Here is a 72,089-nt window from a genome sequence, read left to right on the forward strand (position 1 = left end):
AAATACCCATCGTCCACCTGTTGGAACCAACCATAGAAAGGCCTGAACAAATCTGCCCTATCCAGGAAGATACTACCTCCTGGACTAAACCTTACTATGATTGGTTCATACAGGGGATACTCCCTACAAATAAAAACGAAGCAAGGGCCCTGAAAATCAAAGCATCCACTTATATCATTATAAATAACACCTTGTTTAAAAAGTCTCGGGATGGACCTTACTTACGTTGCCTGGAACCAAATGAAGCCAGTCAGGTCATAGAAGACATACATGATGGATACTGCGGAAATCATAAAGGTGGAAGGAGCCTGGCAAGCAAAATTCTCAGGATAGGCTACTTCTGGTCAACCCTGAGAGCTGACTGCATAGCATATAGCTCAAAATGTGAAGCCTGTCAAATCCATTCCCCTTATATCCATCAACCATCAGAGCTACTACATTCCATCTCAGCCCCCTGGCCATTCATGAAATGGGGCATGGACATAGTAGGCAAGCTACCTCAGGCGCCTGGACAAAAAGTCTTCATGCTAGCAATGACTGACTACTTTTCCAAATGGATAGAGGCAGACTCTTACAGGCAAGTCAAAGAAAAAGATGTCATATCATTTATCAAAAGGAATATCATATGTAGATATGGAATACCTTGTAAATAGTCTGTGACAATGGTACACAATTTGTGGGAAAAAAAAGAACAGCCTAACTTTTGTGCACAATGGAATATCAATATAGTCACATCTACACCAGGCTAGCCTAAAGCCAACGGCCAAGCGAGTAATCAAGTAACAAAGTAGTAATCGGTTACTGAAGAAAAAGTGAAAAGAAGAAAAGGAAGATGGGCGAAGAGCTCCCCTAGTCCTATGGGCGACAGACCACACCCAAAACAGCCACGGGCCGGACACCATATTCCCTGGTCTATGGTCAAGCGATAATACCAAAGAGAAATTCATGTGCCAACTACGGAAGCGACCTAAACACAATAGAAGAGAACAGGCCCCTATTACAGGATAACCTACTCTTAACAGAAGAACTAAGGGATGCAGCCAAAGTCAGGATAGCCGCCTACCAACAGGCAGTCGCCAGAAGTTACAACAAAAATGTCAACATCAGAGTATTCAAAGAAGGAGGCCTGGTACTAAGGAAAGTTTTCCCTAACACCAGAGAAAAGAACGCAGGCAAACTAGCCCCTACATGGGAAGGCCCGTACTTAATTGATTCAATAGTGGGACAAGGAGCTTACAGGCTACAAACTTTGGAAGGAGAAATGATCCCCAGATCTTGGAACATTTCCCACTTAAAACTATTTCATATCCGAGAAGCAGGTAAAACTACCTATCCTATATACATGTCAATAGAACTTCCTGCTATGTGCTAAAAGTTGCTTGCCTGTTATTCTTAGCTTCACCTAAAACTTTATTTTAAATCCTGAAAATTTGTTTTACGCCTTCTTTTCACTTATTATATGTTACACTTTAGGCTTAAACAAATGTTCAGGATTGAGGGCCACTCCACCCAACCTGAACAGCATTTCTAAAAATGCTCTAATTTGGCACCTGCCTGCCTGACCCGAAAATTAAACTGAGCTTAGTACATAAAAAGATAAGTACAAAGGTGGAATAGACCATAGTACTTGTCAAAGAAGCCCCCCTGACAGGCTGAGGGCCATAAGCCCTCCTGACCGGCAACCACCCTCATTCTCAAAAGCCCTCCTGACAGGCAGATAGAGCCACTATTCCCCATAAACACATGAATGAGGGCCATAAGCCCTCCTGACAGGCATTACTCTAACAAAAAAATCACATGAATGTACAGGTACAAATTCCAGTCAAACACAGCAAGAAAATCAAGAGAAGAAAGGATATATATTAAAACCTACCCAGGAATACACCCTTCCCAGGCAACAAACCGTTTATCCAGGAAAAGCCAACAAAAACAAAAACAAATCCTAAATTATTTGTTCAGGGAACATCCCCCCCTGAATAGGCCAAAACAACACAAAATTCCACAACAGAAAAAATCAAACTAGCCCGCCTTGGACACGATGAGTGAGAGCCAATCCCTCATCAGCAGCCTCCTCTTCTTCATCTCCCTCCTCTTCAGCATCACTATTTTTCCCTTTGGATGAAGGAGAGTCCACTTCCTCGTCAGCATGCAACTTACAAAGCTCAGGATAAGTGGTATTCAAATCAGCCAACTCCTGATCAGGATTCCAAAAAGGCCTGACTTCAGCAGGCTCTTTCATAGCATCCACACGGCCCTTGCCAAAGAAATACAGTGCAACATCTTTATACCTAGCCTGGACCTCATCCTCTCTCTGACCAATTCTTCATTTACTTTTAATCGCTCCCGCATAGCCTGCTTTTCAGCCTTCAACTCTTCTTGAGCAATATCAAACTTAGCCTGAAGAGCTTTCAGGGCATCCTGAGCAGACTTCAGCTTAGAAGACTCCACCAGCAACCGAGCCTTCCCTGCCTCATTATCCTCCTTCAAAGAATGATTCTCAGCCTTGGACACCTCCAACTCAGCTTTAAACTTGTCAAAGCATCTTTTTCAAGATTTGTACCTCCCAATCCAAGGCATTTTTTAGACCATGGGCTGATTCCAGTTGACAAAGCGCTCCTCAAAGCACATCATTAACATTCTAAAACAAAAGAAAAATGCCTATCTAAGCCACAAAAAAGAAAACACACAAAAACCCACAACAAACAAAGACAATATATACCTCCTGAAGCATGGTAATCAGGTTGGCAGCATAGTCCCTGGAACGATACATAGCAGCCAAAGCACGGGCGGAAGCTTCCTCTACCTGGTACTTGAAATAGGGATCATCAACCACAAAAGCCTGAGCCTGAATTTGATCCTTGGCAAACTGGACCTCATCCATACGAGCCCTGACCCCCCTGACCTCATGAACTCCCCTAGACTCATCCACTCTCTTCCTCTTCTCAGGACGGTCACTATCATCCACAATCTTTTCAGGAGACGCCAACTGAACCTCCTGCACGGGTTCCGAACGTGAACAAAGACTTTGTCACTTCCCGTTGCCTCTTTGCTCTTTGACTTCTCCCCCCTGTAATCTGGGAGACCCCCGCCTTCACCAAAGACAGACAAAACTAGCAATTTCGCGAAGCCCCGGTAGCCGCACGACGAGTTTCTAAATCAAGCAATATAAGCATGAATCCAATACAGAAACAGAATGACAAAAAATAAGCGGAAGAACTTACTCCCCGACGAAGATGCCCCTGGAACCTTAGTGCTCTTTACAGGCTTATACGTACTCAACTTAGCCTTCTTAAAACGAGGCATAGAAGCTTGCCCTGACAGGCGAGGCCAAGCCCTCTCCTCTTCAGGCAACGCCATAAACGCCGCTATCCGGTCCGTGCCACCCCTCAAAGATCGGGATCATTCACCCAATCATTTACTAAAAGAAAGCACGGGCAAAGTAAGTAAACTCTCCAAAACATATTATTAGCAAACCAAAAATAATGCAGGAAAGAAAGTTACCTCCTTCAACAATTTGGGTAATTCGGATAGTCCAGGTCGGGGGGCAATTGAATCACCTTGATAAACATATAAGTTTGAGCCCATCCCTTATCATCCCCTGAATCAAAGTTGGTAATCAGGTGAGCCATCTTTGACCAGACTCGAAAATTGAACCTCCCAAGAGAATGACTCTTCGGTGATAAACATTCTTGAAATCATCCAGGGTAATAACCAATTTATGCTTAGAACATAAATGCTCAATAGAATGGACAATTTTCCAAACCATTGGCATGAGTTGAAACGGAGGAACCCTAATAGCCCTAACCACCTCAGTCATAAAAGGAGAAAGGGAAGCGACCGCCACCCCGAACGCCCACTCAAAAATACAGAACCAACCCGGGCTACTCCAATTAGCCCCGACAGACCGCTCTCGGGAATCCAAACCTCGGCCCCATGAGGAATAAGACTCCTGCCCTTTATATAATGCTCAAAAGCGAGTTTGGTTGATTGGCTTCTTGAAAAGAAGCCGCCAAAGCCTTATTAGGAGAATACTCAACCCCCTTATAAGACATGGAGAACCTCCGGAGGAGCAACAACCTCCACCACATCATCCTCGGGGATGATATCGGGGACCCCCTCAACCTCGGCAGAAACCATTTCAACTTCAACAGAACTTTTTCGGCCTCGGCAGAGCTTTTGAAGTCGTTGTCCTTCTCCTGCCACCAGCCATATCTTATTTTTTCTGGAAGATGAATTTTTCAAAGAGAGAATTTTTCAGAAAGGGAAAGAAGAAATTTGGAGATTGAGATGTGGAAACAATCACGGCTAAGGAAGGCTATTTATAACCGCAAATCCTAAAACGGCTAGAAAAGCAAGTGGTATAGACTAATCATGACTCTCCTAGGGTTTTGTGAACCTACCCTATTAATGACAAATAACCGTTACAAGAAGTTGAACCAAACACCAATTCTAAATCCGATAAAAAGTCCCTGCACAAATCACTTGCCTGGCCCAAATTTTTATCTCCTCATTCCTGGCCAGACCCAATAATGGAATAAGCAAATAAGGGGCAATTGTTGGGCCCTAAATTATCCTGCCTGACTTGATATAGGCCAGGCAACAGCCAAGGACAACTTCCAGGCAAAAGATATCTGAAACCAGGCATTGATTCAACACGGATAGGCACCAAGCAGGAGTTGATGAAAGACAGGCGAAAGATAACCAGCAGCCTAAAAAGGAAAAGCACCAGGCCACTGCAGGCGACAAATAGGCAGTTGATATATGTTCCCTACAAAAAAGGAAGACCAATTCCAGAAAGCTATAATATAGGAAGCAGTCAAAACAACGGCTAATAAAGAGGCAACCACCTCCGGGTAAATAGGGCACATTCCCTATTTACCAGGAAACCCTAAACGGCATAAGAAGGAGGAAGAGATCAGCTATAAATAGAAAAGAAGAGAAGAGGAGAGAGATCATCAGATATACCCTCACTTTTACTTATATTTTTGTATTCTTAACCTATATATTCGCCTGTCACGCCTGATATAACAATACTCTGTCAGGCTATCTAAAACCAAAGTAACAATCACTCCTGGCTTGATGCCCGTGGTTTTTTCCCTTATTCCCAGGGTTTTTCCACGTATAAAAAAATCTTTGTGTCATTGTTTATTAGTTCATTTTGCACTTAATTATACCAATCAGGCGAGTTGTTTGAGTTAGATCACCCTACATATAAATCTCTGGCAGGACGCTCTAGATCAGTAAAAAGCCTGCCAAAACAATTAGCAAGGAAATCATATAAGATATGGGTTCAATGGGTAGATTATGTATATTTAAAAGGTTCTTCCTAGTAAAATCATGTTCGCATTAGAGGAGGGTCTGCTATGTCAGGGACCAGATTTAGGATGGCTTTGTTGATAATGACTGGGTAACTGGTGAGTACTCTGTCAAGGGTTGTTACAATTGGCAGGCTTAGGACTAGAAGACCTAATGTGGTGTGGACTAAGGCTGTTTGGTGTCCCTCAGCTTTGACATAGCATTTTTTATGGCATGGTTAAGGGTAAAATTGTCTCTTATGTTGAAGAAGAAATTGTATATGCTCAACAGTATGTGATGTAAAACTGCGTATTTTGATAAGTTCTGTTATCGGACCTGGGCCGCACTCGTATGGAGGAGAGAGAGTCCGGCTTATAAGTCCGAGGAGGTTCCATCCCAAAACCAATTGGCGATGGGTGGAGTAACTCCTTGGTTTATATGATAGACAACTCTCTCCTCTTTTTCCAATGTGGGATACTCACATGTGCCTTTATCATGGGTGAGTTGTATCTTGACACTCCCCCTCACATGTGAGGTCCCTATTCAGGCAGATTGAATTTTTTTTAAGTCTTTTGTCCAACTGCAATTTTTTGGCCCAGTTTTTTCTTTTTCTATTTTTCATGCCCAGGTCTTTGTTTTAGTTTTTTCAACCATAAGACTCGTTAGAAATTTTCTTCGAACAAGAACGTTAAATTTTTCGGACTTGTCGAATATGAGTTAATTTGCAGGAACACTAATCGAACCTGACAAATATCGGTAAAATGGAAAATTATCCGTCAATGTCAAGATTTGGAGAACGTTAAGCTTTTCGAACTCCAAATAAATAATTAAAATACCACCTTAAACGAAATAAAAGACGATTAATCAAATTTCAAAGGAAAAGAAAGAATTATTTCTTTGTTTTTGTATTTGTTGCAGCAATTCCGGAATCATGGATGTTAGGCAATTATTTGGGTAGCAAAAACAACTAGCTTTTGAATCCTTAAAACTATTACTGCCGTAGACCATTTTGGGGATGCCAATTTTTTTTTTTTTTTTATTATTTAATACCATTTTGGGGATGCCAATTTTTTTTTAATTATTTAATACGTGTTTTTGATTGAGTATCTTACCGGTGGGATGCGGAAACGATTTCTAGAATCCTCAAGAAATAGGCTATGATACCATGTAGAATTCTAGGAGAGAGATATATATTTCATAAGAGAATAATTGTATTATTGAATGATCTGTTTCTGATTCAATACATGTGTCTTTATATAATGAAAGACTAATAAACTAAACTGTAGACGATAGCCGTCATAGCCTAAACCCTAATTCTCTAACATATTTGATCATTAATGATAAAGCTTACATTTTAGCAAACAAAAAAAAAAAAAAAATAGTTCTTGTATTTGAAGTACACTTGTTACTATTGTGACTTATAATATTCAAACCTCGCTTACTTGTGACCTTAGACATCGCCGTATAAAACTATCCGTATGACTAAAAGACGGTCTTGAAAATAGCTGTTAACCTGAGAAAATGAGTGTCCCGGAACTCTTGTTTATTTTCATAGGAAAACAAATAGTAACGGAAATTGCCTTTGATTTGATCGAAACGTACTGACAATATGATGGAGTACGTTTAAGAAATGTAATTGTCACGAGTTCATTTTGAATTATGTTTCTTATAAAAAGGAAAATTCCAATACATAAGTGCTTTATTATTTTTATTTATCGTAAAAAAGAACATCACATATAATATGATATGATAATACTATTGTATATGAACTTGAATTAATAGAAACACTAGTATAGATCTCACGCGAATGCGCGGTTTTTCAGATATGAATATTAAAGAAAATAACAATTATACAACTGATATTTAAGTCAATTTGAAATTTAATTGTAAAATTAATTATTATTAATGTTTTGCATTAATCCGTGGAAAAGAGAAAGTTCAATATAATCCAATTGTAGATATAATATAATGAAAGCCCAATTACAAATATGATAAAATAAAAGCTCAATTACAGATATGATATGATGAAAGTCCACTTATAGTCAAATTCATTTGCGCGGAAAAATTTGAGAAATCTCTTATTCTTTTAGTATAAGGGGATTTGGTCAAGCTTTAACCCCGAAACGAGCTCGTAACATTGCGAGCAATTTGGCCTTATCGGGCAAGTTCTCCTTGATGAACGCATCGTCTAACAATTGATCAGCCCATTCATAAATCCCTGGGAACTTCTCCCTTGTGAGAACATAGTTACCCGAAACATCTTGAATAATTGGTATCCAATATGCAATAAGTAATCCTATGATGTCCAAGAAACTAATTTTCTCTCCACCAAATAAATCTCTTTTTGTGATCTCGCTCTCAACAACCTTAAGGACCTCTTCCATTTCTTCTTTTGCTTTTTCGCTATCTTCACCTTGCCTCAACAGTACTGTTGTTACTGAAGCCACTATCTGCATGCTCCAAATTACAATATCAAAACTAGTTTTATATCCGTGTAAAAAATGTACGGGTTGTAATAGCAGGCGCTATTATTAGATACATGAATATATAATTGAGCGTGATTAAATGTTCAATACCGTGATAAAATAAATAGTCCATATTTGGAGATTTGAATATTTGATAAATATTAGATTAGAATATTAAATAATATACAACCGTATTTTATTAAAATTATATTAAAGGTATTTGACATGTTAGGCTCGTTCAATGTATCTAAATTGCAATATTTTATGTAAATTGTGATATTTTAACTTATTTTTAACATAAGTAACTAAAATAGGAATATGAGATAAAAATAGGAATTGTGTTGAGGAGAGAGAGTAATTAAATACTCCCTCCACTTTTTTATATATGACGTTTTGCATTTACGAGGTAAGCCTTTGACTTTAATATTTACAAAAATATATTTGTTCAAAAAATATAAAAATGGTACCATTAAATTCCTTACGAAAAACTATTTCATATGAGTATACATATCATAATATTTAGTCTTATATTTTAAGAGATATTGAAGAGAGAAGGGAGTGTCTCGAAATGTGAGAAAGTCATATATAAAAAAATAGAGGGAATAGAATAAGAAAATATAGGGGGACCCACATGTAAAAACTTAGCAGCTAATCAAAGTCAAGAAAAAACTCAGCTTTTATACTATGTAGATCCGACTTGTCAAACTAAAAATGGACAGAGTATATAATAAGTGATCATTTAAATTAAATTACCTTGTCATCGATAAATTTGGCCCAAAACCGAACTTGAGCTCACTCATAAGGGTCTATAGGCAGGAGCCGGGATCCATTCTCGTTCCAAGTCTCGTCAATATATTCCATAATTAGTGACGATTCCACGACGGGTTTACCGTTATGGACAAGCACCGGGATTTTCTTATGGACAGGGTTATACATAAGTAGTTGCTCGCTTTTGTTATCAAGATCTTCCTCAATAAATTCATAATCAAGTCCCTTCATTTTAAGGGCTATTTCAACCCTCCTGCTAAATGGACTACCCCATACACCATACACTTTGATTTCTTGCATTATTATTATTGTTTGTATGCTATGTATAGTGAATGATTTGAAATAGTATATATAGGTTGCAAAAAATAAGGACCATCGCACCAAATTGCCAAATTATGACGTAAGTGATGATAGCATTAGGCTTTGACTATTGATCTTTGACTATCAAGTTTCAATAGGTCTTGGTATAGACGGGTGGGGCGAACAATCGGGTAAAGACCTCTAATAAAATGGGTAGGGGGGACAAGGTGGGGCACCCCCCATGTGCTTTCCACTTTATGGCAAATGGGTGATTTGTGAGGGGAAATGGTATCCGTCTATACGTATAGACGGATAGTGTCCGTCTATAATGAGAATTTGTGATCAAGTTTAATATTCCAGATTGTAGAATGTGGATGACATTCAAGTCCAAATTGCATGCCATGTTGGATAATAATTGACATCACAAATTCTAATTGAAGACATGACATATCCGTCATAAGCTGAAGACGGATACCATTTTACCTCACAATGTACTCACTTTTTCTCTCTCTGCAATACTATTTATGTGGTCCCCTTTCTCCACTAACCCATTTTATTACCATTTTTTCTCACAAAATATCCGTCACAAATGGTAACCCGTCACAAGGGAGACCAATTGAATTGACATATACTCCCTCCGTATCCGTCCGTATCGGTCATTTTTCTAGGACCTAGACCTGTAATATAAAGGTAGTAGTTGAGTCATTCGGGTTGGATTTTGGACGGGTTAAGTCGAATTGGGTCGTATCAAGTTCGGGTCAAACATATTAATCTGAACCCTAAATCACTTTCACTATTATCAATATTAAGATTCATAATTATCAGGTCATCAATTTATTCGGATAAATATCAGATCGGGTCAATATGGAGTCGGGCATGGCTTGAGTTTGGTCATTGATAATCGAGTCGAGTCGAGTCGAGTCAGACTTGTTAGCTCTACCCGTAAACATAAAAATTTGAAATGACTGTTACTTGTGTTTCAAGAGTCAACGTATCAACTACTCTCTGCCGCCATCCGAATTTGAAATGACCGCTACTTGTGTATCAAAACTCAACATACCCATAAAAGCTTTTTATTAATTTTCACGGATAAATCCAATCATATTGTGGTGATTATCAATGAGAACTACTCCGTATGTAATATGTGTACCCACTTTTCTCGTAAGCCGGATTAGTCCATATAAATTTTTAGGGCTCGCTTGGAATGATAGTAATTATTGAGGGAGTAATAGAGGCTAAAATAAGAAGAAATGAAAGGAGATTGGTGATTTGTGGTGGTTGTGGAGGGTATTAGTTTGTAATCCCCTACTTAGGGTGATTAGCATTACGTTGTATATATACTAGAGAATTTACAATATCGAGTCCATATACGTTACCTAATTATAAGGCTAAATATAATACGGAAACTACGGTATAAAATATTTACATATTTACACTAATACGCCCCCACAGTTGGAGCGGGAGGAGGGCGGACGCTCAAACTGGATTTAAACCGAGTAAACAAATACCGGGGAAGCCCCTTTGTAAAAATATCGGCATATTGATGCGCAGAAGGGACATGAAGGACACGAACCAAACCAGCTTGAACTTTCTCACGCACAAAATGGATATCAATCTCAATATGCTTAGTGCGCTGATGTTGAACCGGGTTGCCAGCCAAATAAACCGCAGAAACATTGTCACAAAAAACCAGAGTAGCACGAGAGATAGGAACATGTAATTCACACAATAAATTGCGGAGCCAACTAGTCTCAGCAACGGCATTAGCAACCCCACGATATTCGGCCTCGGCACTAGACCGGGAGATAGTCGGTTGACGTTTAGAGGACCATGAAACAATATTGTCTCCCAAGAAAACACAATAGCCAGATGTCGATCGACGGGAATTAGGACACCCACTCCAATCGGCATCAGAATATGCTGTAATGGATAAAGAACGAGACTGGGAAAGAGTAAGACCATGAGCAAGTGTACCTTTCACATAGCGGAGCAAGCGCTTCAAAAAATGGAGATGAGGTTCTCTTGGAGCATGCATAAACAAACACACTTGCTGAACAGCATACGCAATATCAAGGAAGGAGTAGGACTCGGGTTTATCACGAGGGACCTCTGCAAATGGAAACTTCGATTCATCAAAAGTGACATGGCGCGAAATGTAGAGCTTACCCGTGTTTAAATCAATACATCGGTACCCGCGGTGTTGGGAAGGGTAGCCAAGGAAGACACACCGAATGGATCTAGGAGCTAATTTGTGTGGACGTTGAGCGGACAAATTTGGGTAACAAGCACACCCAAACACACGGAGATGGTCGTATGATGGTTCCTTCGAAAAAAGGACAGAGGTAGGAGAGCGGAAGCGGAGAGTTTTTGTAGGTAGAATGTTGTGGAGGTGGACAGCAGCATGAAGGGCATCGACCCAGTAGGAAGGAGGGACAGAGGCGTGATAAAGAAGAGCTAGGACTATTTCATTTAATCGACGAATCATACGCTCAGCTTTACCATTTTGAGGGGAAGTTTGTGGACATGAGAAACGGAATAATAGACCGTTGTTATTAGCGAATTCTTTGAATGAGTTATTGTCAAATTCCCGGCCTAAATCGCATTGAAATTGTTTAATGGGGCTGTGAAATTGAGTGCGAACATAGGACGCGAATTGAGTGAATTTGTGATAGACCTCAGATTTAGCAGTTAAAGGATAAACCCAAACAAATTGCGTAAAATTATCAATAAGCACAAGATAGTATTTGTAATTACTTTTACTCAAAACTGGACTTGTCCACAGATCAACATGGATAATATCAAACGGAGCAAATGTAGCAGAAGTAGAATCATTAAATGGCAATCGTTTGTGTTTACTAATCTGACAAGAATGACAAAGACTATTATTATTCGACTCCTTATTGCAATTAATAAAAGATCGACTCCTAAGAAGTCAAGAATGTTTGACCGGGATGACCAAGACTACTGTGCCAAACATCACTGGAATGGGTGAGAAAACTATATTGGACCGGAGAGGAAGACTTGGACTCGGAAGATACGGGGTAAAGCTCGCCATTACTGTCACTCCTCATGAACGTAGTCCCACTCTGAAGGTCCTTCACAGAAAAACCAAACGGGTCAAACTCAACGGATACATTGTTATCTTTTGTAAATTGTCGGACAGATATTAAATTTTTAATTATATGGGATGTGTATAGGACATTGGTAAGAAATAAAGTGCGGTCTTTGGCAGGTAAAGTCGAGGTACCCGAAGCACGAACTGGAATACTATTACCATTACCAACTAAAATAGAACGAATATTGCTAGCACTAGAAGGAGAAATCAGTGTACCTGCGTCAGATGTCAGATGAGACGAGGCGCCAGTGTCCATAAACCAAGGGCCTTCGGCCGGTTGTTGCAACCCCAATGCGTGCAAGGCCTGTCCAATATCTGTGAGCTGAGGAGTCTCGGCTTCAGCAACATGGGCCTGACCCGTGGAGCCACGGCCAGCAGGCCTCATTGAGCGTGGTGCACCCCACATTTGCCACGGTTGGGACCACCCTGGATAGGTGGGATAGGGACATGGTGGCGGAGTCCAGGGGTAGGGCCACAGACCAGCAGCAGGCGGCCACGACACGACCGAGTTCGTCGAACCAGAATTTTGAGAACCAAAACTTTGCGAACCAGAGGAAGGGCGTGGCTTACCAGTATTGTTGCTGCGATTGTCACGATGACGGTTATAATTATTTGAATTAAAATTTGGATCATAATTATTACCTCGATAATTTGAGTTACGAGGCGCCTGTTGAGACTGTTTGGACTTGTCACTCCACCCCGACGAATCAGAAGACGGAGGATTCGAAATAACCAATGCCTCGGAGGCAGAGGATTCTTCTTGGGCACTTTGCCTATTCAATTCCAACTCTAACATACTCCTTGCGGTTTCAAAAGAGGGTAGAGATTGGTTGATGAAGGATGCGACAGTGTCGTAGGATGAAGGTAGACCTCGAACGAGTTGCAAAACGAGCCGCTTATCGCTTACAGCCGCGTCGACGTCTTTTAATTGGCCAGCAAGGTCCTTCAACTTCTGGCAGTATGCGTCAAGGGATGGCAAATTGGCGAGTTTGAGATTGTTAAATTCGCTTTCCAATGCGGCGGCGCGCGCCCCCTTGTTGCTAAGAAAAATTGCTGAAACACGTTGCCATGCCTCGTATGCCGTGGATTCGTCTTCAAGGACTCGGGGAAGTAGGTCATCGCACATCGTTCCGTAGATCCATTGGAGGAAGTGAGCATCAATTTCACACCAATCAGCATAGTTTTCGGCAGTAGACGCGGGTGGAGCGGTACCGCCGATATGGGATAGAACTTTGTATGCCTTGGCGTGAAGCGTAAATAGGCGAACCCATGACGCGTATGTGACCTTGGTTCCGTCGAGAACACGGATCTTGTGTTGAATATTCGAGACTGTGTACACGGGATGGAGGGAAGGCTTAGATGATGATGTGTTTTCGTGTTTGTCTCCCATCGAGATGGGGTGTGTGACTGCGGAGATTGGACAGTCGAGAGGAAGAAGATGACAGCCGAAGCAGGGAGGCGATCGTCTAGGGTTTGTTTTTAGTTTAACCTAGCTGATACCATATTAGTTTGTAATCCCCTACTTAGGGTGATTAGCATTACGTTGTATATATACTAGAGAATTTACAATATCGAGTCCATATACGTTACCTAATTACAAGGCTAAATATAATACGGAAACTACGGTATAAAATATTTACATATTTACACTAATAGAGGGTGGAAAGAGGTGGTGAGGGAGGAATTGTTACCTCCATATGGAGGTAATGCATTACCTGAGGGGGAGGTGGGTAATTATTACCCCCTTAATGGATAAACTATTACACTATCTTCCTCCATTTCTATCTCCAACCTCCATCACTTTTCTCCATTTTCTAGTTCATTTAAACTCTATTACTCCCTTAATAATTACTCCCATTTCAAGCGAGCCCTTGGATGATATCAAAAGGTGCAAGCGAATTAGAACTAGAATTATAAAAAGAATGGAAAATATAGCAAATTATCCTCATAAATTTGATATTATGTATAATTAAATCCTTTGATTTATAAATATAGCAAATAGGCTTCATAAGTTTTTATTAGACATATCTTATTTTTAATAATGAAATTTACTAAATTAAATATATTTAGTATTATTAAAAGTCAAAATAATTGATCAAATATTAATCCTAAAATTCTTAATTATTAGAAAGCATGTTCAATTTTTTTTATTTTTTTTTGTATTTTGGTGAAAAAATATTCATTACTATCCCTTTGGGAAATGACGACGAAGTTATTCATTTTGAGTAACCATTAGTTTGCCGTCTTAATAGTGTTAACAATTACTCCGTATGACGAATAATATTTAAGTCTGTGGAAAATTTGACTTTTCATTGAGGTAATAAAAATAAATAATATGGGTAAGATTACTCCATAATAAATTAGTCTCCATTTAAATTTATAGTAAAATGACAAGATAGGAGATGGATTTTCACGAAACTGATAAAAGATCATCTTAAATTATTATGATACGAGACCGTCTCACATTAAATTGATAGGATATGGATTAAATTGATAAGGGATCGTTCTCACGTTAAAATGATATGAGAATGTCTCATATTATATTGATAGAAGATCGTCTTAAATTATAATGACGATCGTGTCTCATGTTATATAGATGTGAGATCGTCTAAAATTAATTAGATAGGAACTCGTATCAATTAAATAGATATGAGATCGTCTCAATTAAATGGATATGAGATCGTATTGAATTAAATAGTTAGAGACTATTTTGTATAAATCGATAGGAGACCGTCTCAATTAAATAGATATGAGATCGTTCTCACATTAAATCGATAAATGATCATCTTAAATTATGATGACGATCATCTCGTGTTAAAAAGATATGAGATCGTCTCAATTAAATAGATATGAGACTATGTCACATTAGATAGATATGGAGATTGTATAAGTTAAATTACCGCTTCACCAGTTTGTCAAATTTTAAAGTATATTGACACATAGGCAAGTAATAAGAGTATATAGAAAAAGACTACGATGAAAAAAAAACAAGAGATAATATGATGATATTTCTTATCACCATTTGGTAAAAATAGTCCATACGGGTGATAACATTCATAGATGTGGATTTATGATGTTTAATAAATTTTGATTGACACATAAACTTGTGTGCAATAGGATCATGCGAGCGGTGTTCTATAAAAGGGATACATAATCATGAATCATTGGATTAGCCATACATTTAGTCTTAATGATGAATAATTAAACTGAATTTTTCTTTTCAATACAAAGTTAAAACTACTCGATGCCAATTTTTTGCCCAGACGGTAAAAGTTATCCTGAATTGCAAGAAACATACCTACCTATATTATTTGAGTAGCCGGTCTTTTAGATGATGTACTTTTTGGATCTAGTTGGATAGAGTCTCGTGCTGATAACGTATTATAGAATAAGAAATAGAGAAGAAATAATTGAGGGAACTTAGAGAGAAATAAGCAAATAGATTGAGAAAGGGAAGGCGGTTCCATATTATATACTGGATAGATGCCCAATGGACATCCATACTTATTAATGTTTCATAACATTTACAAATAAATTAACTTACTTAGTTGGGCTTTGTGCCATTAGGCTAGTCTTTTGCTAAAAATGGTCCTATAAAACAATGTGTAAAAACATATAGAAATGACTTGGACACTTGGTAATTGTTATACACATATGGATATCCAATCCGATTTTTTTCAAATATATGGATATCATTTAAATTGGATATCCGATCCGATTTTTTCCGAATAAACTGGAGCGGATGTGGATTGTGATTTTCTTAAAACCGATCCAATCAGGATTTTAAAATTTTATATATATAAAAAAAATAAAAAGAACTTTATGTTTACTTTATGCAATTTTTATACTAGTTTTAAAATTTGCAATAAAAACTTGTAATTTATGCAATAAAGACTTGTAACCTATGCAATAGAGACTTGTAATTTATGCGATTGAAGACGTTACCTTTTTTAGTGGGGTTGCAAAATGCGAAATGGACCGACATTGTCTTTAGTTTTAGTCTGCCAATAGCCCAATACCATTAGCCTTAGTGAAATTTTTACCGTAAATTTAAATCTGGATCGAATCCGGTTTCCGAAATCTGGATCTCTTAATTTTCGGATTCCGGATTTTCAGATATCCTAATTATTCGGATCGGATGTGGATCAGAAAAAAATAAATTTTAAATTCAGATATCCGACCGGGTTTTGAAATCCGGATTGGATATCCGGTTTTGCTCCGCCTTAGTCGGTATACATAGAGTACAAAATCTAATTCGGAGTACACAAACTTTTACAAAATCAAAGTTTGAATTAATCAAATTTTGACAGCTGCAAGTGGAAAAATCACTTCAAAGACTAAAACAGTACTGAAAAGAACACATTGGAGCAATCAAGCCATTCCGGCAGGGCTTCTAAGTTTGAACATTTGCCTATCACCATGGATTAGGGAGGTTAAGTACTGAAACTCCTTTGGCAGATTTTGACATGAAGGTAAAGTTGTCAAACTTGGGCAATCATTCAATATTAATCGACGTAGAAAGGGAAATGAAGGGACAGCCACATAAGAGGTACACACTTCTGCTGTCACCCTGCATATCTGTTCCTTCCAGCAACCTTTCAAGTTCGGAAATCGACACAGCTCAAGCCCCTCTAAGGGTGAGAAATTAGTAACTAACTCAACATATGAAGGACAAACAATTACATTACTCGCCATAAACTCCACATTAGGCACATCTCCGAGTTAAAGATATTTGAGCTGGAGAAGTTGACTCATTGATGACAGGGTAACCAATTCCAACATATCAAATCTTATAACTTAGATTTTAACAAAACTATATACATCGTCATTTTCAACATCATCTTTACAAACTTGATAGTTTTATTTACAAAGCTAAACCCATGCTTGCAGCTTTTATTCTTAATCAATTATCGAACAATTAAACGGGGAATGTGCCGTAGTTTGGGCCAGTCTTCACCATCTGGTTGCCGGCATCTTCTTCTAAGGTTCTCACAGCCATAAATGTCAAAAGTTTCAAGAGCAGGCATGTGTGCGATTGCTTCTGGCAAGGATTTCAGTTTGTGGCATCTCTGAACTTCTAGTGTTATCAAGGATGTGAGGTTGTTGATCCATTCCGGCAGCGCTTCCAAGTTTTCACAGTCGTTTATCCTTAACGATTGAAGGGAAGTCAAGTACTGAAGCTCCTTTGGCAGATTTATCAACTTTGGGAGAGAATAGAAGCTCAAGTGAGAGAGCAAGTGAAGGGATTCCAATGACGTCGTCACGGTCGCTGCTTCTACTATATTGTTTTCCAATTCCATGTTTTTACATCTCCCTATGGCCAGCCTCTGCATGTTAGTAATGTGCTTTACCACTCCTGACAAACTCATCAGGTTTGGGCAGTCCCATATTTCCAGCTCTTTAATACAAGGGGAGTGCTCTATGCACTTTTCTGCTAAGGTCGACAAACTTTCCCCCTCATAATGCTGAATACACAGAAAATGAATACCCTTTGGATACTTCTCAAACAAGTAATCAAGCATTCCAATGTTGTCTGTCGTCACATTCTCCATGTATAACAAGGGGATACCAGAAGGCATGCTGGATGATGGGCCTATTGTCGAATCACCTGAAAGCGATCTTTTATTCTCCGAGAAGGTCAGTGTTCCGTGACATTTATGCAAATATAGAGTACATAGTTTTGAACATGAAGGTAAACTTGTCAAGCTTGGACAACCGTTCAATTCCAACTCACTTAGAGAGGGAAATGATGGGACAGCCGCGGAAGAGGAACCCACTTTTCCTGTCCCGCAGTTTATGTCCTCGCTCCACCATCCCTTCAGCTTTGGAAATTTACACAGGACAAGCCTCTCCAAGGATGGATAAAATATTAACTCGTCATATGCAGGACCGACAACTACCTCACTCTCCATAAACTCCACATTGGGCATACCCCATAGTTTAAGACATTTGAGGTGACGAAGTCGACTCAATGAAGGGAGAATTTCTATGCCATCAAAATTCGTCAAGTTTATTTTAACAAGGTTCGGAAGTGAAGACGCTAAGGACTTGGCCCAACTAGGTAATCTGAACCCTTTATAACTCTCGAGTTTAATTCTTGTGAGTTTACCCCGAGGTTTAAGACAGGCCAATAAAGATTCATCAATACCTCCTTGATCACTAAATTGTATGCTCAAATTCTTAAGACAGACTGCCGTTAATAACTCTACTTCCCGATAGTTTGCCACATCACAAGTGGAATAATTATTGAATATGATCTTGAGTTTACCTCTCAGGTTAACAAGAGAATTGAGGTCTCTCAGCTTACCTATATTACCCTCGTCAGGCACTTCCTTTCCCACCACAAACGAAGTTAAAGTATGCAGACTTGTCAAAGTATCCAAGCCCGGGGGCATATGCCTCAAACAGCTGCACCAACGAAGAGACAGGTGCCTAAGATTGACAAGTTTCCTTGTGTCTAACGGCAGCTCCCTTACACTAGTATTATCTAAATTCAGCACTTGCAAGTTGTAAAGTTTGGTAATTGAATTAGGGAGAACCGTTAAATTTATATTAAAAGAAAGATTAAGATCCCTTAAGTGTGACAGATTACACACAGTATCTGGTAAAGTACTGATAGAACTGTAACACAAATCCAATACCCTCAATCTTTTTAGGTGTGAACAGATTGCAATGACATTTGATTCCGTCAACTGCAGAATGTCTCCAACCCCTCCCAAGATATATAAAAGTACGCAGTGTCTTCATCTCACCCAATTGATTAATAATACTAGTCAAGAGGGCATGTCCATTAGTTTTAAATGAGAGATGAATATTTCTCCTGCTAAAGAGGACTTTAGAAGAATCTAATAAAATGGTCTCTTTACCAGCTACTTCTTGTGCAAGATTATGGATCAAATCATGCATCTTACATTCATAAATTTCACCATATCTGTCCCTCTTGACGTCTTGTAAAAAACATCTTTGCAATAACATAGAAAAGTACTCATCACCTACATCTTCTTCATTTTGATAGCCACTTGGTTGATCAAGGCATCCGTGTCCCACCCACAACCTAACTAATGATTCTTTGTCTAATCTCCAATCTTTAGGAAAAAGTGCACAATAGCTAAAGCAACTTTTTAAAGCCGGTGTGAGATGATAATAACTATACTTCAATATTTGCATTACACCATTCTGACCTGGTCCCATCTCCATCAAATTAGCAACATTTTTTAATGACATCCATTTTTTCTCATCCTGGTCATATAACATGCTAGCTGCTACCCTTATGGCCAAAGGAACATCGGCACATTTTTTCACAATCTCCTTGCCAATGTCGAAGAGATGATCAGTACTATTCATTGGCTCTTTTCCTTGTTCAAATGCCAACCTCTTAAATAACTTCCAAGAACTTTCATCCGAGAGGCCTTTTAACTCATACATCATATCATCTCCAACCACTTTTGCAACCTTTTTCGAGCGACTAGTAACCACTACTCTACTATCCCTGCTACCTAAGTCGAGAAATGACTTGAGTTTATCCCACTCATCACGACTTTCGCTCCATACATCGTCTAAGACAAGTAAATACCTTTTTCCCTCTATCATATTCCGAACTTGTCTTTGCAGATCTTCTATATTGAACACATCTCTTCCGAGCAACTGACGGAAGATTTTTTCCAATACAAAGTCGTCAGAAACACAAACCCACATCCTCAGTTCAAACACCTTTTCAACCCTACTGTCATTATAAACCAGTTGAGCAAGAGCGGTTTTCCCCAACCCACCAATCCCAACAACAGTGACATAAGAAACCTTGTGACCAACATCATTAGAAGACTCAGAATCCCCAAGCAACATTTCCACAATAGCCTCCCTGTCATCCTCTCTCCCAATAATAGTATCTTCACCAACAAAAGACATGGTTTCTGGTTTTCTCTTAATAGGCACATAAACATCAGTAAACCCAAATTGTTGACGATCTTTAGCAATTTTATCCAATTTGCTCCTAAGGTTTTTAATCTCACGCGACATATTGAAAGCAACAAGGACCTGGTTGGAACGAGAGAAGAAACGGCGTACCTTTTTAGAGCTCTTACCACCCTTCATGAGCTTATTCTTCTGGACCATGGTATTAAACTGGTCGAGCAGTTCATCGACATTGTAAACAGCCTCCTTGAGCCTCTCTATATATTCCCTACCTTCATTATTGAGCTCTTGGTGTTTAGATTCGGCATCGAGAAGAACACACTTGATGGTGGAGACAGTGAGCTTAAGGTCATCAAGTTGGGATTCATACCCAAACATTGAGCACACATCTCTTAATTCCTTACTGTGGAGTGCTGCATACAGTTTTTCAGCAACTGTAAGTACAATTCCAGTAGCCATTTTCTTTTTTTCAGTTTTAAAGTTTTAACACAATGTAGTTGTTGATGTTTGTATTGATATTTTGTAAGCAATGATGTTTGTCCTCACTGCCCTGCATATTAACCACACATGGTTTCTTCAATTATTCAAGGACAGTAAAGGGGCCAAAGGAAGGTGTTGTCACATTGCCATCAAGTTGCCTGCTATGTTCATAGTAAGACTTTTCCAAAAGCATTTTTCTTACAACTTGAGTAATTTCATCTGGTCTTGCTTCAAACCGACCATGACCATTTTAGTTTGAAGCAATAAGACGAGATTTTGTAATTATTTTATAGCTAAATTGATCATTATTGAAAAACATGTTACCATAAGTTGTAACACTGGCCATATCATTGTGGTTACATTTAACCATAAAATGATCACTTATGCCCGTCTGAAATAAGAATTTGTGAAATAATTTAAACAAGAAAAATACAACTCACCTTTATTTTATTTAAATAGTTGTAAATCAATTGTTTCCATATTACCAATGGAGTCATAGAGTCCTTACTTTTTGGTTTTAATTATGATGGAATAAATCAAAATGACTAACTAAAGTGGCTCTGCTTCTTTCTCTTGTGAACTAGCGTTTCTTTGATGCCCTTCTCAATGCAATTTTATTTTAGGCTATTCGGAAATAGCCTCTTTGTGTTGCTAGTACAACTTACCCCGCAATTTGTGGGAACGACATTGAGGTACTGGGTAAGATGTTGTAAATAGATTAAAATTTTAGCCCATTTAGATAGATGGGATAAGCTTTTTGCTACTCGATAAACATATCAATTTTGTTTCATCAATCTATTTGACTCATTTTAAGTTTGGTAGGGATATACCATCCTTAAACAAGCATTTGTGAAACAAAAAAGCAGATGCAATTAATATAATATCGAACCATTCACTCCGTCTCAGTCAATTACAGTCGTTCTCTATTTTTGGGGAGAATTATTGTAATCAGATGAAGCAAATAACTAACTGAAGCAAATTGAACTACAATTGGAATTAAAGACAGCAAAAAACAAATATCAAAAGAAATTAGCAGTAAACAAGGAAAAAAGGAAACAATTACCTAATAAAGAAATTTGGGTGAAAATAAAACATTACCGATTTAAAAGCATAAAAATTAAGCTATGCACGACATTCTTGATCAGAATTTGCTGGCAATTGGCAATGCTTGGTGATGTACAATAATTCAATAAAGGTAACAGTGGCTTTAGCTCCGTCGAATTCTTGGGTTCTTCGGCGCCATGTGATCCCAATCTTTTCATACGGACGATAATGGATCGGATATTTGTAGAGGGTTGTGTATTTAGAGAGAGTTGTAATAAAAATCTCCTATTGCAGGGTGTTTTGTTACGAAATGTATTAGGTTAATTGTGTTGTGGATTCTCATTAGCTCATCGTTTAATATAAATACAAGAGAGTTTAGTCGTGGGTCGAAGCCCATACATAACACGGCCTAGTCTGCCTAATACTCCCCCTCAAACTGGAGCATGTAGATCAAGAATGCCAGTTTGCGAAGGAGAAAATCAAACTGTGGTAACGGAAAAGCTTTAGTAAAAATATCGGCCAACTGCGCAGTAGTGGCGACATAGGACGGACGAACTAGGCTTTCAGAGATCGCATCGGAAATGAAATGACAATCGACTTCAATATGTTTAGTTCGCTCATGAAAAACCGGATTTTGAGCAAGTTGGAGAGCGGACTTGTTATCGCAATGAATCGACATAGGCTGTTGGACCACTACACCGAGACTAGAAAACAACCCCACGAGCCATTTCATCTCGCAAAGAAGCGTCGCCATCGACCTATACTCAGCCTCAGTTGATGAGCGCGACACAGTCGGTTGTTTTTTAGTCTTCCAAGAGATAGGGGAACCACCTAGGAAAACAATCCAACCGGAAACAGAGCGGCGGGAAGCAAGACATTTCGCGTAGTCAGAATCACACCAACCCGTGACAGTAAGAGAGCTGTCCTTGCAAAGCAAAATACCCTGACCTGGTCGACCTTTAAGATACCGTACCACCCTAAGAGCAGCATCCATATGGGCTTTTCGAGGATGAGATAAAAATTGCGATAAAACATGAACAGCATAAGAAAGGTCCGGACGGGTGAGAGCCAAATAAACAAGGCGACCAACGAGACGACGATATGATTCGACATCCGCAATAACATCATCGGTAGCTTCACCTAAGCGGTGATTCGTTTCGATGGGCGTGGTGCTAGGTTTCGAACCCAGAAGACCGGTCTCAGAGATAATATCCAAGGCATACTTTCGTTGACTGAGACAAATACCCACCGAATTACGAGCAACCTCAATTCCCAAAAAGTATTTCAAAGTACCCAAATCCTTCATATGGAAGCAAGAACCAAGATAATTTTTGAACCGAGTAATGGCATTTGAATTATTGCCAGCAATAACAAGGTCGTCAACATAGACAAGGACATGAATGCATACCTCATTGGCTGTAAAATTGAACAACGAATAATCCGAATAAGACTGTTTAAAACCATATTGCTTCAAAGCGGAGGCCAGCTTGGCAAACCAACAGCGAGGAGCCTGTCGAAGCCCATATAGTGACTTACGGAGCCGACAAACCTTACCATCTTTCCCATTGCTAAAACCAGGTGGCAATTTCATATATACCTCCTCCGTCAAATCTCCATGTAAGAAGGCATTATGAACGTCCATCTGATGTAATTCCCAATCGTTACGAGCAGCAACAGTAAGCAAAGTACGAATTGTCACCATCTTAACTACGGGCGCAAAGGTTTCCCCATAGTCTATACCATCAACCTGATGATTACCAAAAATTACTAGCCTTGCTTTATAGCGTTCAATGCTCCCATCGGACTTGTATTTAATTTTATAAACCCAACGACAGCCAAGAGCCTTCTTGTCAGAAGGTAAAGTAGTCAATTCCCAAGTACCATTATTCTCAAGAGCTGCAATTTCCTCTTCCATAGCCTTACACCAACGAGGATCAGTGATGGCCTTTCGAAAAGTAGGAGGCTCAACACCGGTCGTAATGGCTGCAAGGAATTGTTTATGACGAGAAGAAAATTTATCGCAATTGAGATAATTAGCTAAGGCATAAGGGGTACCTGAAGACGAAGATGGAGAGTCGGGAGGTGAGTTGCTGGGCGAATCTGGAGGCGTGTTAGCACAAGTTCCAACCACATAATCACTCAAGTGAGGAGGAGGACGTTTATGACGCTTCCCACGGCCAAGGTCAGCAGTAGGCGAGTTAATGACACCGGACCCCCCTTGGACATCCGTACCCTCCACCGATTGAGACACCCCGGACTCCCCCTCACACACGGCCTGCCCATCAGGTGGGGGCTCAACAGAAAAAGAGGAAGAAGCCGTGGAAGGGGTAGGAGCATAGGGAAAGGAAGGCTCATAAAATTGAACATCCTGACTCACAAAAATATCCCCAGTAGCAATATCATACACACGCCAACCCTTTTTATTGTGAGGATACCCAATAAAGACACACTTACGACTTCGCTTCGCAAATTTATCGCCCTTGGTATTTTGGTTGTGAACGAAACAAAGGCAGCCAAAGACGCGTAAATTAGCATAGGAAGGTGGTGAACCAAATAAAATTTCGTAAGGAGTTTTATTGGAAAGGAGATGAGAAGGTGTGCGATTGATCAAGTAAGCAGCTGTTAATATACACTCACCCCCAAAAAGAGACCGGTAAATGACCCTGAAACATAAGGGCGCGAGCGACATTAAGGATGTGACGATGTTTACGCTCGACACGACCATTTTGTTGAGGAGTCCCAACACAGGAAGTTTGAAATAAAATGCCATGTTTAAAGAAATAGTCAGACATTTCATTAAACTCCGTACCATTGTCTGATTGTACAATTTTAACTTGTTTGGAAAATTGAGTATGGACCATGGCTAAAAAACTCATAAACATGCCTATGACCTCGGATTTATCGAGTAATAAATAGACCCAGACGGCCCGAGAACAGTCATCAACGATGGTCAAGAAATATTTGCCCCGCAAGACGATGGTGTACGATAAGGACCCCATAAGTCACAATGGATTAAATCAAAAATAGCAGCTGCTTTATTGGAATTCAAACTAAAACTTTGACGACATTGTTTTGCAAGATGACAAATATCACAAATGTGGTCCAAATCAGATGAATTTAAATTGCTAACATTGGGTAAAAAACGAAGGACTTTATTGGAGGGATGACCCAGACGCATATGCCATGTATCGACTGAAAAATCCGTGCTCACCCGGTTCACAGCAGCCCGTTCACTAGCACGCAAATAATAGAGTCCGTCTCACAACTCACCGACTCCAATCTTCGTCTTCAAAGAAGCATCCTGAATGTGACAAGATAGATTAGTAAAACTTAGCACACAGGAAGTAGAAGCCACGAGTTGAGAAACGGAAAGCAAATTGCAAGTTAGACTCGGAACAAATAAAACATCATGGAGAATAAAAGTGTCACTGATTTGCACCGAACCAGCGACAGTGGCAGAGAGTGTGTGGCCATTGGGAAGGCTAATTGGGCACGGTGTAATGGTCCGTGACGCCGTTAACCAACGAGCATCACCTGTAACATGACGGGATGCCCCCGTATCAATTATCCAATCAAGAGACATACCACTCAGACGGTCTTGAGAATCAGAAGGAGGTTCGGGCAAAAGAGCATTCGCACGAGCTGTAGAACGAGAACCAGTCCGTTGTTTCGATTGCATCTCCTCAAGAGTACGTGGGCGAGAACCCCACCAGTCCGGGAATTATTTGGGTTTTAATAAAACAGTCCGTTACTTCATGGCCGGGGCCTTTACAGTGAGAGCATGTCAACTTTCTACGCTCTTGACGCTCCGCATCGCGTAAAACCCGCCAATCAGGAACAGAGGAAACCGAGGCAGAGGAAGCAGGTCGTACAGCGAGGGCCATGACATCAGAAGGTTCGGGGACTGCCGTAGCACCAACAAGCAGTCGTTCTTCTTGTAAAACCGCGTGATAGACACGGTTAAGGGTTGGTAACGGATCAAGAGCGAGCTGGTGATTTCGAATGGGACCATACAACGATTTATCAAGGCCCATAAGAAATTGATGCAAGCGTTCCGAATCATGGCGAGCTAAGGCGTTTTTGGTAACACCACAAGTGCACCCACTGGTTGTGCACGAAAACGGGGGTTCGTGGGTAGCTAGGGCGTCCCATAAAGCCTTTAAATTACCATAATATGTAGTAACCGACATACCTTTCGCTTGACGGCACTCGTGGAGTTGGGTTTTCAGGGCATGAATTCTCGCCCCATCAACAACAGCATACTGGTCTTCCAATTCAGTCCAGAGAAGACGAGCATCCTCGGTATCCGATACACTGTCCCGAAGAGACGGATCGATCGAGTTCATGATCCATTGAACGACGGTGCAGTGTACAACTTCCCATTGACTAAGCATAAAGTCATATGTCGGCTTAGCAATAGACCCGTCACAAAAACCGAACTTGCGTCGTGATTTAAGTGATCGACGCATAGAACGACTCCATTCTTCATAATTGTCGCTCCGGAGTTTGATATGGGTTATTGCTTGGCCCGGACCCTCTTGATTAACAAGAGAGAAAGGGGAAAGAGAATCGATTTTAGAGGTACAAGAGGATGTATCCGTGGTCGCTCCCGTCATTGCTGATTAGACAAAAAAGAAATTCCGAGCAGGCAACGATCAAGAACGGACGGCAGTGGTGGGTTTTGTGGGAAAATAGGGTTTTACTGACTCTCCTGATACTGATATATGATTAATTTACTTCTAATTCCCTCTTTCTTTTATGCATACCGACTCGTATCGAGTCGGTTTCGGGAGTTTTTCCTTGCATTTTGTGCCCAATGCCCGTATTTGTTACCTTGTGTATCCTTTTGTAGGAAACGATCCAAGTATGGAGAAATTGGGGCAAGAAAGGCACCCCATTGCCTTTACATGAAGAAGAGGTGAAGAAATGAAGACTGTGTGTTTTGCCGGCAGACCGGCAGCCGGTCTAGCCACCGGCAAAACACACCCCAGAGAATCACTCAAGATTTTTGAAGAAAAGCTGAAGACTGTGTTTTGCCGGCAGGCCGGCAACCGGCCCACCGGTAAAACACAGCAAGAAGGATTAAAAGAAGAATTGGAGGAAAAACAAGCTTGACCTCGCTGCCGGTAGGAGCACCGGCAGCCGGTCAACCGGCATTTCACACATCAACTCATAAGAAGAAGACCTGAAGAAGGTGTTTTGCCGGCAGGCCGGCAGCCGGCCCACCGGCAAAACACGAATGCCAGATGTTTTAATTCTTTGCACGGTTTTGCCGGTAGGACCACCGGCAGCCGGTGCACCGGCAAAACACAGCAGCACGAGAATTTGGGCTTTTCTCTCTTTTCCTCCTCTTTTCTTCTTAATCTTATTCAAGTCTATAAATACCCTCTCTTAAACCCTTTTGTACACACAACCCTAGATCTGAGAATATTTCCCTTTCAAGTTTAAAACTTTGCTAATCCTTTTGCTAATCATTCCTTAATTAGACTAGTAATTCAATTAATTTGTGATTGAATTTGGGTTGTAAGAAGAAAATTGAAAGTTTATACTTATTTATTCTATCATAATTCCTTTCTTGCTTCTTGATTGGTATTATTTCTCTCCTTATTTTCATTTGTTTACATTTTGTTCTTCCTTCAAGTTTATTTTGATTGTTTATGTTAAAATTGTTGTTGTTGTTTGTTTGTTGTTGTTGATTTCATCATTGTTCATCTTTTCATTGTTCCTCTTTGCTTTGATTCTCTTTCATTTGTTCATCCTTGGATAGTTGTCCTTAAAGACTTAATCTTTGAGTTGATTTGGTTAAAGATTGTGCCTTTTAGATTAGTTAACCTTGTTATTAGAATTAATCTCTTTTTCTCTTAATTATTGTTGATTTGTTGCATGTTTAGTAGTAAGATTCATCTCCTCACCATGTTTGTGACCAAAGTTTCCATCTTTATTGTTTATTTTGCAATTAGGACCATGATTAGTGAGTAGTCTCCTTCTAGGACTCGGTTTGACCCGATATGGGTAATTTCACTAACTAATTATCATTAAGGCTAATTTGTGGGGGAAATTGGTGAGGGTAGTTTAGAGGAATTTGCATGCTTAAGGTTTGGGTTTTGGGTAGTGTCAACTTGTGACCCTTGTCCACCGACGGAAGTTGGTTAGGTTGTAAATTGGACACCCGAAATTTGGCCTTGTCACCAACTAAGGTTGAGACCGGAAGGGAGAACCGAGGGAGGGTGCCTCTAGGCTAGTGTTTGAAATCGACCTCCGGAAGGGGGAGTGGGATGACCCGGAATATGATGAGTGCTTAATGACCTTGACCATTTCCTTGACCTCCTTGGGAAAATGCATGTTCTTGGGGTTGTCGGGTCTTGAGTTAGGGAGACCGGCTTTCGGACCCGGGAGGGGGGTTAGTCGGAGTAGCTAGTGTCCTATTGCGAGACCGGAAGGGAGGTTCTAGGCGAATTAGAGCCATCTCCCCCTTACCTACCTACCCCTTTTGATTAGCCTAGACGATTAGTATGTGGAATTACTCATATTCATGTCGGACCGAGTTCTAGTCCTTCTCTTTATTTGATATATCCTTTATCTTTAGCTTGTTTTTACCTTATCTTGTTTTTGGTCTTTAAATTTGTTAGTTTAGCGCTAGTTTGTTACTATCCTCTTTGTTATTTATCGACTTAGATAAACCGGTGAATTAGAACGATTAGTACTTCACCTACTCCTTGTGGGATCGACCCTTTTAAGTGTACAACGATAAAATCGTGCACTTCCGAGGTTTAACTTGAGACCATCAAGTTTTTGGCGCCGTTGCCGGGGAGTACGGCTTGATATTAATCGTTTTTGTTCTAGTTTAGACTAAGTTCTTTGTTACTAATCCTTTCTTTCAAGTGCTTAGGTCTTTTGCATGAGTAGGCGACGAAGACGAGGTCAACCGATATATCAACTTGACCGCGAAATTGAAGCCACGGCAAGAAGACTTAATTCATTAAGAAGAAGGGGTCTACTTGATATTCCACTCATTGAAGAAGTTAATCACCAAGAAGCTACCGAAGTGTTTGAAAATCCTTTTGGGGTTTTAGAAGAAGAACCTAACACCATGGGTGATCCGGTTCCGATAAGAGAGACTATGGCTCCTAAGCACATAGTCAATCCAAGCATCCAAAGGCCGAGAATTCAAGCTAATAACTTTGAGATCAAGAATGTCTTGCTCAACCTTGTTCAAGACAACCAATTTGGAGGAAGTCCCTTGGAGAACCCAAATGATCATATAAATGAGTTCCTTGAAAATTGTGATATGTACAAGTCAAATGGGGTCTCCGATGACGCGGTTCGCCTTAGGTTGTTCCCCCGTTCTCTTAGGGGTTCGGCCAAGGATTGGTTGAAGAATTGTGACCCGGATTCCTTCAAGACATGGGATGAGTTGGCATCGGCATTTTTGAACAAGTATTTCCCACCCTCAAGAACGGCGAAAGTGAAGAGTGAACTACAAAGCTTTACTCAAGAAGACGATGAGACCTTATATGAGGCATGGGAACGGTATAAGAAGCTCCAACGGTTGTGCCCTCACCATGGCATCTCCGAGGCCGAGCTAGTGAACAATTTTTACAAAGGGTTGACTCAAGACCTAAGGCTTTCATTGGATGCGGGATCGGGGAAAGGTGCCTTAGACATTTTGGGGCATAAGGCGGCGAAAGAGCTAATTGAGGAGATGGCCTCGAGGACTATGGAATGGGGAAGTGATAGGCAATCTAGAAAAGGCAAGAGCAAAGATTCTACTTCGGTTTTGAATGTGGAAGTTAAAGGAATTTTAGATGAACTCACCCAACAAGTTGCTTTGCTTAATTCAAAACCTAAAGGGTCCGATATGAGGCAAGTCTTGTCTTGTGAGTTGTGTGGTGAACAAGGGCACACTCCCATTGGGTGTCCCTTGATTTCACCCCTCCAAGAGGAATGCTATGAGCAAGCAAATGGAATTTGGGAGTCCACTAGTGCAAGACAAGGGTTCAACCTCAACAACAACAATAACAACAACCAATTTGTCAATGGAAAAAGAACTCACCCTTTCTTGTCCTATGCTTCACAAAACATTCAAAACCCAACCACTTCCCAACCGCAACAACAACAAAGGTTCAATCAAAATTCTCAATTCCAAAGACAAATTCCACCCGGTTTCCAAGGGAAACAATTCATCACTCAAAACCAACAACCTTTTGGAGGTTTCAAGGGACAAAATTCCAATCAACAACAAAACCAAAATTTCCAACAACAAAACCAAAACTTCCAAACCTCTCAAAAACCATCTTGGGAACAAGCTTTTGAATAATTGGTTATTGCAAATCAAAAATCCGACTCAAAGCTTGATAACCACATTGCCTCACAAAACCGGGTTAATGATGAAATTCGGGCATCCCAAAAGGCTACGGAAACTCATGTGGCCCAAATTTCTCAACAATTGAGTCAATTGGCTCAAAATCCGGGGAAGTTTCCGGGGAATACGGTTAACCCAAGGGAGGTGAATGCGGTATTTTTGAGGAGTGGGAAACAATTGGAGGAGGTTGAGAAATCTCCTAAGTGGAAGTGGAAGAGGGTGTCAAGTGAAGTAGTGAAAGAGCACCCGGTTGAAGTTGTGAAAGAAGATGAGATCATGGTGGAGAAGTCTAAGGAGGTGGAGATGGTTGACCCTCCAAAGCAAGATGAGCCTATTGCAACTAAGGCCAAAGAATGTACTCCACCACCAAGGGAGTATGTAGCACCGGTACCCTTTCCACAAAGGCTTGCAAGGCCTAGAATTGAAAAGAAATATGAGAAGTTCGTGGAGATCTTGAAGGGAATGAATGTCACGATTCCTTTCCTTGACATGATTACCGAAATTCCATCTTATGGCAAGTTTCTTAAGGAACTTGTCACTTTGAAGAAGAAGAATGGAGAGGTGCAAACCATCAACCTCTCTAAGGAATGTAGTGCTATACTCACTCACACCAACAAGCTTCCTAACAAGCTAGAAGATCCGGGGAGCTTCTCTATCCCTTGTTCTATCCAAGGGGTGGCTATTAAAAGAGCTTTGTGTGATTTGGGGGCTAGTGTGAGCCTCATGCCACTTTCAATATTCAAGAGGCTTGATTTGGGAGATTTGAAGACAACTAGAGTTTCACTTCAACTTGCCGATCGGTCGGTCAAATTTCCCATTGGTGTGATTGAAGATGTACCCTTGGTAGTTGGGAAGCTTGTCATACCTTGTGATTTCTTTGTTATGGATATGCCCGAGGATTACAATGTGTCAATTATTTTGGGGCGACCTTGTCTTGCCACCGGAGGAGCTATGATCGACGTAAAGAGTGGGAAACTATCTTTGCAAGTGGGTGAGGATAGGGTGGAATTTGAACTCCACAAGTCCATGGAAGCTCCATCTCTCGGTGACACTTGTTGCATTGTCGACATTCTTGAGAATCCCATGGAGGAGCATGACCCAAAAGCTTCCTCTATGGATCCTTTGGAGACTTGTCTTGTTAGTGGGTATGAGGTCGATGACAAAGATGTTGAGACTCTTGCATATGTATGGATGTTGGATTCGGCTCCTATTCATGAACAAGCTCCTAAATTTGAAGTGTTGGAAGTCGGTAAGAAGGAGGAGAGTTCCACGCCTCCTCCTACGGTTGAACTTAAACCTCTTCCCTCTTCTTTGAAGTATGAATTTCTAGGAGATAATTCCACTTTTCCCGTCATCATCAATAGTGCACTTGATGACACCCAAACCTCAAAACTCATTTCTTTGCTCAAAAGGTTCAAGGGTGTCCTTGGGTACACTATTGGTGACCTCAAGGGGATTAGTCCCTCTTTGTGTACTCATAAAATTCTTCTTGAAAATGAGGATGCATCCTCAATTGAGCCACAAAAAAGGCTTAATCCCATCATGAAAGAGGTTGTAAGGAAAGAAGTCCTTAAGCTACTTGACGCGGGCATTATCTATCCTATTTCGGATAGTAGGTGGGTAAGCCCGGTTCATGTAGTTCCCAAAAAAGGAGGCATGACGGTAGTGCGAAATGACAAGAATGAATTGATTCCTACAAGGACGGAACAAGGGTGGAGAATGTGCGTGGACTATAGGAAGTTGAACAAATCCACCCGGAAGGATCACTTTCCCTTACCGTTCATGGATCAAATGCTAGAAAGATTAGCTCAACACAACTATTTTTGCTTCTTGGATGGCTATTCGGGATTTTTCCAAATCCCCATCCATCCAAGCGACCAAGAAAAGACCACCTTTACTTGTCCATTTGGCACCTATGCATATAGGAGGATGCCATTTGGACTATGTAATGCTCCATCTACCTTTCAAAGAGCTATGATGTCAATTTTCTCCGATTTCATTGAACAAGAAATGGAAGTTTTCATGGATGATTTCTCGGTTGTGGGGAAAAGTTTTGAAAGTTGTTTAATGAATTTGGAGAAAGTTTTGAGCAAGTGTCAAGAGTCTAACCTTGTGCTTAATTGGGAGAAGTGCCATTTCATGGTACAATAAGGTGTTGTGTTGGGACACATAGTGTCCAATCGTGGGATAGAAGTTGATAAGGCTAAGATTGAAGTAATTGCTAGTCTCCCACCCCCCACCAATGTCAAGGGGGTGAGACGTTTCCTTGGACATGCGGGCTTTTACCGCCGCTTCATCAAGGACTTCTCCAAGATTGCGAGACCTTTGACCGAGTTGTTAGCCAAAGATACTCCTTTCGTGTTCTCTAACCGTTGTCTTGATGCTTTTAATAGGTTGAAGGAAGCTTTGACAAGTGCTCCAATCATACAACCTCCGGATTGGAGCTTGCCATTTGAGTTAATGTGTGATGCGAGCGATCATGCCTTGGGCGCGGTTTTAGGCCAAAGGAAGGATGGAAAGGTGCATGCAATTCACTATGCAAGCAAAACTCTAGATGATGCTCAAACAAATTACTCAACAACGGAAAAGGAGATCTTGGCCGTGGTATTTGCTATGGAGAAGTTCCGGACCTATTTGGTGGGAGCTAAGGTTATAGTGTTCACCGATCATGTTGCCTTGAGACACTTGCTCATCAAGAAGGAGTCCAAGCCTCGATTGATTAGGTGGATATTACTTCTCCAAGAGTTTGACATGGAAATTAGGGATAAGAAAGGAGTTGAAAATGTGGTGGCCGATCATTTATCCCGGCTCATCAACCTCAATGTTGACAATGGGCTTCCTATCAATGATCACTTGCCTGACGACCACTTGTTGTCCCTATGTTTGGGTGAAGCACCGTGGTATGCGGATATAGTGAATTATTTGGTCTCCGGGATAATACCACACGATTATGACTATCACAAGAAAAAGAAATTCTTTCATGATGTGAAGCACTATTATTGGGATGACCCATGTTTGTATAAGTCTTGTGCCGATGGGATGATAAGAAGGTGTGTTCCAAGAGAGGAAGCTACCTCCATAATGAGCCATTGCCATGACTTACCTTGTGGTGGCCATGCCGATTCAAGAAAACGGCCGCTAAAGTACTTCAATGCGGTTTCTTTTGGCCCTCTCTATTCCGTGACGTTGCCTTTTATGTTAAGGGATGTGACAAATGTCAAAGGAGTGGAAATATCACAAGGAAACATGAAATGCCGATGAATTTCATGCTTGAGGTTGAGCTTTTTGATGTGTGGGGAATAGACTATCAAGGTCCTTTCCCATCATCATTCGGAAATGAGTACATACTTGTGGCGGTCGACTATGTAAGCAAATGGGTTGAGGCGATCCCGACCAAGACTTGTGATGCTAAGGAAGTGATCAAGCTACTTCAAAAGATCATTTTTCCAAGGTTTGGGGTCCCGAGAGTCCTCATTAGCGATCGTGGTACACATTTCGGAGAAAGAGCATTGGAAGCTTTGTTGAAAAAGTATGGTGTGCAACAAAGGAAGAGTCTTGCCTACCATCCTCAAGCTAATGGGCAAGCCGAGATTTCCAACCGAGAGTTGAAGACTATACTTGAGAGAACCGTGAACAAGTCAAGAAAGGATTGGTCCTTAAATATTGATGATGCTTTGTGGGCTTACCGGACGGCCTTCAAAACACCGATCGGTACCTCACCATTCCGATTGGTGTATGGCAAGGCATGTCATTTTCCGGTGGAACTTGAACACAAGGCATATTGGGCTATCAAGCATCTCAACTATGACTTGAAAACGGCCGGTGAGAAGAGACTTCTTGATTTGAATGAATTGGAAGAATTTAGGCTAGAAGCCTATGAGAATGCTAAGTTGTACAAGGAAAGGACGAAAAGATTCCATGACAAGTGCATAATTAGAAGAGAGTTCAAGGAGGGTGAGTTGGTTCTTCTATATGATACCCGTTTGAAGTTCTTTTCCGGAAAATTGAGGTCGAAGTGGACCGGACCCTTCACCGTTGTCCGATCCTTCCCTCATGGGGCGGTTGAAATAAGCCAAGGAGACCGAACTTTTAAAGTAAACGGTCAAAGATTAAAGCACTATCATGTCTGCAATCCCGTCCAAAAGAAAATGAAGACCCTTGAAACCTTTCTAGTGAATTGAGATTTTTCCTTCCTCATCATGAAAATTGTTGGCTTGTTGACTCCGTCGAGCCTACGACATAAAACAAGGGCGCTACATGGGAGGCAACCCATGCATCTTTGTATATAGCATGCATTTTAGACTAGTAGTAAGAGATTTGGAGTCGTATTTTGTCTATTTGGATCGGTGACGGAGGTCACTTTTGAAGAATACAAGCTTTATTTTTCGTTGACCCGAAATCCCGACATCATGCGTCGGAAGTAATTGTGGAAAACAAGAATCCCGGGGTCAATGAAAAAGCTCGAATCCCGAGTTGAAGAAAAATTGAGCAAATTGGAAGAAGATAACGAAAAATGGCTGAGTGTTGTGTTTTACCAGTGGACCGGCAGCCGGTTGGTCCACCGGTAGCGAGGCCAAACTCATTTGTTGAAAAATTGAAGAAATGGTGTGTTTTGCCGGTAGGCCGGCAGCCGGCTCACCGGCATAACGCACCTGGTAAAGCTGAAAACTTGAAGAATTGATGATGAGGAGTGTGTTTTGCCGGTAGGCCGGCAGCCGGCTCACCGGCATAACACACATGAAGACTTGGAAAATTTTGAAAATTGGTGAAGAGGAGTGTTTTGCCGGTAGGCCGGCAGCCGGCTCACCGGACAGACACTCATGCCTTAAGTTGGGAATTTGAAATCTGAGTATGGAGTGTGTTTTGCCGGCAGGCCGGCAGCCGGCTCACCGGCGGAACACACCTGGGATTAGGAAAAATTAATTGAGGAGAGTGTTTTGCCGGTGGACCGGCAGCCGGTTGGTCCACCGACAGCGAGGCCAATTTTCTGAAGGAGAAATTCAAAAAATTAGAAAATGAGGGAGTGCGTTTTTCTGCGTGAGACCGGTTGCCGGTTCGCCAACCGGCAAAACGCACACGCAGACCACAAATTAAAACCCGAGAATCCCATTTTCCCAATTCATTTCATCATTTCTCCTTCATCTTTCCTCCTAATTTTTTTCCCTCTTTCTAACCCTAACTCCATTAAAACTCCCTCAAACCTTCACCAATCTACTCCAATCATCAAGATGTCGGGAAGAAGGACAAGAGCCGACATAGCAAGGGACCAAGAGGCATTGATTGCTCAAGCGGCAACTGATACATACCCCGATCCGGACTTTCCTACAGTTGAGTTTACCACACCAACTCAGAAGGGTAAGTTTATTCTCTTCAAAAATCGTCCCCTTACCCCTACTAAGTTTCTTCATCATCCGTCTTTGTCTACCCTTGGGATTGCTAGGGAGACGGAAGCTTTATTTACGGGGTGTGGTATGAGGGGGATATTTACAATGCATGAGTATACTTACCCTCGCATTACTTGGGAATTTTTGAGTAGTCTTAAGATTAACAAACACCGGCAATCTGGGATGGTGGCTACCCTTAGCTTTAGACTCATGAACCGGGAACACAACATCACTTTGGGTCGGTTGGCTCAAATTTTTGGGCTGGAAAATGCGCCGTCGCATACCCCACCCGCTGATTTTCACTATTCCCGTGTATGGAAGGCGATTTCGGGCCTTGATGATCAAGTTGGGGTGAAAAGGCCCGCGATAAGTTGCCACAATCCCGTCATTCGGGTGTGGCATAGATGTATGGGGTGCACCGTTCTTGCGGTGGATGAGCCATGGGTGTTTAGGACCCACGAGCTTGAAATATTGGGATCCTACTTGTTCACGAAACCCACCCCCTTCAAAATTAATGTGGCTCACTACCTAGCCCTTAACCTATCCAAGATTGCAAGTTCTCCGGGGCACAAAGTCCCGATACATGTGGGTGGCATGATCACCCGAATTGCCCGTAACATGGACCGTCCGGTTGACCTTTCTACGATGAATTGGATAGCCGGGGACACTTACTTGACTAAGCATTACTTGACTACAAAGCTTGAGTGGCTCAAAGAGAACCCCGCCGACGGCCTTGAATATTGGCGAATCAATCACAAGAACTCCATCCGGCTTCCAAATGTTACCGCGGTCAAAATTGAGAAAGACAAGGAATTCTATCTCCTTGATATTCAAGAGGATCCACCCATCGACCAACCTCCTCCTATTATTCCACGTGTTTATTCTAGAGACCGTCGAGTGGACACCCCTTCCTCTCTTCGATACACCGCACCTCAAACTCATCAACCTCCGCCGTGGCAATTTCAACAAGGTGAGGGGTCCTCCTCGAACCCTCCTTCCTACCCTCCCTTACCACCATCTCTCACCGAGTGGATGGAGAGGATGGACATTGCCACGGCGAAAGCCGCTAGTGAGCGGGACATTTTGGGGAGAAAGTTGGACCGGATATACTATGATCAAGCTACCGGTACCTATCCCATCTATGATGATTTTTGTCGAAGGGAGTACGTGGGCTATGAGGATCCTCACCCCTCTTATTTCACTTGGCCCGATGGGAACTACCCGAGAGAGGACGGGAGTATAGTCCACGGAGGTCTAAACCTCCAACCGGACTACTTTGCCGGCCCTATTTCCCCCCCTCAACCCGAGCGTGGCCCGGAGGGGCACGACGCCCAATGGTTCGGGGTCCGGCCTTATTTTGCTAGTGATGCGGGGGCGTCGGGATCGGGTGGTGGTTTTACGGGAGGTGATGGCGGTGTGATGAATATGAGTGGAGACTTCACGGGAGGTCTCATGGGTACCGGCGGTAGTGGAGGTAACTTCACCTTCAACCCCGAGGATTTAGTTCAAGGCTCCGACTTCACTACCGGAGATGATATCGTTGATGATGATGATGAGATGGGGTCCTAGTCCCCGAGTTGATGGCTTATTATCCTCCCTTTTCAATCCAAAGCCTTTGGTATGCTCCTCATATTCAATCCAAATGACAAGTACGATCTCTCCCTTTTATCCAAATTCTCTCCTTCACGTTTAATTTTTCGCATGCATTTAGTTGATAATTCATTTAGTTGCATCATATAGATTGCATTAGATTTCAATTTTGTAATATATTGTCACATTTAGTAATTGCATTCACTTAGCATAGCTTGCATTGCATTTTCAAAATAAAAACCAACTAAAAATTGAAAAAAAAATCAAAAACCACCAAAAACATGTTACTTTATTTCACTAATATGCCCTCCCATGTCTATAAATAAGTGTGGGGAGGGCCTAAAAAAAAAAAAACATGTCTTTTAATTTGAATTCTCTCCACACATTTATTTCCATTTGGAAGTAATGTAAATAAATAAGTGTGGGGAGGGAGTTCTTATATCAAAAACCATAAAAATATGTCTTTTTAATTTTTCGAAAACAAAAAAATACCAAAAATATGTTATTTTCATTTCAAAAATTAAAAATACAAAAATATGTTCCTTTTTTTTTTCTTATTCACTCCCTATGCTTTTGTCCATTGAGGACAATGTACATTTCAAGTGTGGGGAGGGAAATATCCACTTTGTGAATATTGTTTATATTTGTTCATATCATTATATACTTGTAAATTTGTTATATACTTGTAAATTTGATAAAATTTCAAGAAAATGCCTAAAAATTGAAAAAAATTCTGAAAATTTCAAAAAAAATTGCATTGTATATATATGTTTTGTCTAACCTTTGGCATGGCGCATTGACCACTTGAGGCAAAAAGGAGCTAGAAGGCCGCTTGGTATATTCCTTCCTATCTCTTACTCCTTTTACTATTCTTTCTTTTTGGTATCTTGGATATTTTGAAGGAGAATGAGAATTTTGTTGCCTTGGGTGTCTCCTTGGGAGACCGTTTGGAATTTTGGTGTTGATGTGCTGCTAGGTTTAGCCAATTTGTTGCACGTTTCATTTCATGTTTGCTTAAATTCCCGCATGCATTTGTTCACATGTAAATACTTGTTGCTTTTCTTTCTTTTTGCATTGAGTTTGTAAATAAATTTTTAAGAAAGAACATGGTCAAGGAAGGGAACCAAGTACCCCCATGATGAGCTTATGTGCCCAATTGTGCCTTTCCCCTCCTCGTGACTCGCACCCGTGGCCTCTTAGTTAGTCGAGGAAGGAGGGCTTGACCAATGAGTTTGGACTAGGGGTGTTAACGAGCCGAACCGAGCCCGAGCTTGGCCTTGCTCGGCTTGTGCTCAAGAACAAAAATTCGATCTCGAGCCGATCTCGAGCTTACCCGAGCTTGAAAAAAATGTGCTCGTTATCATGCTTGCGAGCTTTAACGCGAGCTCGAGCCAAATTCGAGCTCAAATCGAGCCCATATATAATTGCTAGTTTTTTATTTTTTTTCTTCCAATATTTTTAATAACAAGGCTCAAAAAGTTATATATAAGAATATTTGACAAATCGATGAGACATTTGATATGTATGATACAAAGATATAATTATGATAAAATATTTTTACAACATATGAGGAATATCTTATCTAATCACACATGTTCGAGCTGCTCGCGAGCTTTTCGAGTCGAGCCAGCGTTTGCTCGGCTTGACTCGTTATGCTCTCGAGCCGAGCCCGAGTCCAAGTCGAGCTCGCACGAGCCGAGCTTTGACCGAGCCGATCTCGAGTTGCTCGCGAGCTGTCTCGGCTCATTAACACCCCTAGTTTGGACCGATCTTGTGAGACCTAGGGCCGTAGACTAGACCTTTGGCTCGACTTAGCTACTCAAAGGTAAGGGTAGAGCCTTCTAGGGTGGGTGCATTCATACCCCGCCCTCATCTAGGTTTGAGAGTAGGCCTCCTCGCGAGGCATGTCACATTACTACGCATAAGTGTGTCGCATCGTCCTTAGACCATGAAATTGCATTACATTTTTTGTGCACATGATATGAAGCATAAATCAGTTTTTATGAACCTCACAATAGCCAGATAGCCATGTTTTCTCCCTACATCGTTTCCCTTTTTGATTCACCCCCTTTGAGCTTAGCCTTTTCATTTGGCAAACCCACTTAAAATAGCTACATTCCCATAACCACCCTTCCTTAATCAAGAATTGGTCGGTTTTTGTAGTTGTGTTGTAGGAGGTGATTTGGGTCGTGATGGTGGATGGCTTGCACGTCGACTTGGGTCGGATTTCGATGTAAAATTGGTTTTGTATATAAAATAAGAGGTTGTAAATTATAATGAAAAAGCAAAATAGAAAAGTGAAAATGTCGTGAAAAATCAAAAATAGTAAGTCAAGTTGTATATATGTCATAAAGAAAAAGGCAAGCAACACCCCTCCTTATCATTAAATGGGGTAGAAAAAGCCGTTGCTAAATAAAAAGGGGCAAATTGATGTTTTTCCAAAGATGAGTCGGGTTTACACATTTTTTGCATGGCTTGGGAACCGAGTCGTTGTTACGGTGTAGACGTTACCATTTGTTGAAATAAAATGAGTTTTATCAAATTTTTCCTACTTGAGTTGGGTTTATGCAATTTTTGCATAGTTTTTGTCATCAATGCTATGTTAGGGCATAGACGTGTCTCATGTGTTGCAATAAGAGATGGGATGTGATGTGTCGGCGATTCTTTATTTGAGCCCCACATGTCCAAACGGTGCTTGCACCAATCCCGTTTCGACCTACTCCTTAGCCCCGTTGTAACCCTTTCTTCATTTTTGTGTGCATTTTACCATTGTTTGCATTTCATTGGACATAGGACGATTTTACACATTAGATTGCGGGCACGTTTTCACTAGTTGAGTTAGTTGAGTGATTTTGGTTACTTTTTGTCACAAAAATCACCTTGTTCTTTCATTGAGTGACGAGTGAAAACCGTGAGGATGTCGTTGCCTTGGTCTCCTTAGTCATGGGTCCTTTGGTTGAATCTTGTGTCGGTTTTGTAATTCTCGGCGGCCTTGCCCTTTCTCCCCTTTCCCCGCTCTCGAATTTGTTTCTTGAGCATTGGTCACACAAGGGTTGCTTTAGTCACATTTAGGGGGTTGGCACTTCTGAGACGGTGCTCCCGACCAAGACCGTGTTTAGTTATTTGAAAAATTCGGCCACTTAGATGAGGAAAGTGGATCATTTTGTTAGATGCATTCTACTTGTTGATTACGTGCTATCATGATGAATGTGTCGAAAGTTTTGTAGCAAGACCCAACTTGCCTTGCAATAGGGCACTCTCCCCTCATGGGCGTCAAATTGTGAGTTGAAGGGGCGTTGAGTGCGCTAATACTCGATCGGCTTAAGTAGTAGTTTAGTTGAGTGATGCTTATATTGTGCATCCACTCTTCATATCTATCATAATAATGCTTTGTACATTTGGTTTAGGGACTTACTCGGGGACGAGTAAGGTTTAAGTGTGGGGAGGTTTGATATACGATTAATTTACTTCTAATTCCCTCTTTCTTTTATGCATACCGACTCATATCGAGTCGGTTTCGGGTGTTTTTCCTTGCATTTTGTGCCCAATGCCCGTATTTGTTACCTTGTGTATCCTTTTGTAGGAAACGATCCAAGTATGGAGAAATTGGGGCAAGAAAGGCACCCCATTGCCTTTACATGAAGAAGAGGTGAAGAAATGAAGACTGTGTGTTTTGCCGGCAGACCGGCAGCCGGTCTAGCCACCGGCAAAACACACCCCAGAGAATCACTCAAGATTTTTGAAGAAAAGCTGAAGACTGTGTTTTGCCGGCAGGCCGGCAACCGGCCCACCGGTAAAACACAGCAAGAAGGATTAAAAGAAGAATTGGAGGAAAAACAAGCTTGACCTCGCTGCCGGTAGGAGCACCGGCAGCCGGTCAACCGGCATTTCACACATCAACTCATAAGAAGAAGACCTGAAGAAGGTGTTTTGCCGGCAGGCCGGCAGCCGGCCCACCGGCAAAACACGAATGCCAGATGTTTTAATTCTTTGCACGGTTTTGCCGGTAGGACCACCGGCAGCCGGTGCACCGGCAAAACACAGTAGCACGAGAATTTGGGCTTTTCTCTCTTTTCCTCCTCTTTTCTTCTTAATCTTATACAAGCCTATAAATACCCTCTTAAACCCTTTTGTACACACAACCCTAGATCTGAGAATATTTCCCTTTCAAGTTTAAAACTTTGTTAATCCTTTTGCTAATCATTCCTTAATTAGACTAGCAATTCAATTAATTTGTGATTGAATTTGGGTTGTAAGAAGAAAATTGAAAGTTTATACTTATTTATTCTATCATAATTCCTTTCTTGCTTCTTGATTGGTATTATTTCTCTCCTTATTTTCATTTGTTTACATTTTGTTCTTCCTTCAAGTTTATTTTGATTGTTTATGTTAAAATTGTTGTTGTTGTTTGTTTGTTGTTGTTGATTTCATCATTGTTCATCTTTTCATTGTTCCTCTTTGCTTTGATTCTCTTTCATTTGTTCATCCTTGGATAGTTGTCCTCAAAGACTTAATCTTTGAGTTGATTTGGTTAAAGATTGTGCCTTTTAGATTAGTTAACCTTGTTATTAGAATTAATCTCTTTTTCTCTTAATTATTGTTGATTTGTTGCATGTTTAGTAGTAAGATTCATCTCCTCACCATGTTTGTGACCAAAGTTTCCATCTTTATTGTTTATTTTGCAATTAGGACCATGATTAGTGAGTAGTCTCCTTCTAGGACTCGGTTTGACCCGATATGGGTAATTTCACTAACTAATTATCATTAAGGCTAATTTGTGGGGGAAATTGGTGAGGGTAGTTTAGAGGAATTTGCATGCTTAAGGTTTGGGTTTTGGGTAGTGTCAACTTGTGACCCTTGTCCACCGACGGAAGTTGGTTAGGTTGTAAATTGGACACCCGAAATTTGGCCTTGTCACCAACTAAGGTTGAGACCGGAAGGGAGAACCGAGGGAGGGTGCCTCTAGGCTAGTGTTTGAAATCGACCTCCGGAAGGGGGAGTGGGATGACCCGGAATATGATGAGTGCTTAATGACCTTGACCATTTCCTTGACCTCCTTGGGAAAATGCATGTTCTTGGGGTTGTCGGGTCTTGAGTTAGGGAGACCGGCTTTCGGACCCGGGAGGGGGGTTAGTCGGAGTAGCTAGTGTCCTATTGCGAGACCGGAAGGGAGGTTCTAGGCGAATTAGAGCCATCTCCCCCTTACCTACCTACCCCTTTTGATTAGCCTAGACGATTAGTATGTGGAATTACTCATATTCATGTCGGACCGAGTTCTAGTCCTTCTCTTTATTTGATATATCCTTTATCTTTAGCTTGTTTTTACCTTATCTTGTTTTTGGTCTTTAAATTTGTTAGTTTAGCGCTAGTTTGTTACTATCCTCTTTGTTATTTATCGACTTAGCTAAACCGGTGAATTAGAACGATTAGTACTCCACCTACTCCTTGTGGGATCGACCCTTTTAAGTGTACAACGATAAAATCGTGCACTTGCGAGGTTTAACTTGAGACCATCAGATACCATGTTACGAAATGTATTAGGTTAATTGTGTTGTGGATTCTCATTAGCTCATCGTTTAATATAAATACAAGAGAGTTTAGTCGTGGGTCGAAGCCCATACATAACACGGCCTAGTCTGCCTAATATGTTTGATAGAGCCGAGGTGATTCCGACAAATTGGCATGCGGTTCTGATGCAACAAATAGGGGAAGTGGTGAATGCGAAGTCCTCGATGGAGCTTATTAGTTTTGGGACAACAGACAGGAGGAAAGAAGTGATGGTTAGATGGGTGGCACCTCCTTTGGATTGGATTACTTTAAACATTGATGGAGCTTCGAAGGGTAATCCGGACTTTTCGGGTGCAGGCGGTATCTTTCAAGATTCTTCGGGTCAATTATTGGCTGCATTTGCGGAAAAACTAGGGGTAGCTACGGTAACTCGAGCTGAGTTAATGGCACTAAAACGGGGACTAGCAATGGCGATGGAACGAAACTTCCCGAGGCTTATTATTCAGACAGACTCTCGTGTTGTGGAAGGTTTTATGAAGGGAGAGGACTCGCTACCTACGGCGTATTCCCATATGATTCAAATTTGCAAATCGTTTATACAAGACTCGACATGGGAGGTGAAGATTTTTCATACTTATCGTGAAGCGAATAGGTGTGCGGATTGGCTTGTTAACTTAGGGGTTACTCAGGAGCAACAAGTGAGGTATGTTGAGCAAGGAAATGTCCCAGGGCAACTGTTTCAGTTGATAGAACAAGACGCAAGAGGAGTGGCTTGGCCTCGCATGATTCAAGCTTATGCTGTGTAGTTTTTGCTCTGTTTTTTGTTTGTTTTGGGTGTAATCCCGCTTTTCTTTTACCCAAAAAAAAAAAACAATGAAACTTATGATAATTATATTCATTCACTAAATAAAAAACTAACAATTACAAATTAATTTATCTATTATATTTTCATTAAAATTAATCTTTTCATCAAAATAGATTATTTTCACTAAACTCTAAACTATATTATTTTAATTAAAATAAATAAATTGATATAAAATTATAAATTGCTAAATCTTTTATTGATCCTATTATTAGATGATGAGTTGACCTATATTTTATATAAAACGATCATTGTTATTAGTTTCGTGATAAAGAAAATTGAAAAAAAAAATATAACTTGAAACTCATTAATTTTATGCTATAAAAATATTTTCATTAAAATATATTTCAACTTATTACTCAATTCTCTTAAATAATTTCTAGTTTTAACTTTTATTTATATACCCAAGCAAAATACAATGATGAGAAATGTAATCAGTTATGAGATATCAATATTATATAAATAATTTTATAAAATATTAAACTTTAAATACCGTGCATATAATGCACGAGGTCTAAACTAGTATTGTATTAAGAAGATTAAATTATTAAAATGTTGTAATTTTACCAAATCTACTATTTGTAAAGATTTGTATTAAGAAGATTAAATTATATTCTGGGCCACCTATATTAATTGGTAATTCATTTTCTTGTGTTTTTTGATAAATAAGATGATAATGGAATTTAGTATATATGGGAGATATATAAGAAGTATTTTAGCAGCATGATATCTCGGGTTCAACCAGGAGCGTTTTTAACGGGATGCAATGGTGCATCTGCCCCCTCGTTTTCAAAAATAAATATAATTTTGTTTACTAGAAAAGCACATCAACTATATTGGTCTAGTGATCACTGATACTAATATAAGACCTGGGTCACAAATAACATTATATCTCCTGTGGTACAATAGTATCATCCAACCAAGTCATATCTTATCGAGCTTATGTGTAATTTTTTTGAGCTTTCTTAAAGTTAATTTTTTATGTTTAAGCGAGTGAGTTCAGAAATTTTATGGTATAGCTCGACTTCTTTAAAACAAAACTCGAAAACTTTATTATATAGCTCGTGTTCTCGAGCATACAACTGGGTACAACTGGTTGTAGGATCTATTAACTGAACATGGGTGGAGTAAAGTAAAGATAAGGACCCGAACTTTGGATTAAATTAGCTATAAGGACCCGAATTATTTTTAGGAAGTTTTAAGGACCTCCAAATCCTCTTTCCGTTAAATTTAACGGATGTTGTTAGCACTTTGTTTAATTTTCATGGTTGTCTTTATCTTTTGTGTTTCTTTTGTATTTTTCTAATTGATTTTCATGTTTATTTTAGTGCTACTTCGTTAGTTTATAGAAAATGTCATTTTGTTATAAAAGGTAGAGAATGAGAATGAGAGATGGTAGAAAAGTATACACATCTTATTAGCACATATGAGGTATATATAAAAATATACAAGGAGGAGTTATACAATAGAAATGTAAAGAGACATTCTAGAATGATCCTATACTAATTGACATTCATAACACATGACTTATGGACATCCACCATAATTTCTCACAATACTCCCCATTTGATGTCCATTTTTGTAAATACATTGGTGAATTTGCCTCATTAAAAACCTTACTAGAAAAACCCCGTGGAAAAAAACAATAGAAAGGAAAAGAGTGCAATATCCTCCAAAACACGCATAACAAGATGCCTCGTTAAAACCTTTCCATGGAAAACCCAGTGGGGCAAAACCATGGATAAGGAAAAAGAGTACATCGCGTGTTTACTCCCCCTGATGATTACATAACTTAAGATATCTTGAAATCCATCTTTTGACGTAACTTCTCGATCGTTGAAAAAGAATCCACCGTAGTTGATAATAAACTTGATATCTTCAATCAATATAAATCCTTTGTAATTCCAATATAACATTTCTTCGGAACTCGCAATTTGTATATTGTCATTCATGATGACTTTTGAATCTCATCACGAATCTTATAGTCACACTTATAATAAAAATTCTTCTCAATGAATGGCATAATATTATATGTCTATAATTATTTTCATTTCAACAATCATGATGATCATGTGACTATAGTGTATTAATGTGCCAACAATGCTACCTCGTTAAAAACCTTGCTAGGAAAAACTCATTGGGGCAAAAACCTAGTTCAAGGGAAAAAGAGTGTAGCTATCACTCCTGAATACATTCTCTTCAAGAGAATCAATCCGATTATTAACAATTCATTTGAAAAATAATCAATCTTTCTTGTCAAATCATCTTATTCTATGGACTGACATCATCATTATAGACTTTCACTATATTTTTTCAACTATTATGTTACTTCTGGCCCATAAAGTATTGTCACATATCAGGCAAGAAATTCATTCATGTATAAATATTATATGTTCAAACTTCAGGTTGAGACAATAATAATGCAAGTAAACTCTTCAAAAGTTTGAATATTGCTTTATGGAAATAATAACGATAATATTTCAATCGTATAGAGCTCTATAAAATAATTTAACTGTGAGTTTTCCAAAAACTCAATTGATCAACTTTTATCAATTAATGATCATCTTTTATCACTTAATGATCATTTATAAGAGGCTCCTTCAGAGAGTTTATCCTCGCAGGAAGTAAAATATATTTCTCTTGTAAACATATAATTTATGAATTTAAAACAAAATCATTAAACATGTATATGCGTATGAAATGAAACAAATTTTTAAATAACATATTCTAAAACAACGCAATAATAATTAATGTAAATACTAAAACCAAGACGCAATGAAGAATTTACTATTGATTAATATGCACATGATGAAAATGACACAAAATGCAAACTGTACAGTTTTCTTTCCAATATTCATAATTTGGATTTACTTCATGTCAATGGATGGACTTTCGATCCGTGAGCTCATTAATTATATGTCGACAATTAAAATGGACTTAAATATAAGATCCCTATTACAAGTCCATAAAATATCGCGCACAAATGTATATAGGTTCCATAAATATATCGATATAATTTCTCATATTTTGATAATATCAGATGTTCAACGATATCTGAATCTAAATATAATAATATATATATGTGGTACCACTATATTCATCTAGGTCATCTATTATTATTCAGATATCCGTGTCACTTCGGGAACACATCAAATATAGAAATATATTTCACACCAACTGCTTCATCTTGTTATTTATCATCTATTTCATAGTGGAACCTTCAATTCGTCTTGACTTTTATTAAATTACACTTCAGGGGTACTGTACATGTATCAATCTGGTAAAAATATTTTTGTTATATAAAATCCAAAACCTCTACTCAATGAATATAATTTATATCATTATCAGAACTTCTGGTTCAGTAAGGGATCATTCCATATTTGTTTTTACCAGCTTTTAACTCGCCTTTCTCTGGTAAAAACTATGACTAATATATAATCCGAAATTTATTATAATTCCTTAGAAATTAGAAATTAATTTCTCATATCATCGATGAGATTTTACATGGGCATTTTTGGCAATAATAATATATTTCGGGGAGTAAGATATAATGCAGTTGGTGTTTCAATGTGCTGAACCAGAATGCCAATTCTGGAGATTAGTGAATTCATATAATGATTAAACCGTGATTTATCATGACAACTACTTAGAAATTCAAATGACTACAAGTCACTCAATATAATGTCAATCCATACATGAGTATTTCAATTATTTATTCAATATCGAGTAGTGTTTAGATCTCCAATATCATATATACTTAATCTTGGTATAATATCTTGCCTTTAATAAAATTTCTCCACAAGAATTTCAGCACTTATCTTTTCTTGAAAATAAACTTCAGGTATATCAAAACGGGTATAATAAGAACCCGGATGGCCTCAATTGTCACATTTTAACAATTTTATGTCAACTTTTTTAGTTTTGCCCATTATCCATGACAATCTTTCATAAGCATTGGTCGTGTTTTCAAAATTTCACTTGTCACACGCCACATTTTTTGTTGACTATATTTCTCACGCTAATCATCAAGTTAGCAATATTCATATCATATAAAATCAAATTAAAAGTTTCTATCCGGCCAGATAAATGATGTGATATAGGACACGACATGTGTCTCATACATGTTGGCAAGACTCATCAAGATTCCTGTGGGGAACAATTATAATCATCAACATATAAATGATGACATACACGTTCGTATCATATCGTTTCAATATGTTGTATAACAAAATAATATCACAATTCAGCTTGCGAATTTAATAATTCCCTTCAAGGCCGGTCATAACAAGTCAACAAATGTCAAATTAGTTGTTGTGGCAAATCATTTAGTTCACAATATAGCATATACTGAGCGTATCCTGTCATTTCAATATTGACGTGATTTTTATCTCATCACTTCCGGTGGGAATACTTGTTTTAAGATAAACACGTCATTTATGAATATATCCACGACCACTTGACCATAACTAGTGGTAAAATTTTGATTCAATCAAACCTATTATGTGCTCCCATTCATTTAAGGGAATAATGCTCATTAATCAAATTTCTTATGCAATGCCATATTCATTGCAGCGAATAATAACTGTTAACCAATCGGAGGAACTCGCGATTATAATACTTCATTACTTTTTTTGAGTCGCATGTGGAATGAGATTTCACAGATACTGAATTAAGTCACTTACATGATAATGTGGCTATAGGACTACATTATTTGTACGAAAGATAAAATAATTTCATCCTCAAAACATGATATCCCATTCGCTACAGGGAATGGTTTTGAATTAATTTGGTATGATTCTCAATTTGTAAGAGTATCTCATATTTTGCAAATAATGTATAACCCCGAATTACTTTTTAATATTGATGCTTAAAATAATATTCACTATACGAAAAGTTAAAAATATATACACTTTGAAATACAAGCCACGGTCTTCAGGTTACAGTTTTAATATTTGTGAACACGTTGTCACGTCACAGTTTTAACATTTGTGAACACTATGAACTTCTTGTCATAGTTTCAGTATCCATAAATACTAGGAGCTTCAGGCCAAAGTATGAATATCAATCAACTCGTATATCATTTTCCTTACTTATATCGACTTTTTTTTAAGCATATATGTGTGACTCATGTTTTTTATTTTTTCATGAGATATTTACTTACACGAGATATTTTCTTTCAAAAAAGAATTTGGCTCAAGTAATGTTACATTATACATTGGGTTCAATTAAAGCCTCTTTACTTGGCTCACAAATACCACATTATTAGGCTTCACATTTTGTCATGTTCTCGATCTTTGCTACAGATATATTCTTCATGAAATGTCTTATTCACTCCAAGGAAATGATCAAAATTTCAGATTTCATTATATTGTTCAACTTCAGGTGAACAAGAATCAATTCACAAAAAATTATCCTTAATAAAGACCGCTTTATACTCAACATGCGTTGTTTTTATGAAACACCACATTCACTTCAATGAATGGATAGAATATTAGATTATATTATATTGATCAACTTCAGGTGACAATAACCAATTTAGAAGAAAAAAACTTCCCTTTAATAATGACCGCTTTATCATTTGAAACTCAATTGCGGTTCATAAACTCATATTGTAAACTTTTGGCCACTACCATTTATATGTGGACTTTTGGCCACTTATCCTTATACAACATGAATATATTGTATTGATGAGACGGTGTAAATTATTATACACCTTTAAAACTTTGAACATCATGCTAAAGTCATACTATGACATAACTGCTAATCTTTATAAATACATATTTTGGAACTTTAGGCCCAAAATTATATGAAATATAACTTTCAGAGAAAAAAAATTGATACATGAAACTTCAGGTGCAATAGTAATAATATGTACATTATACATACAAAGCCGGTTTAATTATCATATCAAACAATAACTCTTCGTTTTTTTATGACATAATAAGAATATCAAAAGTAATAAATCGTAGCTGATGAATAATGATCTCAATTATTTCTTATCTGATCTTTAATACAATTAAAAAAAATGATTAATAAACAAGTGAAAATTAACTTAACAAACTAATAAATACGATATTATAAACATATAAAAGCAGTCCGCATGTTGTTAAAATCTTTTAATGTAAACATGGAAACATACATTTTCATCAAAATAATCATCATAGTTCATCAATTCGGAGTATATATGTATGCAAACAACATTACCATCATTGTCCTACATATTACCACTAATTTTACAATATGGAATCAAGTCATAATAAATACTACGACAACAAAGGCAAGGTTAATTAGATAGTTTTATAAAATGTAAGACTCATCAAGATTAATAAGATAGTTTTAATCCACCATGAAGCAATACCACAATTTATATATCTAATGACAGTAAAATACCCCCATTTCTTTACCACATGTCAATTACCAAAATCAATTGATACAAATAGAATTGATAACCAAGAGTTCCAAAGTTAAATAGTAACTAAATACTAATATCATTCATAATGGTTCGGCTGTCACATATAATAATTAGGTTATTCATCATAATAATAAAATAATTGGATAAGGAATGAAAAGAGATAATATAACCTTTTATAAACCGTAAGTCAACATGCAATTATCATAAAACTTAAAAGCCATAGAAGCTAACACAAATTCACAAACTCAATGTTCGTTGTATGTCATATGTCAAAATATACTAATTGGAAATTAGGATACAAATTATACGAATTTAACCCAACTAATCGTATGATAAACTCAACCACATGAATTATTAAAGGATTATAACAAACTTGAGAAGTCCCAAAAATACAATATTTTCACAGATGAATCGTAAAATAAAGCGATGATGTATGAAAAAAAAATCTAATGGTTAATGGTGAAAGATTCTGTCAAAAAAGTACAATATTGAACATATATAGTCAAATTTAATTCAATAAGCATGACAAATGATTAGCCATATTGCAAACGGTATATAACAAATTATTAGCCATTAAAACAAAAATTGATGGTCAAATATATTCATGAATGGTAGTATTGATGAATGGTAACACCAATGTTAATATAAATCAATTGACTCATGCTTCGTATAAATTATAAGAACATGATATGAATTATATGAAACGTACCTCGATCAGGTTAATAATATAAAATATAATAAGATATGGTATTAACCTCCAGATTATCAGATTTTAATAATAATAATAATAATAGAATAGATTAAGAAATTAAGGTTGTTAATTTCCCTTTGCTCATTTAGGTAGAGTCGTGCTGATAACGTGTTATAAAAGGTAGAGAATGAGAGTGAGAGATGGTAGAAAAGTATACACATCTTATTAGCACATATGAGGTATATATACAAATATACAAGGAGGAGTTATACAATAGAAATGTAAAGAGACATTCTAGAATGATCCTATACTAATTGACATTCATAACACACTAGTATAGATCCCGCGCAAATGCGCGGCTTTTTAAATAAGAATATTAGAGAATTTAATAATTATACTATTGATATTTAACTCCATTTGAAATTTAATTATAAAATTTACTATTAGTAATTTTGTATTAAGAGCTAAAAACGAGATTGTCCAACACTTTTACTCCGTATAAGATTGTCGATTTTACTAAATTAACTCTATTTTAAGAATTTTTTATTTATTTATATCACTATATCCACTAAAGGCGTCATATAAACAATTAAAAAAAAAGTAACAAAAATTTAAGTTTTCATATATAATATGGAGCAAAGATAGATATTAAGTTAGTGTAAAAAAAATATATCATAAGTTTTTCTTTTTAGAAGTAATAACAATTTATGAATATGCTCAATCCGTAGTACATTTGTATCAAAAGATAGAATAATAGAATTAATTAGAAAATGTTTCATAAAAAAAGTTCTTGTTTAGTTTTAAAAATAATAATAGTAAAATATTTATATCACGTTGTACATATAATTAGTGCAATTTCATGTATGTAACAAAATAAGAATATCCCGTTAATATGTCTATGCAAAAGTTAAAAGAATACTATCCTCTTTTTTAAAAGGTATAGAATTATTTATTGTATGAAATTAATTAGTATGGTCCAGTTGTAGATATGATATTATGAAGCCCATTTATAGCTTAAGTCGAAATAAATCAGGATGACCCAGTTGTAGATATGATGTTATTTTTTTTTTGGTCTAAACCATCCAGTAATCCGAACCACATTGGGCCGACTAATCCGGATTTCGGGGCGTGTCCAAGGATTACGGTATTGGGCCGACTAATCCGGATTTCGGGGCGTGTCCAAGGATTACGGTATTTAAACCCCTCCCAATCGCAGTTGTGGGGGATCGATCCGCAGACCTCCCTACCAAGCGTAGCCCCATGCTACCACTGCGCCAACCAACTTTAGAGATCTCTTATTCTTTTAGTCTAAGGGGGATGACTTATAAACCTCCACCATAATTTCTCACAATACATTTATCCCGTTTTGACGAATTATTTGTAATTGCACATATTTTATTTTGACTACGTATTTATTAGTATATCGTCTTACTTTACTGGTAATTCCACATAATCAAAGAGAATAATAGTTATGTTATATAAAAAAAAAGCAATTCCACATAATCCGATTTTAAGACTCACTTTTCAAGCATCCTTATCCATCTTCAAATATTGTCGATACGTACCCGATATGGTTTTGATCTGATGAAAATTGTAGCATAACTATGGAAATTCGTGTTGCAAATAAGGAAATTCATTCATATAATTCAAAACCGAATACCGTATCGTTTGCATATAATAAAATCATCGTATATTTTTGTGCACCCCTGACCACACTACTACTAACTACTAAGAGAGAATATATCTTATGAATTTTTTCCCCTCCAAAATACTTTTCTACTTCAATAAGAAAACAAATGAAAATAAGGAAGTCATTTAATATTTATACTCATATTGGAAACCCATTAATTTCACTAATGATAAAAACAAATATTTTCTTGAAAATAATTTGAGAAAATTTATAATTATATCATTAGCTAGGAACGTCAGCAAGGCAGGTACGTACAAGTGGGTATTTCCTCGCACTCGCCTTAGTTAAGGCGGGTACATGTAGAACTTTGCGTAGAACTTTTGTAGGTTGTGGCGTGGGTATGGGTGCAAAAAATCCACCCGCCATGGGTAATAGGTTGGGGGTGAATTTTACGAAAATTTGCGGATACTCAGAGTGATTAAGCTACATTTTATAAAAATAAATTTTGACGAAATTATGACATAGGTGGTTGGTGGGTAAATTGGGGGGGTGTGTTTGTATTATTGGTCAGAATTTTTATGCACTGGAGCGTACATGTATGAAAACTTGTACCTGTCAATTTGACATGGTGCGGGAGAATATGAGTATGAAAATTGCTTAGTGGGTACGGGTAAGGAGAAGTCTATATCCGCTATCACCCCGTTCCAATGACATTATTATCATTAGTTTCGTGTCAACATAAAAACGCATCTACAATAAAATACATATGTAGTTACATTATTATCTTAATTATTTTGTAGTTTCAAATTATTTTCTCACATTAAAATACAAAGGTAAGACATATAAAAACTAATGGATAATCATTCTAAAATGGGTTTTTTGTCAAACAAACCTTTAAAAAAAAAATTCTTCCAAACACCACCAAAAAAAAGTTTGTAAAACACAACCTTTAATACATTTTTTGTTGTCAAACACGACTTTTTGCCCGAAGGACTTAATATTTTGCAATGGGGTAACTTTCAATCGATGTTTGGGATAGCAAACGATGTCGGTTTGAGGTGTTCTTGGACTCTTTGGAAAGGTGGAAATACAAACTTTCCATGGTTATCAACACGATGGTCAAAGGTGGCCTTATGTGGGGTCTATTGTTGTGTAAAGTAAGACTGGTCGGAGAGATTAACGAATGGTCGGGGATATTTAGCGGGTCTTTTAAAGAGGTTATGATGCTTTGTTTGGTCTGAAATTTGGTATGTAAGTAGCGGGGAGTGCAAGGTGGGTCTTAGTTGTGTTTTTTGTGGTGGTTGTTGGTTACAAGTGGTGGTTCGAGGGGAGTTAATTTGAAGGTAAAAAAACATTCAAAAGAATGTCAAAGTCGGTTTTTTTTGTGGGTCAATTCACTCACCTCAAACAACCACTTACAACAAACAACCACAAAAAACAACATAACTATGGCCTACCTTACACTCCCCGCTACCTACATACCAAATTTCAGACCAAACAAAGCATCATAACCTCTTTAAAAGACCCACTAAAAATCCCCGACCACCCGCTAATCTCTCCAACCAGCCTTACTGATGCCTGTCGTTGTGTGCACCAAAAATAATATTTATATTCCAAACTACTACTATAGCTAGTGGCAGTCATGGTTGAAACACAAGGAGGCGATGCAATTAATAGTTGTCTGATTTTAGTCTTTAAAGTAACAAGTGAGTGGGGGTTTGATTTGATTTGGTCTATAGCTAAAGGCAATAAAAGACAATAAACTAAATAAACGGATGGAATCAAATATAAAAAGGGTGCTAAGACGGTCGGTTCACTATAGTTTCGGCGGCAGTATACTAGGTAGGCCTAAACCAAACACGTGAGATGGGAAAATAAGAAGTCCTCTCGGTCCATTCTTACAGGTAGCTTTCGATCTCGCTACAGATCCCTAATATCACTAATATTAACTTTCGTCCTGAAAAGTAACTCAAAAGGCTAAATTAACTCATCTTTCGATCTCTTTAATTTAGTCGTCTTAATTAGGTAGGCTATCTCCCTTCCCTATCTTTCGATCTCTATTGGGTCGGTCGATTCCTAAACATTCAACTAGTCGCGTGCACTCGATTCGTCAAACATAGCAATTAAATTAATTAAAACAAAGGTAAAACTCACGTGGCCAGTCGATCGACCAGCTCAGGGAGCCCAGTCGATCGACCATGGCGCGATTTCTGGTCTACTATTCTAATGCCGCCTACTTCTACAGATTCCCTACATCCTAGCACAGGGTATTTAGCTACTCATGACTATAATGAAAACAACATTAAGATTAAGGAATAAAACTACTGAATTCATGATTGAAATAATTAAACAAACAAATAACATAAAACGATAATTTCGGCTTCGGGAAACTAATCTAGCAATTATATACTATGAACGAAAATAAAGCAGCGAATACTTAATAATAGAACAGAGAAATACCGATTGGAAGTAGGAATGAAGATCAAAACCGAATGCAAATAATACTTTACTGACGGAAAACCACTAAACTGATGAAATAACCCTAATGAATTTGATGATAAAAGACTTGATAAATATCTCAATGAGCAGGTTACGTTATATAGAAATATCACGTAACTTTATTCTCAAAACCTAAAAACGCAATGGGCTTCCTAATCCTCGTTCTATTAATTCACGTTAAAATAACGGCTCGACTGGACTGTGCTGAACAGAAGCTTCTGTATGTCGTGCTCTGGTCGATCGACTACAGAGGCCAGTCGATCGACCACTTTAGCTGGTAGTTGCTTCTAATTCTTCATAAAATTCTTCCAGGCCTCGAAATGCGCACCAAGCTCGTTCCTTGAGTAAATACTTCACGTCAAATGCAATGCAAGGTAATCGAGGACGGATTTAGCTTGATTTCCGCTAGATTCTTCACATTTCTGCAATAATGTACAAAAACACGAAAGTAGATGGGAATAGGGAGAATAGTAGCATAAACTACATAAATGAGCTCTGAAATGCGTGTAAAATGAGGTGTAAAACATCATATAAAAGACACGCATCAAACTTCCCCAAACCAAACCCTTGCTTGTCCCTAAGCAAGAACTAGACTCGATCCTAAAACCTAATGGAACGAGTTCAATCTCAGAGTGAAATGCAAACCGAATAGCCTAAACCAATTTAATGCAACAACTAACAATCAATTAGCAATGTGAATCATGCAAACGAGTTATGAAGTCGTTAAAAACCTGCTGAACCGTCAACTAAAAAGACTTGTCATGATGGACTCTCACGGGTCGCTCGAATCACTCATAAGCACATGTGAGTATATGTAAAAGATAGAAAGAAGTAATATTGTAAAGACTCTTACCTAACTACGACCTATAAGAACATGCTTGCAATCTAATATGAAAATAAGCTCTACAACCGTACATATGCATTCCAACCAATCCAATGACCATGACACATGCCGAGGTAAATATGGATAAGTGAGGTAATGGGTAAGAAGAGGCTAAGATAAATTTGGATAAAAACAGAGTTAAAAGCCAAGCTAGTAACTAAGGGAACCAAATTATAACAACATCCACCTTCTTGCTCAAAATTCCAATCAAACGGTGCTAATAGCAAGCACAAATCTCACAATCTCCGATATAATTGTAATTCCCCAAATGATGATAATAAAGCATGGGAATAAAATCACCAACTCATCAAAAGTCCAACCATGTGATTTTGACTTCTCTTATCTCGGGCTTCGGTCGATCGACCAAGATGGGCAGTCGATCGACCGCCCTCTACAGCATGCATTTTTTTTTTTGAATCATTTTTCTTCTCTTTTTTTTTTCAATTCTATTTTTTCTTCTATCTTTCCTTCCTTTTTCATCTTCCCATCAACATCTCAAAAGAGCATATGCAACCAAAAACGTAGTAACAATCCCCAAAACTAAACCACTAGCTTGACAAGGGCAGGCTAAATGTAGGATGTAGTTAACGGGACAAAAAGGCTATTTGTGGTAGTGTGGAGCTTATGGGCAAAAGGAATAAAGGGGTGACCTCTTCCACATGTGTCAACAAACCACAAAACCGAATGCATACAGGTATTAAGCAGATGGAGTTCATATTTATGCATATTGATGTAACATATCTCATAAGGAGTACTACTCTCAATCCTAGGTAAACTGGTCATAGATGTCACCAGTTATAAGGCTCTAAAACTCAGAAAATGATGTAGTTTGCCAAAATTCTAAGTCAAGTCTCAAGTCCAGCAAATAATTAACGAAAACTCGTAGACTAAGCATATGATTCTATTAATAACATGTCAATTAAGCAAGGCTTCAGCATAAAACAGCTGAAAATGCAATGTCATCATTGAAATACTACCGTTCCGACTCGACCTAAATACTAAAATAAACGTGCAAATTTTTTTGAAATTTTGAAATTTTTCAATTTTTTTTGAATTTTTTGTATATATAAGAGAAAATAAATAACAATGCAAGACAAAAATGTAAACGTGAATGCAAGCAAATGAAATGCAACGCAAAACCCTTCCCCAAACCAAATCACACAATGTCCCCATTGTGCAAAATCATGTAATGAAATAAAAGGGAAACGGGAATTTACGAAAAAGTAACTAAAGAAGACATGAAGTTTAAACTCAGAAACTCAGAAGACTTTAAGCGCAGCAAAAGGAAACCTCCCCAAACCAGCGTGAGCTAGGAGGTTTCAGTAACCAGCAGTGCTACCAAAAAGTACCTGAAAAGAAGCAAAAGTACCACGCATAAATCCGAGAAAACAATTATTGAAACGCAAAAGTATGTGTAAAATAAGGAAACGGAAGAAAACAGAAATGAGTCGGAGAATAAAGTGGAGAAAAGACTCCCTCAACTCCGCAAATCGATCAAACACAGCAGGGGAATGATCAAAAACAGGTACAGCAGCGAACATGGTCGATCGACCACATCACTCAGTCGATCGACCAGAGTGAACAGGAACAGAAGCTCCTGGAAATCGCAGCTCAGTCGATCGACCAAGATGGGCAGTCGATCGACTGGAAAACCTGCTGTAAGTTCTGATTTCTTCGAATTAGCTCAATAAATTGAGCTATCAAGGTCTATAAACCTGCAAATACACAAAACAACGCGCCCAAAATTGCGCAAAACCCAAAGCAAAAGTCTAAAGTATATAAAATCCTAAGCAAACTGATTAAAATGCGAAGTCTCGCGCACACAAAAGCAATAAAAAGAGAAAGTTTAACGAAAGCAAATAAAATGTTTGTAAAGCATTAATCAACTAATAGTTGATCAAGAATAGCTACGGAATGGCCCACTTGCTCGGCTTCTGGCTACGAGAAGTAGCCTCTACCGTGCTCATCTTCTCAACTGCACTCTTCTCAACTTCAACATCCGCAGAACTCAACGGATCAACAGCTTTAGCATCTCCCCAATCAATGACCTCGTCTGGCTCATCAGAATCCAGATCGGACTCCCTCGCTTTGACCGGCTCCTCATCAGGCTCCTCGTCAGTGCCATAGCTAAGACATCCTAAACCGCCTCTTTGAACGATCGACTCCTTCTCAGCTGGAGCAACATGCGGCACTTCCTTCCCCAAACCAGCTCCTGCAATATCCAAAACAGAAGAATCCTCCTCCAACTTGCTCCCAATCTGGGGCGGAGGTGTTATAGCAGAAACAGGCATAGAGACAGGCATGTCAGATAGCATAAAATAGGATTTCTTTTCAGAAACCGTATTAAAAGTGACTGACCACATGGGGTCTTTCTTCTTAGCTGTCTGGGCAAAGACAATGGAGTGCTTCCCTACTTTGAAGGTCAATGTTCCTGAACCAACATCAATAACTGCACCATCAGTGTGCAGAAATGGTCTACCCAATATGATAGGAATGTGGGCATCCTCGGGCATATCTAGTACAACGAAGTCAATAGGGAAAAAAAAATTTCCTATTTGCACAGGAATGTCCTCTAAGACGACTCCTATAGGCTGGACCGCAGACCGATCAGCCATCTGTACTGTCATATTGGTAACTGCAAACCTAGTCAATTTTAACTTCCTAGCAAGACTCAAAGGCATTACACCAATACTGGCTCCTAGGTCACACAAGGCCTTCTCAATAGAAAAGGTGCCAATACTACATGGGACTGAAAAACTACCTGGGTCTTCTAGCTTATGAGGTGCAGTATGGGTCAAATAAGAACATGACTCTTCAGTTAGTGCTACAGATTGCACAGTTTCAAGTGACTTCTTTTTAGATAAAAGTTGCTTCATAAATTTCATGTAAGCAGACACTTGATTAACTAACTCAAGAAAAGGAACTTGTACGTTTAAGCTACGGATAACATTTTCAAATTTGTTAAACGATACCTGTTCCTTTGTCGGCACCAATCTCTCTGGATAAGGGGCTGAAAGAAGTAACTTAGCCCTCTCCTCTAAGTCTCTCATGCCGGCATCGGTGGATTTAGGCTGAAAATCCACTACTTTCTCTTTGTTGAAACTCGAACCCTCTTCAGACCGTCTAAAAAATGAACCATTAATCGTCATCGGGTAATATTTCAGAACCGGCACGGACCCATCAGCATTTGGGTCTTGCCTCAATATTTTCGGAGTAGTCGTACCCCGAAACAAGTGGTCCCTCAAGTTATTTGGCATTGGAGGACGAAAAGACTCAATATCAGCAGCGCTGTCAGTCGATCGACTGACTTCTACAGGACCAGAAGCTGTTTCACTTTGCGGACTGGTCGATCGACTGGGTATGTCAGTCGATCGACTTACATACCTGCTGATCGTCTTTTTCTTGCTATTATTCGTTACAGCCTTCTTCTTGCTTGGTTCCGCCTCATCTTTTCAGTGACATCCTCGACCATAGCGGGCTCCTCTAGGGTGGATCCACTCTTCAAGGTAATGGCATTAAGGGTCTCCTTTAGATCCGTCTGTGACGGTAAATGTCCCGGAGCTCGAGTTGCACTCTTGCTAGCCAATTGAGCAATTTGGCTCTCTAACATCTTCATCCCGACTTCTCTAGCTTGAGACTCTTTCAGCAACAAATTTTTCAACTCGGCAAATTCGGAGCCTTGGGACTGCTGCTGCTGTTGTGGAACATACGGAGGCTTTTGATATGGCTGCTGCTGTTTATGAGGGGCACATAATTCTGTTGCTGCTGCTTCTGCTGTGGAGGTGGAGTCGGATTTAGAACATTTTGGCTACTCCACCTCAGATTCGGATGGACATTCGGCTCATAATAAGTGTTTGTCTGCCTATAATGTTGAAAGGCAGCACAAGACTCATAGGAAATACTGCAGTTGTCTGAAACATGTCCTTCTCCTCCACATCTTTTGCAGACGAAAGGACCGTCTGAAACAACATTCACATGATATATTCCTCCTTTTGAAGCTCCTCCCAACTCGTACTTATCAAATCTCGCTGTGAGAGCCTCTAATGCAGCTACAGAAGGGGATTCACACTTCTCCTTTGATTTCCCCTGGAATTTCCATACTCAGCTTTGTGGGTGGCCAAATTATCAATAATTTTTCACCCCTTAGTTTCTCCAACATTCTCCTGGAATTTGCCATTAGCTGCTGCATCCAGGATAGCCCTCTGATCATCATAAATCCCATTATAAAATTGATTGCATAGGCTCCACTTCTCAAACCCATGGTGCGGAATAGTTTGCACCAGCTTCTTGAAACGGACCCATGCCTCATGAAAATTCTCATCCGGACCCTGTTTAAAGCTCGTGATCTGAGCTCTAATGGCATTTGTCTTCGAGGCAGAGAAATATTTCTTGTAGAATGCCAGGGCCAGCGACTTCCAATCAGTGATCCCGTTAGCATCTCGATCCAGGTCTCTGTACCACTTCCTTGCAGCATCACGAAGAGAGAATATGAACATGGTCTCCTTCACCTGGTCCTGGGTCACACCGGTTGGTGGGGCTATGGAACATCAATAATCAATGAAATTCTCCATATGTTTGGCTGCATCTTCATTTACAGCTCCCCCGAATTGGTTTCTTTCAACCAAGTTGATATAGGACGGTTTCGGCTCGAATTTCCTATCCGTCCCTGGTAATGCGAATCCCTTATAGAGATTCTCGTTGTCGGCTCGAGTGATGGCTATACTTGCTTCTTCACCATGTCCGGAGATGTGACGGTCTCGGTGAAGAAGTAGAAATAGGTGATGAAGGTGGATCCTCCTCAAAAAGCTCGTTCTCGTAGTAACTAGACAGAGTACTCAGCTCTTCCTCTGTCGGCAATACTCTAGATGATCGTCTCAACTCACGCAAAATCTTCTCAATCTCAGGATTGAACGGTATTAATTCACCACCCTATGACCTGCGCATAAGAAGAAACTACAAGAAGAATATGAGATTAGTTTAAGGAACAGATGTCCCTTAAACTAATAGAATGACTAAAAATAGAAACAACGAAAAAAAAATTTAAAACAATTGCCTCCCCGGCAACGGCGCCAAAATTTGATGCTTGTCGTTGTGTGCACCAAAAATAATATTTATAATCCAAACTACTACTATAGCTAGTGGCAGTCAGGGTCGAACCACAAGGAGGCGATGCAATTAATAGTTGTCTGATTTTAATCTTTAAAGTAACAAGTGAGTGGGGGTTTGATTTGATTTGGTCTATAGCTAAAGGCAATAAAAGACAATAAACTAAATAAACGGATGGAATCAAATATAAAAAGGGTGCTAAGACGGTCGGTTCACTATAGTTTCGGCGGCAGTATACTAGGTAGGCCTAAACCAAACACGTGAGACGGGAAAATAAGAAGACCTCTCGGTCCATTCTTACAGGTAGCATCTTTCGATCTCGCTACAGGTCCCTAATATCACTAATATTAACTTTCGTCCTGAAAAGTGACTCAAAAGGCTAAATTAACTCATCTTTCGATCTCATTAATTTAGTCGTCTTAATTAGGTAGGCTATCTCCCTTCCCTATCTTTCGATCTCTATTGGGTCGGTCGATTCCTAAACATTCAACTAGTCGCGTGTACTCGATTCGTCAAACATAGCAATTAAATTAATTAAAACAAAGGTAAAACTCACGTGGCCAGTCGATCGACCAGGGAGCCCGGTCGATCAACCATGGCGCGATTTCTGGTCTACTATTCTAATGCCGCCTACTTCTACAGATTCCCTACATCCTAGCACAGGGTATCTAGCTACTCATGACTATAATGAAAACAACATTAAGATTAAGGAATAAAACTACTGAATTCATGATTGAAATAATTAAACAAACAAATAACATAAAATGATAATTTCGGCTTCGGGAAACTAATCTAGCAATTCTATACTATGAACGAAAATAAAGCAGCAAATACTTAATAATAGAACAGCGAAATACCGATTGGAAGTAGGAATGAAGATCAAAACCGAATGCAAAGAATACTTTACTGACGGAAAACCACTAAACTGATGAAATAACCCTAATGAATTTGATGATAAAAGACTTGATAAATATCTCAATGAGCAGGTTACGTTATATAGAAATATCACGTAACTTTATTCTCAAAACCTAAAAATGCAATGGGCTTCCTAATCCTCGTTCTATTAATTCACGTCAAAATAACGGCTTGGTCGATCGACCACTGTGACCGGTCGATCGACTGGACTGTGCTGAAGAGAAGTTTCTGTATGTCGTGCTCTGGTCGATCGACTACAGAGGCCAGTCGATCGACCACTTTAGCTGGTAGTTGCTTCTAATTCTTCATAAAATTGTCTTTCAGGCCTCGAAATGCGCACCAAGCTCGTTCCTTGAGTAAATACTTCACGTCAAATGCAATTCAAGGTAATCGGGGACGGATTTAGCTTGATTTCCGCTGGATTCTTCACATATCTGCAATAATGTACAAAAACACGAAAGTAGACGGGAATAGGGAGAATAGTAGCATAAACTACATAAATGAGCTCTGAAATGCGTGTAAAATGAGGTGTAAAACATCATATAAAAGACACGCATCACTTACTTTATACATCAATAGACCCCACATAAGACCACCTTTGACCATCGTATTTATAACCCCTGGAAAACCTTTATTTCCACCTTTCCAACGAGTCCAAAAATGCCTCAAACCGACATCGTTTGCTATCTCAAACATCGGCTGAAAATTACCCCATTGCAAAATGTTAAGTCCTTCGAGCAATAAGTCGTGTTTGACAACAAAAATTTTATTAAAGGTTGTGTTTTACAAACTTTTTTTTTGACGGTGGTGTTTGGAAGAATTTTTTTTTTAAAGGTTGTGTTTGACAAAAAACTCTTCTAAAATTTATAAATTTATAAATAACATAATAAAGTCTAAAATTCTAGATTTATTGTAAAGTGTACGGGATTTATACTTATAAACTTAAATAAACATGAAAATGAAAATCTATGGAGAAGATGCAAAAGAAACATAAAAGACAAGATAACCACATGCAAATAAAACAAAGATGCTATAAACATCCGTTAAATTTGATGGAAAGAGAATTTGGGGTCCTTAAAACTTCCTAAAAATAACTCAGGTCCTTATAACTAGTTTAATCCAAAATTCAGGTCCTTCTACTTTACTTTACTCGACCTGGGTGGTTGGAATTTAGGACCTGGTCATTTTTTTGAAAAATAAAATCATGTTATTAGTTCTAAATAAAGTGTTGTGTAGTGTCGGAAAGAGTATTATGTCAAGGTACAACCATAGAAGTGATGTGACGAAGTAACATAAACTGTTACATCGTTTCTTGAAATTAATTGATTACACCACATTAGTGTTCCGTAAAATTAATTAGTATTGTCCGACCATGGAATGAATATGGCAACGTCCTGCATAGACGTAAAGTTTATAACTATAAATATACACTATATCCCCTATTACTAAGAGAATACAAATTTTCTTAGTTTTCCCTCAAAAAAGCATCTAGCTAAATAAGCTAATAAATAAAATTTTCTTTCATTACATTATTATCTTTTCAATGAATATATTCTTATAAATAAACTCTAATTTTTTAAATAAATTCATAATTATGATTTTTTCATTAAAATAAAATAAAATAAAATTGATATTAAACTCAGGGCCATCTTTGAGAATTCGGTGGCCCTGTTCGAAAGTTGCCATACGGGGCCCTATTTAATACGACCCCGCTGTTATTATGTATGTCGATTTTTCATTTATAGAGAGAACTAATTTTTAATTTTACGAAAAAATAAAGGTCAATTATAGAATAAGTCGGTTTCACACTGTGGAACAAGTCCGCTTTTAAAAACAAAAATATTTTTGATGCTATTAAATGAAAGTTGTTTTTTACATTATTGGACCGTCTCAACTCTCACACAATAATTACTTCAAATTTGTAAAATTTGCCTTATTATGTTTGTGTCACGATTTACTTTTATAAAAGAATTAGCATTACTTTATTTTTACGAAACGCGGTTCCAATAACGCAATTCTCGTATTTGATTGACAACTTTACTTTTCTTATTTTATTGACAATTTTAATGATAAGGTTAATCATGTATTTTCAAATTTAATTAACTCAAGCACATAGATAAAGTGTTTTTATATTTTAACAAAAAATATACTTATATATCTTATAATGAAAGTATGTATGTATTGACTAACTAAAGTGAAAAACCAAGAATGAAAAAGTAAGAAACAAAAATGGGATGGCTCCCGCAAATCGAACGCGGGTTAAATGCTAGAGTAAGAAGAAAAATACCAACTCAACCACCATGCACTACTGCCATTATAAGCACCTTTAATATACTTATCTTTTTTATTCTTCTTCCTATTTTTATGGGGCCCCAAGATTTTTGGGGCCCTGTTCATTTGTACCGGTTGAACCGGCTTAAAGCCGGCCCTGAGTAAACTATGAAGTATAAGTTGCTAAATTTTTCAGTAATGGAATAATTATTATTATAGAGAATAACTTGACACATGCTTATTATTAGCTTCGTAATAACAAACATTCACTAAAAAAATCACAACTTAAATAGTTTTCCATTTCAATTTTTTTTGTTTCATATCAAAATACAATGGAGTGAACTGATAAATATTAATGAGGTGCAAATTTAAAATATATAAATCCTCCTACTATATAGTAAGAGAATACAACTTCTCTAAAGTTTTCCCTCCAAAGTGCTCAAACTTATATATGGAAACAAATTAGATTTTCATTTATTAAACTAATTTTCTATTTAAAATAATCTATACATAAAAACCGTATCTCCTATTATTAACTTCGTGACGAAAAAATAATTTTTTTTAAATAATTTGTTGTAGTTAAAATATTTTCATAAAAACACAATTCATGGAATTATTCAATTCTTTTGATTAATTTTAATATTAGTTATTTTTTATAAAAATTTCGTGCGATATAAATCTAACATCTATAACTAATGCACTAATAATTAAAAGGTCTATATTTACCGCGCATTTGCGCGGGAGCTACACTAGTTATAATAGTACTCGTAAAACTCACTTTTATAAGTTGGAAGGTTTAAAAATCTTCCGAAACCTTGCTCGAAGAGAGGCCATTAGTATGTTCAATTAGTCTCTGATTTTGTGTCCGTTTAAAGTGAGATTTTGTGTAGTATGTTATGCGTTAAAATTTCTGATTGACGATTTAGCACTCTGAGGGAGTGTTTTCTTCAAAACGTAATCTATATAATAACATAAAAAGGCATCTTGAGCCTCCATTGAAGTGCCACGTGTCTATAAATTACCAATTCTTATATCTTATACCCATGTGTAGGATACTACATACTCCCTCCAACCTCTCCCCCCACCCCACTCCACACTCATCCTCAACTTCCTCCTTTTTTTTTCTTTTTTTCTTCTTTTACTTTTTTTTTCTTTTAAAATTTTAAAATAAAAACTAACTTCCACTTTTAAGAAAAGTTATCACGGTCATATTTAGTTTAAGTGTTACGTAGTGTTACATTCACGATATGACACTATTATATTCATTTTAAATTTAGTGAATATGACAATATTGTTTAATGAATATGTGCTTTAAAGTGCGTTATTCACAATATGACACTATCATATTCACTCTCAGTTTAGTGAATATGACAGTGTAATTTGAACAATATGTATTATGGGTCGGGTGTGATATTCATCCGATGGTTGTATTATACTCACTTTCACTTTAGTGAATATGACATTTATAGTTTAGTGATTATGACTTTATTTGTTCAAATATATTGAACAATAATCATGAACGTTTAATTTCATACCAAAATCGCATAATACAAAATAATTTAAGGAAAAAAACTTATGTGATATGATATGAATATGTCAATTACGTTATGTAAATATATGAGGAAAAATAAAACAAATAAGAAAATATATCATATGATCTCAATTTGTAGAGGAATAAAAATTATGAATAATAATATATTTTTTATTATTTTCTAATTTATTAAATTTATAAATTATTTATTATAAAAAAAATTAAGAAAAGGGAGTACCATGCACCATACTCTTGGGTGCATGGTATAATTTTCTATAAATTACATCAAAAATAAATTGCTAAACTTACATTTTGCACTCTTAGGCTCCCAACCTCATTGATATTGTTTATTAACATGCCATAAAAATAAAATTAAGATGCATTTATAAGGGTTGGATTTACGAAATCCTGACTATTGAAATTCTCTTTTCCATATAAATTCTTCATTTTCTAATCCTAAATTTGGAGGCAATTTCCCTACTCTCCTAATTTTCTTGACACCTTTGTCCATGTCTAACTGTTTATGGATGTAGAAATGGTAAGTTCCATTTATTGGTTCCTTTTAATATTTATTTTACTTGGAATTTACTCATCTTTCTTAATAAACTCATGTCCATGATTATAGTTTGATCCAATCTCTTATTTGGTTGGGTTTGTTTCCTCTAAATATTGTAGTTTTCACACAAGGCATATAATTATTGTGTATTTAGAGATGTGTATAGGTAATGAAATTGTTTTTTATAGGCTATATATTGAGGAGAAGTTTGTTCATCCGAGTTTCGTTGAAGTTATAAGTGTTTGTTAAGTGATGATAATTGATCTAATAATGTACCACTATGTATTGTAGGTGGTTGACGTAAACAAGTGAATGGCTTTTGCGGGACATCATTAAATCTTAGCCAACATATATTTGCTACAATATGTCTTCATGAATATCATTTCTTTCGGGCAAAACTAACAAAGCAAAACATACAAAATTTTTTTAATGCAATATTATTATTTCCATTTTTAAAGAACTTCATGTGTCCCTTTGATATTATAGTATAGACCGCTTCTATCTTTTGGTGTTCATGCGTTTTTGTCCCCGAGCTCATAAACCATCCCATCTCCTATCCCACGAGACATTACTTTTAATAACAAAAGAAAAATGATGTCCATAACAAGCCCCGTAATTTTCACGGGAGACAGAACTAGTTACTAGTCATATTTCAGACCACATTTCAAAATATCTTCTTTTTGTTAAAATGTCACCAAAGATAATCAAACATTTACCAATTATACTACCGAGTCTAACCAGAAACGAAGGGTCTCGTTATGGAATTTGCCAAGTCTCGTTTTCTGTTTAGCTTGTTTTCTATCTTCTATTGTTACCTTGTTATGCTTGAGATATACTCCCAACAATCCATCAATAACAATTTGAGAACTCGGGGGGTCTCAATTCACGTCCGATCAATTTATTTCCCCTAATGGCTTAGACGAAGCTGAAAAGTATGAACAAAATAGTTAGAGTCGATGTTCTTGTAGTAACACGTTTGTGTATAACTTATAAAGGTACAAATCTGTTGTTGAATTGTATGTTACACTTATCTAGACCCTGATTGCGAGCATAATGGTTACAGATGAATTTTATGTTCTTAAATGTCAACCTTTTACAGTCCACCTTACTATCAAGCATCAACACTACCTGTTAGATATTGAGTATGCACGAACAGGAATTGACAATAAAACCGCACCGAATCGACTCCGCTTTTCTAATAGAATAATTCGACCCTTATTAGTGCCTGGGTGAAATTGAATTTCCTATTGAGATAAAACGGTGCCCTCTGATTTTTGGCACAAAATCAGAGACGTAATATAGAAAATATTTGTGTAGAATGTCATAGTTATTCGAAGAGAAAAAGGAACATACATCGGATGTATTACCTCAGATTTTACTTGTTTTTGAGCATTTTTGTATTTTTTCTGAGCTTATTACCTTAAACTTTATTTGTTTTTGAGCATATGTGTATTTTTTTTAGCTTATTAAAGTTTATAAGTTAGATTTTAATTTTTTTCCGTCAAAACTCAAATTTAAGTAAGTTTGTATATAATGTTTTTGAGTTTTATTTTAATTTTTTTGAGCTTCATGTTTTAGTGAATGAACTCAAAAACTTTAGAGTAAGACTCATAATTTTTAAAACAAAGCTCAAAAACTTTATTATAATGCTCAGAAAGTATAAAACTTGTGGTAGTACATCAGATGTATGATCTACTTACTGTTATTCGAACGAAAACTATTCCGCAATCCCGTAAATAATTATACAAGCGTACACTCCGCACTTCCGAACTCGTATTATATTATTTAGAAATTACCCATCAATGAACCGATCTTAATTACGCCAAATGAACCGATAATTACTCTTAAATCACCAATACTACCCTTACACCACCAGTTTTAACCTAGCTAATTCTAGAATTACTCTCCCAATATTAGCAAAGTAGTTTTAACGGAAAACACTGTAGGCGGTATGACTAGTACGAAAATAATGAATAGAAAATCTCACAGAATATAGGAGAGATTATGTCGTGGCGTGATGAGCATCACTGCCCTAAAGTTGAATTTGCCCCGCTCGATACACACGGCCTCTTGGCAACCAACCCCCAGGGTTACACGACGTCCGAGTCTAAGGTGTACGACAAAGACTCAGAATGAGGACTACTTGCAAAACGTTGCCAAATATCAGCTTAGAATATCAGAAAATATTTTTAGAGAATATAAGAGAGAATGGATGTTGTGGTGTGTAGAAAAAGGTATAAACATGGAATATTTATAGGAATAGAAGGAAGGGTCTAGAGACGTATTAAATATTGTCTTGTAAATTGTATCTTGGAAGACCGCACAATTAGCATGGAGAATGTAACACTCAGTTTAGAAGACTGAGTAATCCGTATGGAAAACCCGCAATAGTCAGCATAGAAGACTGAACTATCAAACTTGGAAATTGTGCAAAAACCACATAAAATTCTAACACTTCCAACAATCCCAACGATTATACTAATGTGGGATAATAAGAGCTTCTTTTGAAGCAATAATTCCAACAATCTCCCACATGATTCAAAAGAAGAAGAAAAGATATAGCTGATTAAGGCAACGGAACGCAAGTCTTAAGATGACAATGTTCCTGAGGAATTGAATTGTCACCCAGTGCATACAATTATCTCTTTCTACCGTAGATCGAGTTGCTCTCGGCATTGGACTCTCCACGGTGGTTTGTAACGGATAATTGCGCACAAACCCGCATTCGAATCTGTGTTCGTCCTCGCGAAATGTCATAAAAGGTGCCCCTCACATGCCACGGGATCTCGTGAACGCTCTAGAGGTCCTAAAGCCTAAGAACCTCATAGAGGGTAGGGCATTTCCCCCACATTCACATAGGTAAGTCCATCGATTTGTTGTCACAAACCACCCTTAAAAAGGACTATGGACTTATTAAGAGCTTAGCTCAGCCTTCCTCACATGACAGAAATAGCACAATATATAGAAAGAATACTACATCACTTTTAAAAATAGGAATGGTAGTAGTATTACAATATGAGATCCTCGTGACTTCGTTTGACCCATTGAACTTGGTAAACCCAAGTGGGGGAGCCCCATCACGATTCACTCCCAATAGGCTTTAAACCCATTCCTCGTGGTGCCACCTACACCAACATCTACCATGGCCATTGGTAGGAGGATCTCAATATCCTCTTCACAATTTACGTACTTGCTATCATGATATCACATTATTGTGTAAGGGATCTCAATATCCACTTACAATTCACAATCTTTGTGAATCAATTATCCGATCAGATTATCCATCACTCTTGATAATCTGTCAAAAAACCTGATGCTCCAGATTATGATGCATGACAATTAATGGAGTCAAAATATTCCCACAAAGGAATACAACCACTTAGCCATTCAGCTTTTTATCCTGCAAATTCTTCACAATATATTCATACTCCATTACGAAGTACATATTAAACAAAACAATTATGCATCTATGACTTGCATGATGTAGCATCATAAAAGACACTGTTTTCCAAAGTCAAATAAATATCATAATTATTCGACATTCAATTAAATTGCACTCATTCCCAAAGGTACAATCGTTTTCATAGATTAGCTTACAAAACCATGGTGTCTATCACCTATAACAACGATATAAGCTATATCATATCTCTCATAACGCGTACAAACATCATATATATGAATGAATGTAACAACCTTTCCACCAATTTCATCTTGTCATGTATAAACTCAAGAATACATCTTAAATAACCCAAATATTAGTGTTCCAATTATCACCAATAACTTTCGTTAAAGAAACATCGCAAAAACATAACCAAATATATATTGTTCATGCATCTTTTACCTTTTTTCTTGGTTTAATGTAACCATTTAAACCAAATTTAAGTCATTAATTGAACACATGTTTTACCAAACAACCAATCATAAATTTCATAGAACACGTTTATACAATCCCAAAATCAGAGCATTCACAATCTATCACCCAAACCCATGTAATAGTCATTATAACCACTTTCATCACTGAAACTCAATTATCTTACGACAAAGTTAAGGGTAGTCATACCTTCACTAGACGCCCCCACAAATCACAACTTACTCAAAGCATTGACTAAGCCGACTCCATTGACAATATTTTAGGTCCAAGGCTAACATTCAAGATGACATAAGATGATAAACAAAAATCACCCTTTCTGAAACATGTCACCAAAATTAATATTGTCATATAGGAACTTATTCGCATCATAAACCAAGATGCCAAAATATACTTTGTCATAACCAATTATAATAGATCCAATTTTGTATTGCACTTAATCATACAATATTTTCTTTTAACACGCTCCATATATTTCCAAGTGTATCACATACGGAAAACATTTTTTACAACTTGGAGAGAAAACAAAACTTTTAAAAGTTTGCTCAAATAATATTACTTCCCCCACATGTTGTCACGTCATACATAAGTGGTAACATAATATAACGTTCACGAAATTATACACAAAAATGTAGAGATACATACAAGAATTTCATACATGATGTAGTCTTGAAAAAACTCATTAGGAGGTAAGTACATATTAATGTATCACTTTTGGTCAAACGTATACATAGCAGAAGTTACAAACCCCATAATTGGTATTCGCTTAAACAAGTTACGAAAGCTCTTATACTTGAAACAAAGAAACAACTAAGGTCAAGTAATACAACAACTGGTATCTTTCAATATATCACCATAAAAAAAAAAAATCAAATTTAATCATAGCCGCATAGTATTCATATACTCCGTATATAGTAACATCCAACACCATGCATGTATCATGTTAGGTTTCTTAATATTTAAGATAAAAAAAAAAAACACCCACTAACCATCCATCGTTCCAACACTACTACTCCTTAGCAAATTTCAATTATTATAATGTGACACAAAGCTAACATATTTATGATCAATCTAGAAAGTTGAAACAAACATACAATATTCAAAAACGAAACAATACCGAATGAGATACGTCACATATCATAACCACACAATCCACAAACAATTTTGACTCTGAGTAAAATCTATCTCGATTAAATGTTCAACGAATCCCTTTCATTTACAATTGATAAGAAAAACTAAACAAACATGTAAGATGCCACTCTACGACTCTTTCCATATTAGCAAAGCAATCCAATAAGAGATTGATAGCAAAATTTATAAGCAACGAAATTGTCAAAGAAAAAAAACTACAATGTTCCATTCTTGATAAATAAACAGAGAACAAAATCCGACTTTTGGTGACGAATCAATAGAAAATATAGCCAAATCGCCTTAAATAAAAATTTAACGAGCAAGAAAAAATTAAATTCAACTTTAGACTGTAGGCGGTATGACTAGTACGAAAATAATGAATAGAAAATCTCACAGAATATAGGAGAGATTATGTCGTGGCGTGATGAGCATCACTGCCCTAAAGTTGAATTTGCCCCGCTCGATACACACGGCCTCTTGGCAACCAACCCCCAGGGTTACACGACGTCCGAGTCTAAGGTGTACGACAAAGACTCAGAATGAGGACTACTTGCAAAACGTTGCCAAATATCAGCTTAGAATATCAGAAAATATTTTTAGAGAATATAAGAGAGAATGGATGTTGTGGTGTGTAGAAAAAGGTATAAACATGGAATATTTATAGGAATAGAAGGAAGGGTCTAGAGACGTATTAAATATTGTCTTGTAAATTGTATCTTGGAAGACCGCACAATTAGCATGGAGAATGTAACACTCAGTTTAGAAGACTGAGTAATCCGTATGGAAAACCCGCAATAGTCAGCATAGAAGACTGAACTATCAAACTTGGAAATTGTGCAAAAACCACATAAAATTCTAACACTTCCAACAATCCCAACGATTATACTAATGTGGGATAATAAGAGCTTCTTTTGAAGCAATAATTCCAACAATCCCCCACATGATTCAAAAGAAGAAGAAAAGATATAGCTGATTAAGGCAACGGAACGCAAGTCTTAAGATGACAATGTTCCTGAGGAATTGAATTGTCACCCAGTGCATACAATTATCTGCTACAGCCGTATCGAGTTGCTCTCGGCATTGGACTCTCCACGGTGGTTTGTAACGGATAACTGCGCACAAACCTGCATTCGAATCTGTGTTCGTCCTCGCGAAATGTCATAAAAGGTGCCCCTCGCATGCCTGGGATCTCGTGAACGCTCTAGAGGTCCTAAAGCCTAAGAACCTCATAGGGGGTAGGGCATTTCCCCCACATTCACATAGGTAAGTCCATCAGGTTTGACTGTCACAAACCACCCTTAAAAAAGGACTATGGACTTATTAAGAGCTTAGCTCAGCCTTCCTCACATGACAGAAATAGCACAATATATAGAAAGAATACTACATCACTTTTAAAAATAGGAATGGTAGTAGTATTACAATATGAGATCCTCGTGACTTCGTTTGACCCATTGAACTTGGTAAACCCAAGTGGGGGAGCCCCATCACGATTCACTCCCAATAGGCTTTAAA

General features: G+C 38.1%; 2 protein-coding genes and 1 non-coding gene across 4 annotated transcripts; all 3 read right to left on the bottom strand.

Moving 5' to 3' along the window:
* Nucleotides 1–16,724: 16,724 nt before the first annotated feature.
* Nucleotides 16,725–21,678, bottom strand: LOC141648123 (putative disease resistance protein RGA3). 2 transcript variants are annotated; one of them, XM_074456607.1, is made up of 2 exons: nt 21,433–21,678; nt 16,725–20,267 (listed from the first exon to the last, which is right to left on the bottom strand). In XM_074456607.1, the coding sequence occupies exon 2, from the start codon at nt 20,230–20,232 to the stop codon at nt 18,532–18,534; it is 1,701 nt and encodes a 566-aa protein (XP_074312708.1). In that variant the 5' UTR covers nt 20,233–20,267; nt 21,433–21,678; the 3' UTR covers nt 16,725–18,531. The 2 variants fall into 2 exon arrangements, with proteins under 2 accessions (XP_074312708.1, XP_074312707.1); XM_074456606.1 differs by having other exon boundaries at nt 16,725–20,404.
* On the bottom strand, nt 16,851–18,338 carry LOC141649765 (putative disease resistance RPP13-like protein 1). Its single transcript, XM_074458446.1, has one exon. The coding sequence runs from the start codon at nt 18,336–18,338 to the stop codon at nt 16,851–16,853; it is 1,488 nt and encodes a 495-aa protein (XP_074314547.1).
* A 7,162-nt stretch (nt 21,679–28,840) lies between the features above and the next one.
* On the bottom strand, nt 28,841–28,947 carry LOC141650171 (small nucleolar RNA R71). Its single transcript, XR_012546221.1, has one exon. It is a non-coding gene; the product is annotated as a small nucleolar RNA R71 (small nucleolar RNA).
* Between the last annotated feature and the right edge of the window lie 43,142 nt (nt 28,948–72,089).

This window comes from Silene latifolia, chromosome 3 (assembly GCF_048544455.1).
Source record: "Silene latifolia isolate original U9 population chromosome 3, ASM4854445v1, whole genome shotgun sequence".
NCBI classification, from domain to species: domain Eukaryota; kingdom Viridiplantae; phylum Streptophyta; class Magnoliopsida; order Caryophyllales; family Caryophyllaceae; genus Silene; species Silene latifolia.

What these genes read in the sequence shown, in the direction of transcription:
- LOC141649765 (XM_074458446.1), bottom strand. Translation starts at nt 18,338, where the DNA reads ATGCCCCCGGGCTTGGATACTTTGACAAGTCTGCATACTTTAACTTCG.
- LOC141648123 (XM_074456606.1), bottom strand. Translation starts at nt 20,313, where the DNA reads ATGGCTACTGGAATTGTACTTACAGTTGCTGAAAAACTGTATGCAGCA.